Here is a 72089-nt window from a genome sequence, read left to right on the forward strand (position 1 = left end):
TTGCCTTGACAACGACATGACGATGACGGTATGACGAGAATAGGATGAAGAATCTGCAATGACGATAATGAAAGGGCAATGATGGGTTCACTATGACGATTTGACAAGGACTGCACGACAATAAATTTATGTCAACGACGAATTGACGGCGATGGCATAACGCTGGCATGTTGGCGACTGAATGACCACAGCGTCAATGCGATGAAACGATGAAGGAATGACGTCAATTAAACGACTAAAGAGGTGTGACAATAGGATGACGACGAGTGCATGATGATGACGACATCACGACATCTGTATGATGACGATCAGGTGAAAAACACCGCTTGACTAGCCTTGTTTGACGACGTTGTAGGACGAAGATGCCGTGACGTGGATGGCGTGATATCAACTCTATAAGAATTGGATACGTCACGCGACGACGGCCCATGACCAGCGGCACACACCCCTGGAAACTGCAGACTGCGCAATCTCTGGGTTCGGCGCGCTTGTGCTGACGGCGCCAACGACCCAAAGCTGAGAAACGAGCTAAGCAAAACTAACACTTAAAAATAACGTGCCGATTGTTATGCCCGAACCCACACCCTCCGCAGAGAGCATGGGTACGGCTCGTACCGCTCCTACTGAGCCTCTTTTTTTATCTGACATTGTCTCTTATTACAGCGGAGCTGTATGTAACTAGGGTGCCATAGAATTTTCGTGTCCGCATACAAAAACTATCATCATCAACGGCTCATACGCCCGTAAGTAAGCAAAAAATGCAATGGATCATAGCCCTATGAGCCAGAGGCTACAAGCACTCAGCAAAGTGAAGCGAAAAGTTTTTATATTCTTTCCAATCACGCATGCGACATATACACAATGCCATGTCGAAAACTCTCATCATCAACGGCTCATAACCCCGATGGGCATTGGCTCATACCCCCGTTGAGGAAAACCAGTGAGGAATTTCGAGCCGTTTTGTAGGTACGAATATGCGCAAGTCAACTTTCATGACCTTCGTAAACCAATTAAATCAACATCAGCTGTCACATTTGCGATCGACCAGTAAAAGTTTTCAAGATAGGGCTACAAACTGAGGCAATAGTTCACGCTGCGCTTTGTGTTCTTATTGGAACGGATACTGCGTTTCTGAGATACCACAGTTAAGGTAACGCTTAAGGAGGGGTGGAACTTCCAATAATAATAATAATAATAATAATAATAATAATAATAATAATAATAATAATAATAATAATAATAATAATAATAATAATAATAATAATAATAATAATAATAATAATAAGCTGGGTAATCATGTTCTCGCGCTTCTACTTCATCTTCCCAACCATCACCCCGTCCGAACGTATACTCCGCAAGTCCCTCTTAGGTCTGAGCGATACGAACACATTTCTGCGTATGTGACTGTGTTCATATTTTGCGGCTATCCCCCAAGCAATCCTTAAGAAGGAAGGCTGAATCGTGGCAGCTTTAGAAGGACTTCCTTTCGAGCAGCGCGGCGTGCAATTCCAGCAACCCCTGTGCATCCGTGGATTACAATCCATTGCAGGGTATTACAGTCAAGCACACAAACAGAACCATTTGACTGGGCTGGCCACATCGTGGCGAGGCAGGATTGTCGATATGACGTCGTAGCTTTTGAACGGTATAGTTATGTATTAAAAGAAATAGAATTACAGTGCAGGGCTCATTCAATTTCGCCCATTACTATCGCCCACAAACGCCATGCTCAAGGAATTAACACAGCAACATATTTCGATCGCAAAAAACTGTATTATAAACACATACAACAATACTACTTTCACACAAATACACTGAAAAGAATGTAAAAAGATACGAAAGAAATTTCGACGCACTCCCCGCAAGCGGCGCCACAGTTTCGTTGCACTATCGTCGCGGGATAGCGACACGGCGACTAGCTCGCAGCGGTTGCTGGGGGCGTCCTCGCCAAACCCTGCGCAGGTACACCATCCTGGGATCGTAGTGGAGCCACCAGTGCGCCCCCAAACGTCTAGTGTGGCCATCGTGCCAGCGAACGGAGTGCGCTTCGAAGTCGCCGGTCACGTGGTCAGGAGAGAACGCACGGTCAGCTACTCAGCTTGGATAAGCACAGCTGAGGGGACGGTGAGGCCGCCTGCAGAGCCTGGTGGTGTTGTAACGCTGCAGCAGTGACAAAGTGCAGCCGAGCAGACGGCAGCCACACGTGCGGCGATGCAGGCGACGACGGGCGACTCCTGTCGGGATTGCCGTACTGCCGTCTTCTCTGTTCGCGGAGAACCTGATGGAAGGAAGGAAAAGATGCGAATATTTTGTGACTCAGCCAGGGGGAGAGTCAATATCCGCTTTCCCAATCGGAAAATAAAAAAAAAAACTTTTTACAGCAGGTGAACGCACTGTATCTCCGAAATCAACTTTTCGATCGTTTGAGCTTGTGTGAAGCTGCTAATGATGTGTTCAGCACAGTTAATCGAATCTACTTCAAAATAGCTATCATCCTTTCAATGTCTTCAGAACGAGTAAAGGACAGATTTACCTTTTACACATCTAGGAAAGAAGGTTTGTCTATATGAATGAGCTCTGCCAAAGGAATAGTTATGTGCTGAAGAAGCTTTAGAGAGCGTAAGTGTAGGAGAAGAGACGGGGCTTGCCATGCACAACAGCAGCATACGAGAACATGGATGAGTACGTATACTATTCGAGTTACTTCGAACACTCTCTCACTTAACCATAAAGGGTGAAATAAAACACTATATCTAATGCTTTCTGTGATATGGATAACGCATTTGCAGTTGAAGAAGAAAGGAGTTGTAGAGATTTGAGGACATGGGAACTGAGTTGTACGGATGCAGTCAACGTGGAGGAAGGCTCATGAATGAGAAAAAAGTCATCCACGCGAATTTTCGCATTTTTTACAGAATTAAAAAAAAGTGGAAGCGAAATAAAAATTCGGCTTTGTGAAACTCATTTTCACTGTTTGTTTTAATTTCAACTGTAGTATGACGTTTTAAAGGAAACCCTTCAGCGTTTTTCAGAAACAAAGCTCCTCAGTTGATGAAAAATTCGTCCGGGTCCGGAGAGATCGACCTCATGACCAACGCCTTTCATTGGCGGTCTTTCTGAGTTAACGAGGAAGTTAACACGTCGAAGAAGGAAGGTGAATAATTCGACATCTCCCAGCACATGGACACTGAACATCGGAAATCAGTTCTACTGAAGCGCGCAATGGGAGGAAGGATCATGAAAGGGAAAATTGTCATCCACCCACATCCATGTGTTTCGATTTGTCGACTCATTCGCCTTCGTGCTGCGTTCACTGAAGCTAGACTCCTGGTTATCTCGGTTGGTGGAGAGACCACCCCGGAAAGGCGTTGGTACCGGCTTCGATCAGCGTATACCTGGACGAATGCTCCTTGAATTGCGAAGCTTTCTTTTATAGGCAGCTAATGGTTTTTCACGAATACCTGAAGGTAGGGCAAATATTGGCGAAGGCGGGTGAAAGAGACGTCCTAGAAAACAACCCACGCGAGAGAAATGCAGTGATTAGGCTGTGGAAAGCTGAAATTTCGTTCCCACAGTCGTTAAAGATCCTGCTTTGGAAGCCTATGGAGATGACGAAATGTCTGGCTCGATTTTCGAGGCAAAAGCAGCCACTGTAATAAAGCTAGGGCAGCTGTCGATATAGTCGGTAAATTGTATGTAGTCCGACAACATCTTTTGATTGATGCGTGTCTCAACTCTCCGTAAACAGCATAGGGCTGTTCTTGAAAGCGATTTTGGAGACACTGTTGTGCAAATCCCCATGGCACCTTGATAATCCAAAGCTTATCGTTGCAGCACCGTCGGAAGCAGAGACAGAGTGGTTCAATAGCGCGCTCCTATGTCTGCATGTGAAGCGGGTAGCACTTCGCTTCCACGGTATTTATTTTTTTCTGGTAGACACGACATAGTTCTACAAACTCGCTCTAGAGGACGGAAACAAAAACTCAGACCTTATTTTCGATTATGTTTTTACAGTGTTGCTGTTGAAATATTGTTATAAAATATTGTTTTGAAAGAGACATAGCAATCTGTTGCACATTTAATAAGTATTCGTGTTTATAGTAAGAGCGTATTCCTTCCACAACATACTTAAATACATAGGATCGTCTTTGTGCTACGTATATAAAAAGATAAAGCCAAAGAAAGGCAGCTTTGCCATTTCATGCGCGCAATGAACGTAAAACGCACAATTTGTCCCCGTCAATGAGAGGAAGCAACATACAGCGCTCGAACACTGTTTATACGGGCGTCTATAATTTCGGTAGAGAAGTGAAATAGCATAGCCCGTTAAAATAAAGCTATTCCAATCCGTTTTTATTCCAATCTCTTGACGTCATACTTACGTAACCATCGACGCAAGCGTCGTTCGGTGACCCGCGGCGTTCTTTACAGAGGCCAATAGAAAACACTCCTCGCTATAGGACGAGACTTTGCTTTGCTTCTAAACCGAATAGCATTGCCTACCTTCACTCGTTTTTCTTCTCTAATTGGCGGACCAGAGGCGAGGAGTGCGTAGAAGTGGCGAGCGTTTCATTGGGGCCGAGCTACCGCAGTGAAAGTACATAACCGGACCAGGATGGCAGTGCCGGCGTCGGCGATTAGCCTGCTTCCCTTTCCTTAGCGTTCGCTTTTTGGTAGAAGAACGCGGGGACATGATACGGAAGGGTAAAAATGACGCTTAAACGAACTTTCAGGGTAACAAAGGTGGTGGAGCGATGTGGGGTAGCCTTGAACAAAAGTACGCGAATCACGGGGTCGCCAACAAAACGGAATTTCTTCGTAATTAACATGCGTAAACGGAAACCAATGAGGGCGTTAAAAAACTCGTAATGCCAAGTTTGTACTGCAGTCTAATTTCAATGTGCATTTACAGACGAAGGAGAAAATTAGTTTTATCTGCAATCCCTGGTCCGTATAATTTCGGTAACGGGTATGGGTGCCAAAAGGGCTTCACAACATCATCTGGCACGCAAAAGTTCCGAAAAAATTCGTTTTTGTTGCGCCACTTCGAGGTGGTGAATTTTCGTGGTTTTTTTACATCGCGTGACTGGCAGGCGAAGTGGGCAAAGCCCAAACACCTTTGACCACCAGCGGACGGCTCTTGGTGAAAAAGTCGCAGAATCTGAAATTGTTTTTTTTTTCTTTTTTCGGTCTAATGATTCATAATACGTCATATGAGTTGAAGGGTTTTCCTGACGTCACGTGACAGACAAGCGAAGTGTTGGTGGTCCGAAAAAATTTTGACCAACCGTGAAGGGCTGATTGCAGAAATGGAATAGAATAATTATAATAGTTTTGCGTTATAACACCCACGGATGTTTGGGTAGGTCATGGTCAAATGAAGCGAAGCGAAGCAAATTGTAAAAAAAAAATAAGTTAGTGCTAGTCATTGCTTTCACAAAAGGATTCATCGGACTTGTAAGAAAGATCAGTGCTTCTAGACGAGCAGTACAGTATTTCACCTTAACGCCTTAATAGTTTGCCATTTAATTTAAAGAATAACCACATCAAAACTTCAGACCGTAAAAGTAGCCATGTTTAAAAAAGCGCAGGTGCGGATACGAGGAACCTTCGTGCAAAATATTACATATATATGAAATGCAAGCAGGCCTCTTTGTATGTAGAAAAATAGGTGTTTTCAACAGCGAAACCCACAAAAACGCCTCTCGCTCGCTGAAATGGAGGAGACCTCAAATCACTGAGATCGAACTCGCTTGACCCTTTAGCAAAATCTGACAGTTTACGCATCACCCGGGCCAATTGAAATAACGCAGGCCGTGGTTTGTGATTTGCGTCATGCGCCGGCTCCTTAAATGCCATTTGCGGGCTCTAATTTATTAAATCAAAAATTACCGGCCAATCTTTGCCAAGACTACTATCATAGCCTGGTGCTACTCATTTAGAATCAACCTAGGGCTCTATAACGTAAAACTATTCCAATATGTTTCTATTCCAATTTCCTGACGTCAAAATTGCGTAACCACCGACGCAAGCACCGGGCGGTCACCCGCAGTGTTGTCTGAACAGACCAATCAAACGCTCTCCTCGTTCATAGGAGGTCACTTTTGTTTGCTTGAAAAACGAATAACATTGCCTACACTGAGCGGCTTGTCGTATCTAATTGGCTGACAAGAGGCGAGGAGAACGCTCAAGTGGAGAGGGATTCACTGGGGCAGAGCCAGTGCACTGAAAATCGATAACCGGATGAAGAGGGTGGTGCCGGCGTCTGCGATTGGTCGGCTTCCCTTACTTGGCTTGTGGCGGCTGGTCGAAAATTGCGGCGGCATGCAACGGAAGCTTAAGAATGACGCTAAAGCTGACCCTCAGCAAAGAAGAGTTGGCAGAATGAGGTAGTAAACGTGCCGAAAGTGCTTGAAAACGTTACACGGTCACGCAAGAAGTTTTATTATACGCAAATACACCCATGCTCTCCGGCAGGTGCGAGTAGCCAGCGTCTCAGCGATCGGCGGCAGCCATCTTTTATTCCTTTCGGAACGGGGCAGCCTGTGGCTATTCCGAAAAAAATTCAGTTTTGTTCGGCATATTAATGCATCTTTATCGCGTACACGTCACTTTGACGCGGTGAGTTCGAGCGGTTTTGTGACGTCGCGTGACAGGCAGGTGAAGTGGATGCAGCCCGAAAACTTTACCAATAGCCGAGAACTAATGGCGAAAAGGGGTCGAATCTGAAATAACTTTTTCTTTTTTCTGTCAAATCATGCATAATCAGTGTGTACACATCATATCAGATGGGGAGGTATTGCGGTTTTCGTGAGGTCGCGTGACAGACCGGTGAAGTGGGGGGTGGTCGAAAAAAGTTTTTGACCAATCGCGGAGGGCTGATAGCAGAATTGGAATAGAAAAGTTTGGAATAGTTTTATGTTATAGCGCCCCTAGCCAAGTTTAAAATTCGTTGCGGCTGGACATTAAACGGGACATACAGTGTCATTTGTTCTCGAATTCTTTCGTTTCGAGGTGACCTCGATGCTTCGGGCGGTACGGAGTGTAAGTCAGGGCTCAGTTTTCCATCGGCATCCAGATGTATTTATTTTCGCGAGACATTGGCTACTCAGCGGACTTTCTGTATTTTTCTCAAGACTAATGAACGGGAAAATCAGTGTCGCAATATTTAGTATGCCTGCTAAGAGAACCAAATAACTCTGTGTCGCGTTCTCCTGGAGGGCGCGTTTTCTTCCACTTTCTACTGTATTCAATGCGCCTACAGGATACGCTGCGCATGTGGCTGTTGACATCGCGAAGGCGATGTGAGCCAAGGCACATCGCCTAGGCTGAGAGACCCTTATGGGTTTCCGTTATCCCTTGTTACGTTTCGCCTACAACGCGCGGTAATGCCGGCGCGGATGCAACGGACGCCGGGGCTTTGTTCAAAGCGGCGGACATTTTGGCCCGTCCGACGCCGCCGCAACGCCTACCCGCCAAGCGTGTCCAGGCGTGTTTCAGTGCCACGTGTCTTCGTGTGTGTGTGTGTGTGTGAGTGCCCTCGCTTGTCAAAGCGCGGCAGCCGGGGAGCGGAGTTCCCCGAATGAGGAGCCTGGACGTCTCTCGGCTCAACTGTTCGCGCCGTCGTGTGGGTGAAGGTTGGCGATGCGTCACTACACTCGGTTCAGCAGGTCTCTCGGCCCGACAGTTCGCGCCGTCGTGGGGTCATGCTCCGCCGTCCCGTGACCTTCATCCCGTGACCTTCATCCCGTGACCTTCTCTTTTGGACCGCGACGCCGAGGGTATAAGAGCAGCTGCCCCCGGACGCCAGGAGAGAGGCTCCGATTTGTACTGTTGAGTTACGTGCTCTCCCGTCTCTCCACTTCGGTCGACCTGACCGGCCGCTCTTTTGCTATGATAGAATAAACAAGTTGTTCTGTTACCAGTCTTCTCTTGCTTTGCCGGGACCTTCGGATGCTTCCAGTGCCCCAGGCCGCCAGGCCAACGCTACCCTTGGGGCTTGCGACCCATTCGCAATAACGGGCGTCAGCACCGAGACCCCAACAACTCGTGCCAGCGGTGCGATTCCAACATCTGGTTGCCAGCGGTGAGATCGCGACAACGGAGGCCAGCAGCGAAGAGATGCGGTTGACTGTATGCTGAGCAGCACAACGACCATCCGGGAGCAGCGCAACGAGCCCTGTGTGATGACTGGTTGCCTGCAGCGGAACGACTGCGCTGAAGTCTTGGCTGCGAGGTTTGGTGAGTGCGGGACTTTCTTCTTCTGAGTTTTGCCAGGCTTTTGTTAGTGTTAGAAACAGAGCTGGTAATTGTGGTTGTCGTTGCTACCGGGTTAGTTTGCGGCAAGACAATAGTAGGCAGTAGAGAAAGCAGCATTCAGAGCAGCCATGGATTTGAAGTCGTTGCGCAAACCGAAATTGCTGGAGCTTGCGAGAGAGTTGGGTCTGGATGTCTCAGACAAACTCAGAAAACCAGAACTGCTAAGGGCTATTCTTGAGTTAGAAGCTGAGGATGACGAGCTGTCGGAATGCCTTGAGACCATTGAGGAGAGGGAGACGGCAAAAAGACAGGAGCGGGAACTTAAAGAACAGAAAGAGAAACAGGAGCGCGAACTTAAAGAACAGAAAGAGAAAGATGAGCGCGAACGTAAAGAACAGAAAGAGAAAGATGAGCGCGAACTTAAAGAACAAAAAGAGAAAGAAAAAGAAGAGCGCGACCGTCAACACGCTTTGGAAATGAAGCGTCTCGAGTTAGAGATGGAACGCGCTCGTAATGGAAGTCAGGCACACGGTGCAGGAGAACGAGTATTGTTCAAAATGACTGACCTGATGCGGCCGTTTAAGCTTGGAGAGGACATTGGTTTGTTCCTGGTTAACTTTGAGCGAACGTGCGAGAAGCAGGGGTTCTCTCGGGAAACGTGGCCACAGCGCTTGCTCACTTTGCTACCCGGCGAGGCGGCCGACGTAGTCGCTCGCTTGGAGAGAGAGGAGGCAGAGGATTTCGACAAAGTGAAATCGAGTCTGCTAAAAAAGTACCGGCTGTCAGCGGAGGCGTTCCGTCGGAAGTTTCGGGAAAATGAGAAAGGCAGAAGTGAGTCATATACAGAGTTTGCGTACAGGCTTATGTCAAACATGCAGGAGTGGCTCAAAGAAGAGAAAGCGTTTGGTGACCACGAGAAAGTTCTGCAGTGTTTCGGGCTAGAACAGTTTTATAGTCGGTTACCTGAGAACGTGCGGTACTGGGTCTTGGATAGGCCAGACGTTAGTACGGTGGCTAGAGCCGCTGAGTTAGCCGAGGAGTTTGTGACGCGTCGGGCTCGTGGAGCTAAGGACGGTCAAAAGGGTGAATTTGGCTCCAAGTTTGAGAGGCCAAAGTTCACGCCCATGAGAGCAAAGGGGGACACACGTAGTGCGGATGCGAGTGAAAGCAGTCCGACCGAACGTAAGGAGACGGCGGCAACCGAAGCCGAACGCAGAAAGCGGTTCGAGATGAGGCAAGCGCGCGTTTGTTATACGTGCCAGAAGCCGGGTCACTTTTCGGCGCAGTGCCCAGAAACAAAACCAAAAGTCGTGTTTTTTTCATTAGGCAGCACTGACGAGAACATCAAGCTTCTCGAGCCTTACATGCGAGACCTCCTCGTGAACGGGAAAGAGTGCCGAGTGCTTCGCGATACCGCAGCTACGATGGATGTAGTTCACCCCTCTTACGTAGAACCCGATATGTTCACGGGCGAGTGCGCATGGATCAAGCAAGCAGTGGAAGCTCATAGCGTGTGTCTGCCGGTAGCAAAAGTGCTTATTGAAGGACCTTTCGGAGCACTTGAGACGGAGGCCGCAGTGTCATCTATGCTGCCCCCCCAGTACCCGTACCTATTTTCGAACAGGTCCGATCACCTCCTGCGCGAGAAGGGGCTTTTGTTTGGTGAGGCTAGCGTTCAGGCCTTAACCAGATCGAAGGTTCGGGAGCTCGCTGCAAAGGCGGTAGTTGCGGGGCCAACGTTGTTGAACGATGAGAAAGGGTCAGAGGCGCAGCAAGCTAGTATTCAGAGCACGCCCGAACGGGATAAAATTGAGCCTGTAGCGTTAAAGGCACCAGATACTGGAGAGGAAATTCCCGATGCGGGAAAGTTAGAAGAGCTTCCGGTCGAGCTTCCGGGACTAGGCTCAGTGACGAACAGGAAAGACACCGATCAAGTCATTAGTGACTTAATAAGTAAAGCATCGCTGTCGCCTGAGCAGAAAACAGAACTACACCAGCTCTTACAAGAGTTTCAAGGTCTGTTCTCTGAGAGGCCTGGTAGGACTTCTGTCCTTACTCATGACATAGAACTTACCTCCCCAGAGCCAGTACGATCCAAGGCGTACCGGGTGTCACCCCGCCAGAGCGATATTATGGAGGCTGAGGTAAAGAAAATGCTACAGCTCGGTGTTATTGAAGCGGGTGAGAGTGATTATACCTCCCCTTTGATTTTAGTTGAGGTACCGGGCAAGGAACCTCGTCCTTGCGTCGACTACCGCAGGCTTAATTCCATCACTAAGGATCAAATTTATCCGATCCCTAACATCGAGGAGCGCCTTGAGAGAGTGAGTAGCGCTCAGTTTATTTCCACCCTAGATCTTGTCAGGGGTTATTGGCAGGTTCCACTTACAGAAGAGGCTAGTAGGTATGCGGCGTTCATTTCACCAATGGGGACATTCCGTCCTAAAGTTTTGAGTTTTGGTTTGAAGAACGCGCCATACTGCTTTTCAAGCCTCATGGATAAAGTGTTGCGGGGACAGCAAGAATTCGCTTTACCGTATTTAGACGACGTAGCGATATTCTCCGCATCCTGGCCGGAACATATGGCGCACTTGCGGGCAGTGCTAACCCGCCTGCGCGATGCGGGCTTGACAGTCAAGGCTCCCAAGTGCCAGTTAGCACAGGCCGAGGTTGTCTACCTCGGACACGTGATTGGTCGGGGTCGTCGCCGCCCCTCTGAAATAAAGGTGGCCGCTGTGCGAGACTTCCCGCAACCGCGCACGAAGACCGATATTCGGTCGTTCTTAGGTGTCGCCGGCTACTATCAGAGGTACATCCCCAGGTACTCTGATATCGCGGCTCCCTTGACGGATGCTCTAAGAAAGACAGAGCCGCAAACAGTCGTCTGGGATGAGACGAAGGAAAGAGCTTTTAGCGCCCTAAAGAGCGCCCTAACAAGCCAGCCTGTGCTACGATCGCCCGACTACACAAAAGGGTTCGTTGTTCAGTGTGATGCTAGTGAGCGAGGCATGGGCGTTGTACTGTGCCAACGGGAAAATGGAGAAGTAGAACACCCCGTCCTGTATGCTAGTCGTAAGCTGACCAGTCGTGAGCAGGCGTATAGCGCCACCGAGAAAGAGTGTGCGTGTATCGTGTGGGCCGTTCAGAAATTGTCATGTTACCTAGCTGGCTCGAGGTTTATCATTGAGACGGATCACTGCCCTCTCCAATGGCTGCAGACCATCTCTCCCAAAAATGGCCGCCTCCTGCGCTGGAGCCTCGCTTTGCAACAATATTCCTTTGAGGTGCGTTACAAAAAGGGGAGTCTCAACGGTAACGCCGATGGCTTAAGTCGAAGCCCCTAACGTGGGAATCAGCCTCAAAATTGCTTGTTACTGATGTTTTTCTTCCTGAGGCAGGATTTTTAACCTATTGCTTTTGTGTAGTGTTTCAAAGTGATGATGTGCTTTCTAGTGCAATTTTTCGATTTGTGGACGCGTTCTGAGTGCTGCTAAACTACTGTAAGGAACTAGGCAGCAGTAAAAAAGGGGAAAGAGCCTGGCAGGGCTTAGTGAGGGTTGTGCCGTGCTTGCTGACTGAGCGGTTGACTTTCAGCGTGGTTCTAACGCTTGCCGGAAACGAGAACAAAAATGTCAACTCTCCCGAAGTCACTTTGCAGTGTCCTGTGTGCACCTGAACGTGAGAACGAGGCCTTCTCTGTGCGCTGCGCTCAAGAAACGCCCAAGGACGCCCAACTTCGGTTATGAGCATCATCGAGCGACATCCCTCCGGACAGCGGATGCAGTCCCCTGACCTTCGGGATCTCCTTCCCCCGGCGGGGCGGTCTGTTACGTTTCGCCTACAACGCGCGGTAATGCCGGCGCGGATGCAACGGACGCCGGGGCTTTGTTCAAAGCGGCGGACATTTTGGCCCGTCCGACGCCGCCGCAACGCCTACCCGCCAAGCGTGTCCAGGCGTGTTTCAGTGCCACGTGTCTTCGTGTGTGTGTGTGTGTGTGAGTGCCCTCGCTTGTCAAAGCGCGGCAGCCGGGGAGCGGAGTTCCCCGAATGAGGAGCCTGGACGTCTCTCGGCTCAACTGTTCGCGCCGTCGTGTGGGTGAAGGTTGGCGATGCGTCACTACACTCGGTTCAGCAGGTCTCTCGGCCCGACAGTTCGCGCCGTCGTGGGGTCATGCTCCGCCGTCCCGTGACCTTCATCCCGTGACCTTCATCCCGTGACCTTCTCTTTTGGACCGCGACGCCGAGGGTATAAGAGCAGCTGCCCCCGGACGCCAGGAGAGAGGCTCCGATTTGTACTGTTGAGTTACGTGCTCTCCCGTCTCTCCACTTCGGTCGACCTGACCGGCCGCTCTTTTGCTATGATAGAATAAACAAGTTGTTCTGTTACCAGTCTTCTCTTGCTTTGCCGGGACCTTCGGATGCTTCCAGTGCCCCAGGCCGCCAGGCCAACGCTACCCTTGGGGCTTGCGACCCATTCGCAATAACGGGCGTCAGCACCGAGACCCCAACAACTCGTGCCAGCGGTACGATTACTACACCCTTCGTTCTACAGTCGGGTGGATAACAACTTTGCCTTTCTTTCGCTCCTTTGAGGACACAATGACAGTGACTCGTAGCTTCCAACAGGCGATACCTTTTCTGTAAGACCATATTTGACCACCATATGGTCTAGCGACTGGTCTCACGGAACACTTCAGATTGCGAGGCAAAAGTGGCTACAGCGACTTTGGGCTTCCGCGTATTATAACCACGGCGGATCGACAACGCGCAGCAACACATTTTCTCTATCGCTTTATTTTAAGTTGGTGCGCTTGTCTGTTTTCTTTTCTAAATATTTACATACCAGTTGTATATTTATGGTATTTCTAAAATAAAAATAAATTAGGGGTGTTAGCTGCCAAAACCACGATCTTATTATGAGGCACGCCGCAGTGCAGCACTCCGGAAATTTGGACCACCTGGGTTTCTTTAACGTGCACCTAAATCAAAGTATAGGGGTATTTTCGCATTTCGCCCCTGTCGAAAGCAGCCGCCCTGGCAAGGATTGGATCCCGTAACTTCATGCTTAACAGCCTAACACCGCTGCCACTAAGCAATCACGGCGGGTGTATCGTACTATTTCTCATCCTGCACGCTTTTATCTATAACACGTAGTTTCGTACAAACTTTATCGCATTTATTACTCCTGTGATATTGCGTCTTTTTCATGGTAGGTGTATATGATTCAGGTGTCCATAGAGAAGACAAACAGTAAACAAGCCCGCAGCCTCTAGCTTTCCTCTTCGCCTACGAATTCGCGTAATGTTACCAACGGTATACTGTCCGCTTTATGACTCAACACATGCATATTTTAGAAATATATCGTTCATATATTACTCAGCAACAAAGTTATAGACTTGGTGCAGCTCTTTACCTCGTGTCTTCTTTTTCTAAGATTTCAAGTTATATGTGAGTGAAAGAAAACACGGATTATGCGAACTAAAAATTTGCTCTTCACAGCCCGTATATTTTTACATACTCTCGCTACCTCATAACAGCTTTGACTGTAAAGCCAAATAGCCCAGAACTGGGTACAAATGAGCAGTCTACATGCCCTTCTACAAGTACGGACATCGGTATTTGACGAAAGCGCTACAATCCCTTCGCTAAACGATAATCTGACATTGAAAGATTACGCTAGATGATTACCTCAAACCGGTCTAAGCAGTAGTTCATCGTGGCACCTCGGCTTACGCGAGCATATATGTGGCCTACAATGACGGTGTATCTTACGAGATAAGATGGCTTAAATGGAATAGTAATAAAAGAGGCCGCACATTGACTGCAGCGTCTTAGTTGGACTGGTGTTTGGCTTACCTCACGCGTAGCCTCCAAATGCGGCTGCTTGTTACAGCCACGCCGTACGTGTCGCCGTTGCCGTCAGCCTTGATGGCGTTCAGCACCGTCAACGCGCACGGCAGCGTGTCACGCGGGTGGATGCGTCGCCTGCAGCCCGAGACGTCGAGGCTGCACTCGGCAGTAGGCACGTGGTCGCACTCGACGAACCGGCCACTCGTGGTCGCGGCCGCTTCCGATCCACGCGTACTCGGACCTCGCGCACTGCGTTCACAATACACGACTACAATGAACACTGCTGTTGAAATGCACAGTCGTCAAGCAAGGCTCCGACGAACGCTGCAGCTCGTTTCACGAAACGTGTCCTGCTTTATTCGAAGCAAACAGCGCCTTCGGAATCGAAACACTAACGATTAACTTCACCCCTCCGGGAAGCGAGAAAATATATTATGGCTGCTCAATTGGGCTTTTTTACCATGCATATATGCTAAGAAATGACGATTGGCGCGGAATATACATAGTAATGTTGGTTCTGGAAATCCAACTGACATGTGTTAGGATATAAGATAATTTATTCTAACTCATCCTCACCACACTGTAAAGGTTTTAGAGATTGCCAAAAAATTGCTATTTTCCGTTGTATTTCAAACTTGATGATTGGCCGAGACCGAAAAGACCTCTAGCAGAGGTATTCTAGGTTAGAATTTTTCTCTTCGAGTTTGTTTGTTCAGACACGACTTCAATCCAACCAATAAAGAAACGTAAAAAAATAAGAAAGTGTCCTAATAAAATATTTCCCGGTGTACTGTGATTAATACGTCATGTGCCACTCGTATTACTGTCAGTTTCTCGTGCCAGAATTTCGAGCACTTTTGTTGTGTGTTCAATTTTGGTATTTTTTTCATAAAGGGGCAAAAACCTGAACCCCGAGGCTGAACTCCGAGGGTATCATCCTTTGATACCCTGCTTTTGTCTCTGTGACACAATGTGGTATCGGAAAGCTGCCCTTTGGGACCAGGATGTGTCTGAATGCAGGCTTTTCAATTGATAATTTGCTATTTGATTCTTATGCAAAGAACGGCATTGTATATATATATATATATAGGAGTGCCAACTTATCAGGTACCCAAAGATGACGTTGTTCTCGTTGCTATAATAATAATAATAATAATAATAATAATAATAATAATAATAATTATTATTATTATGGTTATTATTATTATTATTGTTGTTATTATTATTGTATGCAAGTATGCTAAGTTCTTAGCCCATTTTCTTTATACCATTGTTCGCACACGAAGGTATATCAATACAATAACACTGAATCATAGGCTGTAACCCTTCCTGAAACAATACTATCCATGGAAAAGACGTGGTCTAGCTGTGAGGAGAGTTGAAATCAGTTGGGGAACCAAAAATATCAAGGAATGAATGGATAAATAAAAATGATAGGCGCTGTATTCACGCGTAGAAGATACAAACCTCCCAATTTGCGGACGGGTTCTCCTAGGCGCAAGTCGTGTTCGTCTCTCCTTCTCTAGACTTTTTGTAAAAGAATAGCAATAATTGCGCTTTCGTTGGGCTTTATCTTCCTTCTGCCAGACTAGTGCCGATACGAGACATTGCCGAATTCGCACAAGTTCATTCAAGGCGCTCAATCGTAACCCCTTGCTTGGCTTTGGGACGTGAAAATTAAGCGATGAAATTTTTTGTATTTACGGCATATAGCAGACTACAACCGACTGACTGAACCCACATGTTCATTTGAGGCGTAAACGGGTAACTCAACAAGTTACACGCTGTCTTTCTTTTCTTTGCGAGGCAAAACAACCCGTCAATGGGATTTTGACAACAGTATAGAAATAACATAAAATTATCCGTCCACTGAGGATGTTCGCAGTGGTCCTGACATATGATATAGAAAACACCGAATTGACCGTTACCTCTGCATCAGTAGGCGCACGGTGAACCTCGAGGCTTCCACCGTCTGGTGCCAGGTTCCTTGCGCGGTCCATGGGACTTGCATGGTGGTACACAGAGGCACGGTGTCCTTGACGCCCATACCAACGAGCGGGTACCACTCGGCCATGAGGAACAGCCTCCTGGGATGTCTTGCGTGGCTGCCGCAAGTGCGTTCTTCGACCGTGTACCACTGCTTGAGGTCTCGATTATCTGGGAGGACGTCCTCGGTGGCCAAGTTACTGAACGCGTAGGACACGTCATCCTTGGCCCCATCTGGAAGTGCGGCGAGTGCAATCGAGGAAGGCGTCTTGCGGGATGGCGTCTCTTCCGAGATGGTTGACAGGCAGCCTTGGCGAAGACGGTGAATTTCGATGCCGCTAGGTACACCGATCCCCATGACAGGTGGTAGGACGATGCCGTTCCTTTCTGCGATGGTTCTAAATGCGTCCGCCACGATTAGCTGCGTGTTCGAAAGCACGAGAGAAATTCTCCTTTGTCGCGTGGTCCTCGCGTGCCAGCGCGCGAGGGCGTGGCCTCCGTGTCGTTCTTCTTTTTCCTCTCTTCCATTTCTAAAGCTTGTTTAGCGAGTCATGGCGCTTTGCTAATAAGCTCTGTGATGGCCCACTCGCGAGCTCTAGCGGTGAGTGAAATTAACTGAAAGAAGAGTGTGTAAGACCCGCAGCCAGCTAAAAAAAAAAAAAAAAGAAAAGAAAACCGTGTTTGGTGGGGGGGGGGGGGGCGACACAATGGCGCGCATGTTGACTATTAGGATTTCTGTCTTGAAAGGCATGTAAACCGCTGAAACACATTTATAAGACAACCGCTGTACAGATTTGGGCAAAATCTGCTGTATTTAATAGATAAACTTACAGGCTATCTAGTTCGGGGAGCACAATATCAAATTATGGCTGTGCATATTTCTAATTATGACTGATAAGAACGGGTAAGTCCAAAAAATATACACAGCCAAATTTTGCGCATCTATATTTCGCTAGCGAAAACAGACAACACATTTTTATCAAGTGAATCTCTTAGAGGAGAAGATAAATCGGGAAAACGGCATATATGAAATCATAGTCTACGTAATATTGCTACAATGTTTACAAGTGTCTTGCGAAAGTCATAATAAAAACAGTGGTGTGTTTCAGAAAGGAGTGTCATAGATCACGTTTATCTGCTCTAGGCGTGTTATTAGGTGTATTTTAGGGATTAGTAAGATTGTTTTTCATTGCTTAATTACGGAGTTGTAAAGATGTCCCTTGGCTTTCTTGTATTTTGAACATATCGAACATTATTATAAGAACACTGGCGGAGTAAGAAATGTAATTCTTGCACTTGATATTGCCTTTTTCCTTGAAATGCAACAACCCGCATCGAGATTACTGTTGTGGTTGCCTAGTAAAAAAAAATCTGGCAGTTTCGCTCGAGCCGAAGCATCGATTGCGATGGCAATATATTAGACTGCTATACGAAGGGAGGATAGTACTTTTATCGGCCGTAAACTTCTAAACATTCGCGTTTTGACTAAATTCACAAGCATGGTTTTATGCGGGCACAGGGAAACTTGAACACATCTCACTCGATGACCGCGGACACTCGCTGTCAAAATGTTGGCGTTACGATGAGCAGCATATGCAGCGAGCGAATTGACTCTAGTGCTGTCTTTCACTTCAACGCGTTCTAAGCAGGGCAAGCACCGCGCAAGAAACCATCAGCCCTCGGCATACCTAGACTATGTACCGATCGCCTGTCGCTTTCACGATGGAGCCGGCGCGACCGCGCTAAGCCGTGCCATACGCAGACGCCGGCGTATGGCACGGCGCCCCTCTCCCGGTGCCTCGCGCACGATGGAAGACGGCGCGCTTGCTCCCCGCCTTGCACACTTGAACGAGTGAGATCGAGTCACCATCTCCGGCTCATCCTCGCACGCTCTCACTCGCACCTATATCATGCAGCTCGCGGCCACGCGGTTATGGAACTTGGACTTTATACGGAATATCATGGCGACAGTGACGGCGGAAATGTGCCAGGAATGTCTATATAATTGCTTTTACAATGAAACGATGAGGGCTCCCGAGCTAAGGCTTAGGCATGCCACACATACTGTTAGCAGAGGTAGAGCGCCTTCAAAGGTGCGAAATCGTCAGGGCAGTCAAGCAATGCAAGCTGTCAACGTGAATGCGTCCCTGCCTATCTGCAGACTCCGCGAAGCGTCTGCAGCCTGCACCTTCGAAGGCGTATCACCTCTTTTTAGTAACTTGTATCGTTGTATCGTTCGTGTATTGTTTACTTGTATCATTCCCCGTACAGAAGGCAAGAAGTGCCCATACGGGCACTACGCACCCATCGTTGTGCAGGAGAGCTCGCCGTCTGCTTCATCATCATCATCATCATCATCATCATCATCATCATCATCATCATCATCATCATCATCATCATCATCATCATCATCATCATCATCATCATCATCATCATCATCATCATCATCATCATCATCATCATCATCATCATCATCATCATCATCATCCACATCCAAACATTTATTGGTTTCTATTTACAGGGTCTTTTTTGACGCTCTTTACTAGGTTTAGCAGGGGTGGGACCCTTTGTCCAGGGCTCCAGCGGTTTCAGCTTCCCTGCCTGCTCACTGCACGAGACCGATTTGGTCCTAGCAGCGGTCGGCGGCCAACGGTGTCTGCCATCGCTCGTCACTTGGATTTATGATTTTGGGGACTGCTGTCATATGTTGGCATTCTCATTTGATCTTATATATGGTCTTTAGCTGCGCATCTGGTGGGGTAGAAGTTTTACTTGATATACTTATGTTGGGCAAGGTTCCTGTCTGGAGCTGTCTCGAATCATTGACCTCCGCCGTCGTGAGTGATTTATATGAGGGAGGATATCGTATCCTGGTTCCACTGCAGTAGTCTGCCAATAAATCGGAGTAGACACTGGGAACAGACGGTGGACTATCCAGTTTGGATTCTTCGGGTACACGGATTGTATACCGTTCAACCACTCTGTCCGTCTCTTCGTTCCCCGGCATTCCTCCATGTCCCCGCACCCACAGGATCTTGTGTTGGATCGGCTGTGGCTTTGTTGTGTGGAATGTTACGCTGCCTCTCATCTCGAGGAGTACATTTAGTGCGCGGTGGCCTATTCTGCTGTTAAGGAAATGTGAATCAGTTGGAATGGTTAGTGATTTGCCGGTTCTGAAGCCCTCCGCCGCAGCTAGAGCGATGGCTCCTCAGCTTCAGTCACGCTTCTTCAGCTTATTGAGCCGCCTGCAATTTCTGAAAGGCTTGCGTTGATGACCATGGCCATTCTGCATCCTCTTTCGGGATTTTGTGCGGCAGCGTCCTCGTACACTACGTCGTTATTGGTGGAGAACGTGCGTTTGATGTCAGTACGTTGGATGTCTTCAGCTGATGTCGCGTCCGTCGGGTTACCATTTTTTAAAATGATTGCTAAACTTTCACAGAGCTTGTAATAGAACTTACAAAACATATTTGTCGTTAATAATTTTCTCACGGCATATGTACCCTGTGGAACAATCAACAAATGAAAGAAAGATCCCCACGATTTGACCACGTGAGTCTGTCTTTGCCATCCACCCACGAGGTGACGTGCAAGTGATGTTAGCCAATTAACTAAACGCGTCCCTGTAGTTAAATGTCATGTCTCCATACGACTAGCTCATTTATGAGACGGGGTCGGCAGAGCTCACGAAGAGTACAATGCTTGGAAGAACTGCAGGCCTTCATTCATAGCGCCCCTGCGCTTGGATGTCTCATTGTGCCGTATTCTAGAGCTTTGTAGGTACCCTACCCCATATGGAATCAACAGATAATCAAACCAAGAAAACAGATGCGAAATATTTGTTGTTTTACTTGGAGTGTAGAATTGATAAGCTAAGGGAAAATCGAAGTCGACGAAAAAACACGTAGTACGGTTGGAGTGTGTAGTGCGAATATTCAAGCGGTAGGCTGTGGTGTGGGCCAGGCGTTTTCGCTCCCTGTCTCGAACTCACTAAATCGCTTGGGAATTCGAAGGTTTCGTTTATTTCATGACATTTCAATGTGAAAAAAAAAATGTATCATAGCGTCCTCGTTTAAACTACTACGCTCATATTTAATTCTCGAGCGCTCAAAGTATAGTTCTACGGATAGTTTAGCGCATCCGAAGGCGCCATGAAGACGATGCTTAACCGTGGCATGACGATTCTGAAATAATGAAGATAGTATAATGAGGACAGTACGACGACGGCGGCATGATGATAATGGGATGACGACCGAGCGTATGACGATGTTGCCTTGACAACGACATGACGATGACGGTATGACGAGAATAGGATGAAGAATCTGCAATGACGATAATGAAAGGGCAATGATGGGTTCACTATGACGATTTGACAAGGACTGCACGACAATAAATTTATGTCAACGACGAATTGACGGCGATGGCATAACGCTGGCATGTTGGCGACTGAATGACCACAGCGTCAATGCGATGAAACGATGAAGGAATGACGTCAATTAAACGACTAAAGAGGTGTGACAATAGGATGACGACGAGTGCATGATGATGACGACATCACGACATCTGTATGATGACGATCAGGTGAAAAACACCGCTTGACTAGCCTTGTTTGACGACGTTGTAGGACGAAGATGCCGTGACGTGGATGGCGTGATATCAACTCTATAAGAATTGGATACGTCACGCGACGACGGCCCATGACCAGCGGCACACACCCCTGGAAACTGCAGACTGCGCAATCTCTGGGTTCGGCGCGCTTGTGCTGACGGCGCCAACGACCCAAAGCTGAGAAACGAGCTAAGCAAAACTAACACTTAAAAATAACGTGCCGATTGTTATGCCCGAACCCACACCCTCCGCAGAGAGCATGGGTACGGCTCGTACCGCTCCTACTGAGCCTCTTTTTTTATCTGACATTGTCTCTTATTACAGCGGAGCTGTATGTAACTAGGGTGCCATAGAATTTTCGTGTCCGCATACAAAAACTATCATCATCAACGGCTCATACGCCCGTAAGTAAGCAAAAAATGCAATGGATCATAGCCCTATGAGCCAGAGGCTACAAGCACTCAGCAAAGTGAAGCGAAAAGTTTTTATATTCTTTCCAATCACGCATGCGACATATACACAATGCCATGTCGAAAACTCTCATCATCAACGGCTCATAACCCCGATGGGCATTGGCTCATACCCCCGTTGAGGAAAACCAGTGAGGAATTTCGAGCCGTTTTGTAGGTACGAATATGCGCAAGTCAACTTTCATGACCTTCGTAAACCAATTAAATCAACATCAGCTGTCACATTTGCGATCGACCAGTAAAAGTTTTCAAGATAGGGCTACAAACGGAGGCAATAGTTCACGCTGCGCTTTGTGTTCTTATTGGAACGGATACTGCGTTTCTGAGATACCACAGTTAAGGTAACGCTTAAGGAGGGGTGGATCTTCCAATAATATTTATAATAATAATAATAATAATAATAATAATAATAATAATAATAATAATAATAATAATAATAATAATACTAAGCTGGGTAATCATGTTCTCGCGCTTCTACTTCATCTTCCCAACCATCACCCCGTCCGAACGTATACTCCGCAAGTCCCTCTTAGGTCTGAGCGATACGAACACATTTCTGCGTATGTGACTGTGTTCATATTTTGCGGCTATCCCCCAAGCAATCCTAAAAAGGAAGGCTGAATGCAGGCAGCTTTAGAAGGACTTCCTTCCGAGCAGCGCGGCGTGCAATTCCAAGAACCCCTGTGCATCCGTGGATTACAATCCATTGCAGGGTATTACAGTCAAGCACACAAACAGAACCATTTGACTGGGCTGGCCACATCGTGGCGAGGCAGGATTGTCGATATGACGTCGTAGCTTTTGAACGGTATAGTTATGTATTAAAAATAATAGAATTACAGTGCAGGGCTCATTCAATTTCGCCCATTACTATCGCCCACAAACGCCATGCTCAAGGAATTAACACAGCAACATATTTCGATCGCAAAAAACTGTATTATAAACACATACAACAATACTACTTTCACACAAATACACTGAAAAGAATGTAAAAAGATACGAAAGAAATTTGGACGCACTCCCCGCAAGCGGCGCCACAGTTTCGTTGCACTATCGTCGCGGGATAGCGACACGGCGACTAGCTCGCAGCGGTTGCTGGGGGCGTCCTCGCCAAACCCTGCGCAGGTACACCAGCCCGTGAACGTAGTGGAGCCCCCACTGCGCCCCTAAACGTCTAGTGTGGCCATCGTGCCAGCGAACGGAGTGCGCTTCGAAGTCGCCGGTCACGTGGTCAGGAGAGAACGCACGGTCAGCTACTCAGCTTGGATAAGCACAGCTGAGGGGACGGTGAGGCCGCCTGCAGAGCCTGGTGGTGTTGTAACGCTGCAGCAGTGACAAAGTGCAGCTGAGCAGACGGCAGCCACACGTGCGGCGATGCAGGCGACGACGGGCGACTCCTGTCGGGATTGCCGTACTGCCGTCTTCTCTGTTCGCGGAGAACCTGATGGAAGGAAGGAAAAGATGCGAATATTTTGTGACTCAGCCAGGGGGAGAGTCAATATCCGCTTTCCCAATCGGAAAATAAAAAAAAAAACTTTTTACAGCAGGTGAACGCACTGTATCTCCGAAATCAACTTTTCGATCGTTTGAGCTTGTGTGAAGCTGCTAATGATGTGTTCAGCACAGTTAATCGAATCTACTTCAAAATAGCTATCATCCTTTCAATGTCTTCAGAACGAGTAAAGGACAGATTTACCTTTTACACATCTAGGAAAGAAGGTTTGTCTATATGAATGAGCTCTGCCAAAGGAATAGTTATGTGCTGAAGAAGCTTTAGAGAGCGTAAGTGTAGGAGAAGAGACGGGGCTTGCCATGCACAACAGCAGCATACGAGAACATGGATGAGTACGTATACTATTCGAGTTACTTCGAACACTCTCTCACTTAACCATAAAGGGTGAAATAAAACACTATATCTAATGCTTTCTGTGATATGGATAACGCATTTGCAGTTGAAGAAGAAAGGAGTTGTAGAGATTTGAGGACATGGGAACTGAGTTGTACGGATGCAGTCAACGTGGAGGAAGGCTCATGAATGAGAAAAAAGTCATCCACGCGAATTTTCGCATTTTTTACAGAATTAAAAAAAAGTGGAAGCGAAATAAAAATTCGGCTTTGTGAAACTCATTTTCACTGTTTGTTTTAATTTCAACTGTAGTATGACGTTTTAAAGGAAACCCTTCAGCGTTTTTCAGAAACAAAGCTCCTCAGTTGATGAAAAATTCGTCCGGGTCCGGAGAGATCGACCTCATGACCAACGCCTTTCATTGGCGGTCTTTCTGAGTTAACGAGGAAGTTAACACGTCGAAGAAGGAAGGTGAATAATTCGACATCTCCCAGCACATGGACACTGAACATCGGAAATCAGTTCTACTGAAGCGCGCAATGGGAGGAAGGATCATGAAAGGGAAAATTGTCATCCACCCACATCCATGTGTTTCGATTTGTCGACTCATTCGCCTTCGTGCTGCGTTCACTGAAGCTAGACTCCTGGTTATCTCGGTTGGTGGAGAGACCACCCCGGAAAGGCGTTGGTACCGGCTTCGATCAGCGTATACCTGGACGAATGCTCCTTGAATTGCGAAGCTTTCTTTTATAGGCAGCTAATCTGGACACGTGGCAGCTATCGTCGCAAGTGGCTGCTGGCGGAAGCTTGCGCGTTTTCTGTAGAACGAACAGGTTTTTCACGAATACCTGAAGGTAGGGCAAATATTGGAGAAGGCGGGTGAAAGAGACGTCCTAGAAAACAAGCCACGCGAGAGAAATGTAGTGATTAGGCTGTGGAAAGCTGAAATTTCGTTCCCACAGGCGTTAAAGATCCAGCTTTGGAAGCCTATGGAGATGACGAAACGTCTGGCTCGATTTTCGAGGCAAAAGCAGCCACTGTAATAAAGCTAGGGCAGCTGTCGATATAGTCGGTAAATTGTATGTAGTCCGACAGGATCTTTTGATTGATGCCTGTCTCAACTCTCCGTAAACAGCGTAGGGCTGTTCTTGAAAGCGATTTTGGAGACACTGTTGTGCAAATCGCCATGGCACCTTGATAATCCAAAGCTTATCGTTGCAGCACCGTCGGAAGCAGAGACAGAGTGGTTCAATAGCGCGCTCCTATGTCTGCATGTGAAGCGGGTAGCACTTCGCTTCCACGGTATTTATTTTTTTCTGGTAGACACGACATAGTTCTACAAACTCGCTCTAGAGGACGGAAACAAAAACTCAGACCTTATTTTCGATTATGTTTTTACAGTGTTGCTGTTGAAATATTGTTATAAAATATTGTTTTGAAAGAGACATAGCAATCTGTTGCACATTTAATAAGTATTCGTGTTTATAGTAAGAGCGTATTCCTTCCACAACATACTTAAATACATAGGATCGTCTTTTTGCTACGTATATAAAAAGATAAAGCCAAAGAAAGGCAGCTTTGCTATTTCATGCGCGCAATGAACGTAAAACGCACAATTTGTCCCCGTCAATGAGAGGAAGCAACATACAGCGCTCGAACACTGTTTATACGGGCGTCTATAATTTCGGTGGAGAAGTGAAATAGCATAGCCCGTTAAAATAAAGCTATTCCAATCCGTTTTTATTCCAATCTCTTGACGTCATACTTACGTAATCATCGACGCAAGCGTCGTTCGGTGACCCGCGGCGTTCTTTACAGAGGCCAATAGAAAACACTCCTCGCTATAGGACGAGACTTTGCTTTGCTTCTAAACCGAATAGCATTGCCTACCTTCACTCGTTTTTCTTCTCTAATTGGCGGACCAGAGGCGAGGAGTACGTAGAAGTGGCGAGCGTTTCATTGGGGCAGAGCTACCGCAGTGAAAGTACATAACCGGACCAGGATGGCAGTGCTGGCGTCGGCGATTAGCCTGCTTCCCTTTCCTTAGCGTTCGCTTTTTGGTAGAAGAACGCGGGGACATGATACGGAAGGGTAAAAATGACGCTTAAACGAACTTTCAGGGTAACAAAGGTGGTGGAGCGATGTGGGGTACCCTTGAACAAAAGTACGCGAATCACGGGGTCGCCAACAAAACGGAATTTCTTCGTAATTAACATGCGTAAACGGAAACCAATGAGGGCGTTAAAAAACTCGTAATGCCAAGTTTGTACTGCAGTCTTATTTCAATGTGCATTTACAGACGAAGGAGAAAATTAGTTTTATCTGCAATCCCTGGTCCGTATAATTTCGGTAACGGGTATGGGTGCCAAAAGGGCTTCACAACATCATCTGGCACGCAAAAGTTCCGAAAAAATTCGTTTTTGTTGCGCCACTTCGAGGTTGTGAATTTTCGTGGTTTTTTCACATCGCGTGACTGGCAGGCGAAGTGGGCAAAGCCCAAACACCTTTGACCACCAGCGGACGGCTCTTGGTGAAAAAGTCGCAGAATCTGAAATTGTTTTTTTTTTCTTTTTTCGGTCTAATGATTCATAATACGTCATATGAGTTGAAGGGTTTTCCTGACGTCACGTGACAGACAAGCGAAGTGTTGGTGGTGCGAAAAAATTTTGACCAACCGTGAAGGGCTGATTGCAGAAATGGAATAGAATAATTATAATAGTTTTGCGTTATAACACCCACGGATGTTTGGGTAGGTCATGGTCAAATGAAGCGAAGCGAAGCAAATTGTAAAAAAAAATAAGTTAGTGCTAGTCATTGCTTTCACAAAAGGATTCATCGGACTTGTAAGAAAGATCAGTGCTTCTAGACGAGCAGTACAGTATTTCACCTTAACGCCTTAATAGTTTGCCATTTAATTTAAAGAATAACCACATCAAAACTTCTGACCGTAAAAGTAGCCATGTTTAAAAAAGCGCAGGTGCGGATAAGAGGAACCTTCGTGCAAAATATTACATATATATGAAATACAAGCAGGCCTCTTTGTACGTAGAAAAATATGTGTTTTCAACACCGAAACCCACAAAAACGCCGCTCGCTCGCTGAAATGGAGGAGACCTCAAATCACTGAGATCGAACTCGCTTGACCCTTTAGCAAAATCTGACAGTTTACTCATCACCCGGGCCAATTGAAATAACGCAGGCCGTGGTTTGTGATTTGCGTCACGCGCCGGCTCCTTAAATGCCATTTGCGGGCTCTAATTTATTAAATCAAAAATTACCGGCCAATCTTTGCCAAGACTACTATCATAGCCTGGTGCTACTCATTTTGAATCAACCTAGGGCCCTATAACGTAAAACTATTCCAATATGTTTCTATTCAAATTTCCTGACGTCAAAATTGCGTAACCACCGACGCAAGCACCGGGCGGTCACCCGCAGTGTTGTCTGAACAGACCAATCAAACGCTCTCCTCGTTCATAGGAGGTCACTTTTGTTTGCTTGAAAAACGAATAACATTGCCTACACTGAGCGGCTTGTCGTATCTAATTGGCTGACAAGAGGCGAGGAGAACGCTCAAGTGGAGAGGGATTCACTGGGGCAGAGCCAGTGCACTGAAAATCGATAACCGGATGAAGAGGGTGGTGCCGGCGTCTGCGATTGGTCGGCTTCCCTTACTTGGCTTGTGGCGGCTGGTCGAAAATTGCGGCGGCATGCAACGGAAGCTTAAGAATGACGCTAAAGCTGACCCTCAGCAAAGAAGAGTTGGCAGAATGAGGTAGTAAACGTGCCGAAAGTGCTTGAAAACGTTACACGGTCACGCAAGAAGTTTTATTATACGCAAATACACCCATGCTCTCCGGCAGGTGCGAGTAGCCAGCGTCTCAGCGATCGGCGGCAGCCATCTTTTATTCCTTTCGGAACGGGGCAGCCTGTGGCTATTCCGAAAAAAATTCAGTTTTGTTCGGCATATTAATGCATCTTTATCGCGTACACGTCACTTTGACGCGGTGAGTTCGAGCGGTTTTGTGACGTCGCGTGACAGGCAGGTGAAGTGGATGCAGCCCGAAAACTTTACCAATAGCCGAGAACTAATGGCGAAAAGGGGTCGAATCTGAAATAACTTTTTCTTTTTTCTGTCAAATCATGCATAATCAGTGTGTACACATCATATCAGGTGGGGAGGTATTGCGGTTTTCGTGAGGTCGCGTGACAGACCGGTGAAGTGGGGGGTGGTCGAAAAAAGTTTTTGACCAATCGCGGAGGGCTGATAGCAGAATTGGAATAGAAAAGTTTGGAATAGTTTTATGTTATAGCGCCCCTAGCAAAGTTTAAAATTCGTTGCGGCTGGACATTAAACGGGACATACAGTGTCATTTGTTCTCGAATTCTTTCGTTTCGAGGTGACCTCGATGCTTCGGGCGGTACGGAGTGTAAGTCAGGGCTCAGTTTTCCATCGGCATCCAGATGTATATATTTTCACGAGACATTGGCTACTCAGCGGACTTTCTGTATTTTTCTCAAGACTAATGAACGGGAAAATCAGTGTCGCAATATTTAGTATGCCTGCTAAGAGAACCAAATAACTCTGTGTCGAGTTCTCCTGGAGGGCGCGTTTTCTTCCACTTTCTATTGTATTCAATGCGCCTACAGGATACGCTGCGCATGTGGTTGTTGACATCGCGAAGGCGATGTGAGCCAAGGCACATCGCCTAGGCTGAGAGACCCTTATGGGTTTCCGTTATCCCTTCGTTCTACAGTCGGGTGGATAACAACTTTGCCTTTCTTTAGCTCCTTTGAGGACACAATGACAGTGACTCGTAGCTTCCACCAGGCGATACCTTTTCTGTAAGACCATATTTGACCACCATATGGTCTAGCGACTGGTCTCACGGAACACTACAGATTGCGAGGCAAAAGTGGCTACAGCGACTTTGGGCTTCCGCGTATTATAACCACGGCGGATCGACAACGCGCAGCAACACATTTTCTCTATCGCTTTATTTTAAGTTGGTGCGCTTGTCTGTTTTCTTTCCTAAATATTTACATACCAGTTGTATATTTATGGTATTTCTAAAATAAAAATAAATTAGGGGTGTTAGCTGCCAAAACCACGATCTTATTATGAGGCACGCCGCAGTGCAGCACTCCGGAAATTTGGACCACCTGGGTTTCTTTAACGTGCACCTAAATCAAAGTATAGGGGTATTTTCTCATTTCGCCCCTGTCGAAAGCAGCCGCCCTGGCAAGGATTGGATGCCGTAACTTCATGCTTAACAGCCTAACACCGCTGCCACTAAGCAATCACGGCGGGTGTATCGTACTATTTCTCATCCTGCACGCTTTTATCTATAACACGTACTTTCGTACAAACTTTATCGCATTCATTACTCCTGTGATATTGCGTCTTTTTCATGGTAGGTGTATGATTCAGGTGTCCATAGAGAAGACAAACAGTAAACAAGCCCGCAGCCTCTAGCTTTCCTCTTCGCCTACGAATTCGCGTAATGTTACCAACGGTATACTGTCCGCTTTATGACTCAACACATGCATATTTTAGAAATATATCGTTCATATATTACTCAGCTACAAAGTTATAGACTTGGTGCAGCTCTTTACCTCGTGTCTTCTTTTTCTAAGATTTCAAGTTATATGTGAGTGAAAGAAAACACGGATTATGCGAACTAAAAATTTGCTCTTCACAGCCCGTATATTTTTACATACTCTCGCTACCTCATAACAGCTTTGACTGTAAAGCCAAATAGCCCAGAACTGGGTACAAATGAGCAGTCTACATGCCCTTCTACAAGTACGGACATCGGTATTTGACGAAAGCGCTACAATCCCTTCGCTAAACGATAATCTGACATTGAAAGATTACGCTAGATGATTACCTCAAACCGGTCTAAGCAGTAGTTCATCGTGACACCTTGGCTTACACGAGCATATATGTGACCTACAATCACGGTGTCTCTTACGAGATAAGATGGCGTAAATGGAATAGCAATAAAAGAGGCCGCACATTGACTGCAGCGTTTTAGTTGGACTGGTGTTTGGCTTACCTCGCGCGTAGCCTCCAAATGCGGCTGCTTGTTACAGCCACGCCGTACGTGTCGCCGCCGCCGTCAGCCTTGATGGCGTTCAGCACCGTCGACGCGCACGGCAGCGTGTCACGCGGGTGGATGCGTCGCCTGCAGCCCGACACGTCGAGGCTGCACTCGGCAGAAGGCACGTGGTCGCACTCGACGAACCGGCCACTCGTGGTCGCGGCCGCTTCCGATCCACGCGTACTCGGACCTCGCGCACTGCGTTCACAATACACGACTACAATGAACACTGCTGTTGAAATGCACAGTCGTCAAGCAAGGCTCCGACGAACGCTGCAGCTCGTCTCACGAAACGTGTCCTGCTTTATTCGAAGCAAACAGCGCCTTCAGAATCGAAACACTAACGATGTCATCACCCATCCGGGAAGCGGGAAAATAGATTCCGGCTGCTCAATTGGGCTTTTTTACCATGCATATATTCTACGAAATGACGATTGGCGCGGAGTATACATAGTAATGTTGGTTGTGGAAATCCAACTGCCATGTATTAGGATATAACAATTTATTCTAACTCATCCTCACCACACTGTAAAGGTTTTATAGATTGCCAAAAAATCGCTTTTTTCCTTTGTATTTCAAGCTTGATGTTAAGCCGCGACTAAGAAGACCTCTAGCAGCGGTATTCTAGGTAATAATTTTTCTCTTCGATTTTATTTATTGAGACACGACGTCAATCCAAACAAAAAAAAAAACGTAAAAAATTAAGAAAGTGTCCAAATAATATACTTCCCGGTGTACTGTGATTAATACGTCATGTGCCACTCGTATTACTGTCAGTTTCTCGTGCCAGAATTTCAAGCACTTTTGTTGTGTTTTCAATTTTGGCATTTTTTTCATAAAGGGGCAAAATCCTGAACTTCATCCTTTGATACTGCGCTTTTGTCTATGTAACACAATTTGGTATCAGAAAGCTGCCCTTTGGGACAAAAAAGTGTCTGAATGCACGCTTTTCAATTGTTAATTTGCTATTTGATTCTCATGCAATTTGTATGGTAGCAGAGAGGGGCATCGTATATACATAGGAGCGCCAACTTATCACGTACCCAAAGATGACGTTGTTGTTCTCGTTGCTATTATTATTATTATTATTATTATTATTATTATTATTATTATTATTATTATTACGGGGTTAAAAACAGTCAGACGTGTATTTACAGAATATTTACAATTATTATATCAGCTGACAAGATGGTAGCCAGCGCGCGAAGCCCAGAACATCGTCTTCTTCCGACGATGATTAAAGCATCTTCTTCGTCAGCGTGACAATTATTATTATTATTATTATTATTATTATTATTATTATTATTATTATCGTATGGAGCTATGCTAATCTTAGCCCATTTTTTTATACCATTGTTCGCACACGAAGATATATCAATACAATAACACTGAATCATAGGCTGTAACCCTTCCTGAAACAATGCTATCCAACGAAATGATGTGGTGTAGCTGTGAGGAGAGTTTAAATCAGTTGGGGAACCAAAACTACCAAGGAACGAATGGATAAATGAAAATGATAGGTGCTATATTCGCGCGTAGAAGATACAAACCTCCCAATTTGCGGACGGGTTCTCCTTGGAGCAAGTCGTGTTTGTCTCTCCTCTAGACTTTTTGTAAAAGAATAGCGATAATTGCGCTTTCGGCGGGCTTTATCTTCCTTCTGCCAGACTAGTGCCGATACGAGACATTGCCGAATTCGCACAAGTCCATTCAAGGCGCTCAATCGTAACCCCTTGCTTGGCTTTGGGACGTGAAAGCTTTAGGCTTGTAGCGCAGCTCAGGAAGAGCAAAAAAGGAAGGAGGTAGGGGTAATCAAAGGGAACGGAATAATAGAAAACACCGAATTGACCGTTACCTCTGCATCAGTAGGCGCACGGTGAACCTCGAGGCTTCCACCGTCTGGTGCCAGGCTCCTTGCGCGGTCCATGGTACTTGCATGGTGGTACACAGAAGCACGGTGTCCTTGACGCCCATACCAACGAGCGGGTACCACTCGGCCCTCGGGAACAGCCTCCTGGGATATCCTGCGTGGCTGCCGCAAGTGCGTTCTTCGACCGTGTACCACTGCTTGAGGTCCCGATCATCTGGGAGGACGTCCTCGGTGGCCAAGTTACTGAACGCGTAGGACACGTCATCCTTGGCCCCATCTGGAAGTGCGGCGAATGAAATCGGGGAAGGCGTCTTGCGGGATGGCGTCTGTTCCGAGATGGTTGACAGGCAGCCTTGGCGAAGACGGTGCATTTCGATGCCGCTAGGTACACTGATCCCCATGACAGGTGGTAGGACGATGCCGTTCCTTTCTGCGATGGTTCTAAATGCGTCCGCCACGATTAGCTGCGTGTTCGAAAACACGAGAGAGATTCTCCTTTGTCGCGTGGTCCTCGCGTGCCAGCGCGCGAGGGCGTGGCCTCCGTGTCGTTCTTCTTTTTCCTCTCTTCCATTTCTAAAGCTTGTTTAGCGAGACATGGTGCTTTGCTAATAAGCTCTATTTTGGCCCACTCGCGAGCTCTAGCGGTGAGTGAAATTAGCTGAAAGAAGAGTGTGTAAGACCCGCAGCCAGCTAAAAAAACAAAAAAGAAAAAAAAAACGTGTTGGGGGGGGGGGGGGGGCGACACAATGGCGCGCGTGTTGACTATTCGGATTTCCGTATTGAAAGGCATGTCAAACGCTGAAATACATTTATGAGACAACCGCTGTACAGATTTGGGCAAAATGTGCTGTATTTAATAGATAAACTTACAGGCTATCTAGTTCGGGGAGCACAATATCAAATTATGGCTGTGCATATTTCTAATTATGACTGATAAGAATGGGTAAGTCCAAAAAATATACACAGCCAATATTTGCACATATTTAATTCGCCAGCAAAAACAGACAACAAATTTCTATCAAGTGAATCTCTTAGAGAAGATAAAGCGGCAAAACGGCATATATGAAATCATAGTCTAGGTAATATTGCTACAATGTTTACAAGTGTCTTGCGAAAGTCATAATAAAAATAGTGGTGTGTTTCAGAAAGAAGTGTCATAGATCACGTTTATCTGCTCTTGGCGTGTTATTAGGTGTACTGTAGGGATTAGTATGATTGTTTTTCATTGCTTAATTACGGAGTTGTAAAGATGTCCCTTGGCTTTCTTGTATTTTGAACATATCGAACATTATTATAAGAACACTGGCGTAGTAAGAAATGTAATTGCTGCACTTGATATTGCTTTTCTTCCTTGAAATGCACCAACCCGCATCGAGATTACTGTTGTGGTTGCGATAGCAATATATTAGACTACTATACGAAGGGAGGATAGTACTTTTATCGGCTGTAAACTTCTAAACATTCGAGTTTTGACTAAATTCACAAGCATGGTTTTATGTGGGCACAGGGACACTTGAACACATCTCACTCGATGACCGCGGACACTCGCTGTCAAAATGTTGGCGTCACGAAGAGCGGCATATGCAGCGAGCGAATTGACTCTAGTGTTGTCTTTCACTTCAACGCGTCCTAAGCACGGCAAGCTCCGCGCAAGAAACCATCAGCCCTCGGCATACCTAGACTATGTACCGATCGCCTGTCGCTTTCACGATGGAGCCGGCGCGACTACGCTAAGCCGTGCCATACGCAGACGCCGGCGTATGGCACGGCGCCCCTCTCCCGGTGTCTCGCGCACGATGGAAGACGGCGCGCTTGCTCCCCGCCTTCCATCCTTGTACGAGTGAGATCGAGTCACCATCTTCGGCTCATCCTCGCACGCTCTCACTCGCACCTATATCATGCAGCTCGCGGCCACGCGGTTATGAAACTTGGACTTTATACGGAATATCACGGCGACAGTGACGGCGGAAATGTGCCAGGAATGTCTATATAGTTGCTTTTACCATGAAACGATGAGGGCTCCCGAGCTAAAGCTTAGGCATGCCACACATACTGTTAGCAGAAATAGAGCACCTTCAAAGGTGCGAAATCGTCAGGGCAGTCAAGCAATGCAAGCTGTCAACGTGAATGCGTCCCTGCCTATCTGCAGACTCCGCGAAGCGTCTGCAGCCTGCACCTTCGAAGGCGTATCACCTCTTTCTATTGACTTGTATCGTTGCATCGTTCTTGTATTGTTTACTTGTATCATTCCCCGTACAGAAGGCAAGAAGTGCCCATGCGGGCACTACGCACACGTCGTTGTGCAGGAGAGCTCGCCGTCTGCTTCATCATAATCATCATCATGATACCATCACCACCACCACCACCACCACCACCACCACCACCACCACCACCCTCGTACACTACGTCGTTTTTGGTGGAGAACGTGCGTTTGATGTCAGTACGTTGGATGTCTTCAGCTGATGTCGCGTCCGTCGGGTTCCCATTTTTTAAAATGTTTGCTAAACTTTCACAGAGCTTGTAATAGAACTTACAAAACATATTTGTCGTTAATAATTTTCTCACGGCATATGTACCCTGTGGAACAATCAACAAATGAAAGAAGGATCCCCACGATTTGACCACGTGAGTCTGTCTTTGCCATCCACCCACGAGGTGACGTGCAAGTGATGTTAGCCAATTAACTAAACGCGTCCCTGGAGTTAAATGTCATGTCTCCATACGACTAGCTCATTTATGAGACGGGGTCGGCAGAGCTCACGAAGAGTACAAGCTTGGAAGAACTGCAGGCCTTCCTTCATAGCGCCCCTGCGCTTGGATGTCTCATTGTGCCGTATTCTAGAGCTTTGTAGGTACCCTACCCCATATGGAATCAACAGATAATCAAACCAAGAAAACAGATGCGAAATATTTGTTGTTTTACTTGGAGTGTAGAATTGATAAGCTAAGGGAAAATCGAAGTCGACGAAAAAACACGTAGTATGGTTGGAGTGTGTAGTACGAATATTCAAGCGGTAGGCTGTGGTGTGGGCCAGGCGTTTTCGCTCCCTGTCTCGAACTCACTAAATCGCTTGGGAATTCGAAGGTTTCGTTTATTTCATGACATTTCAATGGGAAAAAAAATGTATCATAGCGTTCTCGTTTAAACTACTACGCTCATATTTAATTCTCGAGCGCTCAAAGTAGTTCTACGGATAGTTTAGCGCATCCGAAGGCGCCATGAAGACGATGCTTACCCGTGGCATGACGATTCTGAAATAATGAAGATAGCATAACGAGGGCAGTACGACGACGACGGCATGATGATAATGGGATGACGACCGATCGTATGACGATGTTGCCTTGATGACAACGACATGACGATGACGGTATGACGAGAATCGGATGAAGAATCTGCAATGACGACAATGAAAGGGCCATGATGGCTTCACTATGACGATAAGACAAGGACTGCATGAGAATCAATGTATGTCAACGACGAAATGACGGCGATGGCATAACGCTGGCATGTTGGCGACTGAATGACGACAGCGTCAATGCGATGAAACGATGAAGGAATGACGTCGATTAAACGACAAAAGAGGTGTGACAATAGGATGACGACGAGTGCATGATGACGACGACATGACGACATCTGTATGATGACGATCATGTGAAGAAGACCGCGTGGCGTGCCTTGTTTGACGACGTTGTAGGACGACGATGGCGTGACGAGGACGGCGTGACGTCAACTGTATAAGAATTGGATGACGACAATTACGTGAGATAGCTTGGCGAGGACTTTGTGTGACGACGCTGATGTGAAAATGACGGCGTCACGCGACGACGGCCCATGACCAGCGGCACACACCCCTGGAGACTGCAGACTGCACAATCTCTGGGTTCGGCGCGCTTGTGCTGACAACGCCAATGACCCAAAACTGAGAAACGAGCTAAGCAAAACTAACACTTAAAGATAACGTGCCGATTGTTATGCCCGAACCCACACCCTCCGCAGAGAGCGTGAGTACGGCTCGTGCCACTCCTACTGAGCCTCTTTTTTAGCTGACATTGTCTCTTATTACAGCGGAGCTGTAGGTAACTAGGGTGCCATAGAATTTTCGTGTCCGCATACAAAAACGATCATCATCAACGGCTCATACGCCCGTAAGTAAGCAAAAAATGCAATGGCTCATAGCCCCATGAGCCAGAGGCTACAAGCACTCAGCATAGTGCAGCGAAAAGTTTTTACATTGTTTCCAATCACGCATGCGACATACACAATGCCATGTCGAAAACTCTCATCATCAATGGCCCATAACCCCGATGGGCATTGGCTCATACCCCCGCTGAGGAAAACCAGTGAGGAATTTTGGCCGTTTTGTAGGTACGAATATGCGCAAGTCAACTTTCATGACCTTCGTAAACCAATTAAATCAACATCAGCAGTCAATCTTGCGATCGACCAGTAAACGTTTTCAAGATAGGGGTACAAACTGAGGCCAAAGTTCACGCCGCGCTTTGTGTTCTTATTGGAACGGATACTGCGTTTCTGAGATACCACAGTTCAGGTAACGCTTAAGGAGGGGTGGAACTTCCAATAATAATAATAATAATAATAATAATAATAATAATAATAATAATAATAATAATAATAATAATAATAATAATAATAATAATAATAATAATAATAATAATAATAATAATAATAAGCTGGGTAATCATGTTCTCGCGCTTCTACTTCATCTTCCCAACCATCACCCCGTCCGAACGTATACTCCGCAAGTCCCTCTTAGGTCTGAGCGATACGAACACATTTCTGCGTATGTGACTGTGTGTTCATATTTTGCGGCTATCCCCCAAGGAATCCTTAAAAAGGAAGGCTGAATCCTGGCAGCTTTAGAAGGACTTCCTTTCGAGCAGCGCGGCGTGCAATTCCAGCAACCCCTGTGCATCCGTGGATCACATTCCATTGCAGGGTATTACAGTCAAGCACACAAGCAGAACCATTTGACTGGTCTGGCCACATTGTCGCGAGGCAGTATTGTCGAGATAACGTCGTAGCTCTTGAACGGTATAGTTATCAATAAAAAAAAAAAGAGAATTACAGTGCAGGGCTCATTCAATTTCGCCAATTACCATCGCCCACAAACGCCATGCTCAAGGAATTAACACAGCAACATATTTCGATCGCAAAAAACTGTATTATAAACACATATAACAATACTACTTTCACACAAATACACTGAAAATAATGTAAAAATATACGAAAGAAATGTGGACGCACTCCCCGCAAGCGGCGCCACAGTTTCGAAGCACTATCGCCGCGGGATAGCGACACGGCGACTAGCTCGCAGCGGTTGCTGGGGCCGTCCTCGCCAAACCCTGCGCAGGTACACCAGCCCGTGAACGTAGTGGAGCCCCCACTGCGCCCCTAAACGTCTAGTGTGGCCATCGTGCCTGCGAACTGAGTGCGCTTCGAAGTCGCCGGTCACGTGGTCAGGAGAGAACGCACGGTCAGCTACTCAGCTTGGATAAGCACAGCCGATGTGACGGTAACGCCGCCTGCAGAGCCTGGTGGTGTTGTAACGCTGCAGATGTGACAAAGTGCAGCCGAGGAGACGGCAGCCACACGTGCGGCGATGCAGGCGACGACGGGCGACTCCTGTCGGGATTGCCGTAGTGCCGTCTACTCTGTTCGCGGAGAACCTGATGGAAGAAGGGAAAAGATGCGAATTGTTTGTGACTCAGCCAGGGGGAGAGTCAATATCCTCTTTCCCAATAGGAAAATTAAAAAAAAAACTTTTTACAGCAGGTGAACGGACTGTATCGACGAAAACAACTTTTCGATGGTTTATCTTGTGTGAAGCTGCTAATGATGTGTTCTGCGCAGTTAATCGAATATACTTCAAAATAGCTATCATCCTTTCAATGTCTTGAGAACGAGTAAGGGACAGACTTATCTTTTATACATCTAGGAAAGAAGGTTTGTCTATGTGAAGGAGCTCTGCCAAAGGAATAGTTATGTGCTGAAGAAGCTTTAGAGAGCGTAAGTGTAGAAGAAGAAACGGGGCTTGCTATGCACAATAGCAGCATACGCGAACATGGATAAGTAAGTATACTATTCGAGTTACTTCAACCACTCTCTCACCTAACCATAAAGGGTGAAATAAAACACTATATCTAATGCTTCCCGTGATATGTGTAAAGCATTTGCAGTAGAAGAGAAAAGGAGTTTTAGAGCTTTGAGGAGATGGAAACTCAGTTGTACGGAAGCACTCAACGTGGAGGAAGGCCAATGAATGAGAAAAATGTCATCCACGCGAATTTTCGCATTTCTTTCAGAATTTAAACAAGTGGAAGCGAAATAAAAATTCGGCTTTGTGAAATCTCGTTTTCATTGTCTTAAGTTCAAATGTAGTATGACGCTTTAAAGGAAAGCCTTCACCGTTTTTCAGAAACAAAGCTCCTCAGTTGATGAAAAATTCGTCCGGCTCCGGAGAGATCGACCTCATGACCAACGCCTTTCATTGGCGGTGTTTCTGAGTTAAGGAGGAAGTTAACACGTCGAAGCAGGAAGGTGAATTAATCGACATCTCCCAGCACATGGACACTGAACATCGGAAATCAGTTTTACTGAGGCGCGCAAAGGGAGGAAGGATCATGAAAGGGAAAATTGTCATCCACCCAAATCCATGTGTTTCGATTTGTCGACTGATTCGTCTTCGTGCTGCGTTCACTGAAGCTAGACTCCTGGTTATCTCGGTTGGTGGAGAGACCACCCCGGAAAGGCGTTGGTACCGGCTTCGATCCGCGAACCTGGACGAATGTTCCTTGAATTGCGAAGCTTTCTTTTATAGGCAGCTAATCTGGACACGTGGCAGCTATCGTCGCAAGTGGCTGCTGGCGGAAGCTTGCGCGTGTTCTATAGAACGAACAGTTTTTTCACGAATAGCTGAAGGTACAGGGCAAATATTGGAAAAGGCAAGTGAAAGAGACGTTCTAGAAAACAAGCCACACGAGACAAATGCAGTGACTAGGCTGTGGAAAGCTTGACTTTCGTTCCCACAGGTCTTAAACATCCAGCTTTGGAAGCCCAAGGAAATTACGAAACGTTTGGCTCGATTTTCGAGGCAAAAACAGCCACTGTAATAAAACTAGGGTAGCTGTCGATATAGTCGGTAAATTGTATGTAGTCCGACAACATCTTTTGATTAATGCCTCTCTCAACTGTCCGTAAACAGCGTAGGGCTGTTCTTGAAAGAGATTTTGGAAACACAGTTGTGCAAATCCCCATGACACCTTCATAATCCAAAGCTTATCGTTGTAGCACCGTCGGAAGCAGAGACAGAGTGGTTGAATAGCACGCTCCTATCTCTGCATGTGAAGCGGGTAGCACTTCACTTCCACGGTATTTATTTTTTTCAGCTAGACACGACTTAGATTTTCAGACTCGCACCAGAAGACGGAAACAAAAAGTCATACCTTAGTTTCGATAATTTTTTTACAGTGTTACTGTTGAAATATTGTTATAAAATATTGCTTTGGAAGAGACGTAGCAATCTGTTGCACATTTAATAAGTATTCGTGTTTATAGTAAAAGCGTATTCCTTCCACAACATACCTAAATACATACGAGCGTCTTTGTGCTGCGTATATAAAAAAAATAAAGCCAAAGAAAGGCTACTTTGCCATTTCAAGCGCGCAATGAACGTAAAACGCACAAGTTGTCCCCGTCAATGAGAGCAAGCAACATACAGCGCTCGAACACTGTTTATACAGGCGTCTATAATTTCGCCAGAGAATCGAAATAACATACAGGAGCCCCTTAAAATAAAGCCATTCCAATCCGTTTTTATTCCAATCTCTTGACGTCATAGTTACGTAACCGTCGATGCAAGCATCGTTCGGTGACCCGCGGCGTTTTTTACAGAGGCCAATAGAAAGCGCTCCTCGCTATAGGACGAGACTTTGCTTTGCTTCTAAACCGAATAGCATTGCCTACCTTCACTCGTTTTTCTTCTCTAATTGGCGGGCCAGGGGCGAGGAGTACGTAGAAGTGGCGGGCGTTTCATTGGGGCCGAGCTACCGCAGTGAAAGTATATAACCGGACGAGGATGGCAGTACCGGCGTCGGCGATTGGCCCGCTTCCTTTGCTTAGCTTTCGCTTTCTGGTAGAAGAACGCGGGGACATGCTACGGAAGGGTAAAAATGCCGCTTAAACGAACCCTCAGGGTAACAAAGGTGGTGGAGCGATGTGGCGTACCCGTGAACAAAAGTATGCGGATCACGGGGTCGGCAACAAAACGGAATTTCTTCGTAATTAACACGCGTAAACGGAAACCAATGAGGGCGTTAGAAAAGTCGTAACGCGAAGTTGGGCTGCAGTCTTTAATTTCAATGTGCATTCACAGAGGAAGGAGAAAATTAGTTTTATCTGCAATCCCTGTACCGTATAATTTTGGTAACGGGTGTGGGTGCCAAAAGGGCTCCACAACATCATCTGGCACACAAAAGCTCCGAAAAAATTCAGTTTTGTGGCGCCACTTCGAAGTGGTGAATTTTCGTGGTTTTTTCACATCGCGTGACTGGCAGGCGAAGTGGGCAACGCCCAAACACATTTGACCAAGAGTGACCGGCTGTTTCTTAGACAGAATGCGATCCCATAGATGAGATGAATATATATATATATATATATATATATATATATATATATATATATATATATATATATAGAAAACTATCAGTCATAGCTCTCGTAGTATAGCCCTCTGGGCCGTTTCCTTTTTTTTTTCGAAAGTAGTCCTATTAGGGTTATTATAATTACACGAAGGTACTTCGCCCTCATCAGCAGCAGTCCTTGGTATAGTTATTCTGGCGGCTAGCTTCCCACGCTATGCGTGCCGCCATCGCACCTGGTTAAGCTTTTCCTAGACGCTAGAGCTATGCGTTGTCCGCGCAACCTTGAGCGATCGGAAAGCACGTTTCCCCCTCTTGGCCGGCGGAGAAGGGATGCTTCGTTCCGGCCGCGAAGCTCTCCACATCTCTGTAAGGTGCCTTGTGGATGTCTCGCGCTGAAGATGCCCTCTCGGTGAGCGCATATTTCACCCCTCATCTTTTAAGAGGTTCAATACATACGAGCATTTGTCTAGCAAACCAGATTTTTTTCAAGAGAATTTTCCACGTCTCAGTAATTTCTCTCGTCGTATTCGAGTGCTGATTGCCGTGTTATAGTTTGTTAACGAAGCTTTCCCTCAAGTCTAAATATTTTAAGGCAGTTTTCCTAGCCTCTAAAGCCGCTCGAGTTCGCTCTTCTCCTTGAGCGGCCATTTTTCCTAGAAAGTATGCCTTCCAACTACTCTGCCCTTAAACTGGCTCTCTCAACTACTACACGCAGAGACAAAGCAACAGCGCGCGCATTAGATCCCATAGATGAGATGAATATTTACAATTAGTATTAGGGTTAAAATTATATTCGAGTGCTGATTGCCGTGCTATCGTTTGCTAACGAAGCTTTCCCTCAAGTCTAAATATTTTAAGGCAGTTTGTCGTGTGCGTATCGTGGCTACGCACGCTTATATCGCATTCCGTTTCTCTACCACGGCTGCGCTTTAAAACCACGGCGCTGCAGTTTTTGCTTTTCTTTTCTTTCTTCTTCTCCGCCCTTAAACTGGCTCTCTCAACTACTACACGCAGAGACAAAGAAACAGCGCGCGCATTAGATCCCATAGATGAGATGAATATTTACAATTAGTATTAGGGTTATAATTATATTCGAGTGCTGATTGCCGTGCTATCGTTTGCTAACGAAGCTTTCCCTCAAGTCTAAAAATTTTAAGGCAGTTTGTCGTGTGCGTATCATGGCTACGCACGCTTATATCGCATTCCGTTTCTCTACCACGGGTGCGCTTTAAAACCACGGCGCTGCAGTTTTTGCTTTTCTCTTCTTTCTTCTTCTCCGCCCTTAAACTGGCTCTCTTAACTGTACTACACGCAGAGACAAAGAAACAGCGCGCGAATGCGATCCCATAGATGAGATGAATATATATATATATATATATATATATATATATATATATATATATATATATATAGAAAACTATCAGTCATAGCTCTCGTAGTATAGCCCTCTGGGCCGTTTCCTTTTTTTTTTCGAAAGTAGTCCTATTAGGGTTATTATAATTACACGAAGGTACTTCGCCCTCATCAGCAGCAGTCCTTGGTATAGTTATTCTGGCGGCTAGCTTCCCACGCTATGCGTGCCGCCATCGCACCTGGTTAAGCTTTTCCTAGACGCTAGAGCTATGCGTTGTCCGCGCAACCTTGAGCGATCGGAAAGCACGTTTCCCCCTCTTGGCCGGCGGAGAAGGGATGCTTCGTTCCGGCCGCGAAGCTCTCCACATCTCTGTAAGGTGCCTTGTGGATGTCTCGCGCTGAAGATGCCCTCTCGGTGAGCGCATATTTCACCCCTCATCTTTTAAGAGGTTCAATACATACGAGCATTTGTCTAGCAAACCATATTTTTTTCAAGAGAATTTTCCACGTCTCAGTAATTTCTCTCGTCGTATTCGAGTGCTGATTGCCGTGTTATAGTTTGTTAACGAAGCTTTCCCTCAAGTCTAAATATTTTAAGGCAGTTTTCCTAGCCTCTAAAGCCGCTCGAGTTCGCTCTTCTCCTTGAGCGGCCATTTTTCCTAGAAAGTATGCCTTCCAACTACTCCAACCGACTATCGCGGACAACATGAGTCTCTTTCCACGTAAGTGTGAGGCTCAGAGGAGGAGCTGTGGCGCTTGAAAGTAGCCTGGGGCCTGACGAACCAACCGACTGAGCTATCTTTCCGGGCAACATCGAAGGGTCACGAGTTCAAATCACCTGTTATGTTCCGTTTTTTTTTTCCGCCCCTTTTTCTTTCTTTTTTTTTTCTTTCTTTTAATGTCTTTTCCTTTATTTTATCACTGTACGGGAACCCTCCTAAAAAAAAAAAAATAGATATATATCTTCAAATATGTAAGGCCTCACATGTGCAGGTCGTAAATACGAGGTTCTCTAGCCGAGTGCCATCCATGCGGTATAACCGAGCTCAGATTGGTCCACCTTGACTGACCAAGTAGGGCACCACTGTAGGTTAAATGAGGCGTACAACTCCTGCGGGACCCGCCGTGGTTGCTCAGTGGTTATGGTGTTAGACTGCTGAGCACGAGGTCGCGGGATCGGACCCCGACCACGGCGGCCGCATTTCGATGGGGGCGAAATGCGAAAACACCCGTGTACTTAGAATTAAGTGCACGTTAAAGAACCCCAGGTGGTCGAAATTTTCGGAGTCCTCCACTACGGCGTGCATAATCAGAAAGTGGTTTTGTCACGTAAAACCCCATAAATTAATTTTTAATTTAACTCCTACGGGTACGGTAGAGTATCCGTCTCCAGTGCAAGAGGACCGTGATTCAAATCCCGGTGCCGCGCTATTCTCCACCGGAAAATACAAAAAAAAAAAAAAAACCGTGTGTTGAGAAAATTGCACAAACAGGCCTGGAGTGCGGCCTGATCCCGGTGACCAGAACCGGTAACGCACTCTCTCACCAGAGCAGGATTGGCCACCCTGGTGCAGTACTTGGCCACAACCTCCTATATGAATACAACAATCGAACCCCGGCCCTCAGTCCCCAGCAGCCGCGAAGCAACTGACCACGGCGGCGGTCAGATCTGTGACGCTGCAGAGGGTGCTAAGAATACCTGGCTCCGGACAGGCCGCCATTGGAATCTGAACCTGGCAACGTTTAACGTTAGAACGCTATCTAGTGAGGCGAGTCTAGCAGTGTTATTGGAGGAATTAGAGGGTAGTAAATGGGATATAATAGGACTCAGTGAGGTTAGGAGGACAAAAGAAGCATATACAGTGCTAAAAAGCGGGCATGTACTGTGTTACCGGGGCTTAGCGGAGAGACGAGAACTAGGAGTCGGATTCCTGATTAATAAGGAAATAGCTGGTAACATACAGGAATTCTATAGCATTAACGAGAGGGTGGCATGTCTTGTTGTGAAACTTAATAAGAGGTGCAAAATGAAGGTTGTACAGGTCTACGCTCCTACATCTAGTCATGATGACCAGGAAGTCGAAAGCTTTTATGAAGACGTAGAATCGGCGATGGGTAAAGTCAAAACAAAATACACTATACTGATGGGCGACTTCAATGCCAGGGTAGGCAAGAAGCAGGCTGGAGACAAGTCAGTGGGGGAATATGGCATAGGCTCTAGGAATAGCAGAGGAGAATTATTAGTAGAGTTTGCAGAACAGAATAATATGCGTATAATGAATACCTTTTTCCGCAAGCGGGTTAGCCGAAAGTGGACGTGGAGGAGCCCGAATGGTGAGACTAGAAATGAAATCGACTTCATACTCTGCGCGAACCCTGGCATCATTCAAGATGTAGACGTGCTCGGCAAGGTACGCTGCAGTGACCACAGGATGGTAAGAACTCGAATTAGCCTAGACTTGAGGAGGGAACGAAAGAAACTGGTACACAAGAAGCCAATCAATGAGTTAGCGGTAAGAGGGAAACTAGAGGAATTCCGGATCAAACTACAGAACAGGTATTCGGCTTTAACTCAGGAAGAGGACCTTAGTGTTGAAGCAATGAACGACAATCTCATGGGCATCATCAAGGAGTGCGCAATAGAAGTCGGTGGTAACGCCGTTAGACAGGAAACCAGTAAGCTATCGCAGGAGACGAAAGATCTGATCAAGAAACGCCAATGTATGAAAGCCTCTAATCCTACAGCTAGAATAGAACTGGCAGAACTTTCTAAGTTAATCAACAAGCGTAAGACAGCGGACATCAGGAACTATAATATGGATAGAATTGAACAGGCTCTCAGGAAAGGAGGAAGCCTAAAAACAGTGAAGAAGAAACTAGGAATAGGCAAGAATCAGATGTGTGCGTTAAGAGACAAAGCCGGCAATATCGTTACTAATATGGACGAGATAGTTCAAGTGGCTGAGGAGTTCTATAGAGATTTATACAGTACCAGTGGCACCCACGACGATAGTGGAAGAGAGAATAGCCTAGAGGAATTCGAAATCCCACAGGTAACGCCAGAAGAAGTAAAGAAAGCCTTAGGAGCTATGCAAAGGGGGAAGGCAGCTGGGGAGGATCAGGTAACAGCAGATTTGTTGAAGGATGGTGGTCAGATTGTTCTAGAGAAACTGGCCACCCTGTATACGCAATGCCTCATAACCTCGAGCGTACCGGAATCTTGGAAGAACGCTAACATAATCCTAATCCATAAGAAAGGGGACGCCAAAGACTTGAAAAATTATAGACCGATCAGCTTACTGTCCGTTGCCTACAAAGTATTTACTAAGGTAATCGCAAATAGAATCAGGAACACCTTAGACTTCTGTCAACCAAAGGACCAGGCAGGATTCCGTAAAGGCTACTCAACAATAGACCATATTCACACTATCAATCAAGTGATAGAGAAATGTGCAGAATATAACCAACCCTTATATATAGCTTTCATTGATTACGAGAAAGCGTTTGATTCAGTCGAAACCTCAGCAGTCATGGAGGCATTACGGAATCAGGGTGTAGATGAGCCATATGTAAAAATACTGGAAGATATCTATAGCGGCTCCACAGCCACCGTAGTCCTCCACAAAGAAAGCAACAAAATCCCTATAAAGAAAGGCGTCAGACAGGGAGATACGATATCTCCAATGCTATTCACAGCATGTTTACAGGAGGTATTCAGAGGCCTGGAGTGGGAAGAATTGGGGATAAAAGTTGATGGAGAATACCTTAGCAACTTGCGATTCGCTGATGATATTGCCTTGCTTAGTAACTCAGGAGACCAATTGCAATGCATGCTCACTGACCTGGAGAGACAAAGCAGAAGGGTGGGTCTGAAAATTAATCTGCAGAAAACTAAAGTACTGTTTAACAGTCTCGGAAGAGAACAGCAGTTTACGATAGGTAGCGAAACACTGGAAGTGGTAAGGGAATACATCTACTTAGGGCAGGTAGTGACCACGGATCCGGATCATGAGACTGAAATAACCAGAAGAATAAGAATGGGTTGGGGTGCGTTTGGCAGGCATTCTCAAATCATGAACAGTAGGTTGCCACTATCCCTCAAAAGGAAAGTGTACAACAGCTGTGTGTTACCAGTACTCACATATGGGGCAGAAACCTGGAGGCTTACGAAAAGGGTTCTGCTGAAATTGAGAACGACGCAACGAGCTATGGAAAGAAGAATGATGGGTGTAACGTTAAGGGATAAGAAAAGAGCAGATTGGGTGAGGCAACAAACGCGGGTAAACGACATCTTAGTTGAAATCAAGAAAAAGAAATGGGCATGGGCCGGACATGTAATGAGGAGGGAAGATAACCGATGGTCACTAAGAGCTACGGACTGGATTCCAAGAGAAGGGAAGCGTAGCAGGGGGCGGCAGAAAGTTAGGTGGGCAGATGACATTAAGACGTTTGCAGGGACAACATGGCCACAATTAGTACATGACCGGGGCAGTTGGAGAAGTATGGGAGAGGCCTTTGCCCTGCAGTGGGCGTAACTAGGCTGATGATGATGATGACCGGCTCTTGGTGAAAAAGTCGCAGAATCTGAAATTGTTCTTTTTTCTTTTGCTCGGTCTAATGATTCATAACACGTCATATGAGTTGAAGGGTTTTCCTGACGTCACGTGACAGACAAGCGAAGTGTTGGTGGTCCGAAAAAATTTTGACCAACAGTGAAGGGCTGATTGCAGAAATGGAATAGAATAATTATAATAGTTTTGCGTTATAACACCCACGGATGTTTGGGTAGGTCATGGTCAAATGAAGCGAAGCGAAGCAAATTGTAAAAAAAATAAATTAGTGCTAGTCATTCCTTTCACAAAAGGATTCATCGGAGTTGTAAGAAAGATCACTGCCTCTAGACGAGCAGTACAGTATTGCACCTTAACGCCTTAATAGTTTGCCATTTCATTTAAAAAACAACCACATCAAAACTTCAGACCGTAAAAATAACCCTGTTTAAAAAAGCGCAGGTGCGGGTAAGAGCAATTTTCGTGCAAAATATTGCATATGAAATACAAGGGGGCCTGTTTGTATTTAGAAAAATAGGCGTTTTCGACACGGAAACCGACAAGAACGCCTCCCGCTCGCGGAAATAACGCACACCCCAAAACACTGAGAACCAACTCGCTTTGCTATTTGCGAAAATCTGAGGGATTAGGCATCACCAGGGCAACGTGAAATAACGCAGGCGGTGGTGTGGGATTTGCGGCCCGCCCCGTCTCCTTAAATGGTATACTTGCGGGATCTAACTAAAATAAAAAAAAAAACGCAGGCAATTACGAGCCAATCTTTGCCAAGACTACTATTATAGCCTGGTGCTACTCATTTAGAATCAACTTAGCCAAGTTTAAACTTTGTTGCGGCTGGACATTAAACGAGACATAGTGTCATTTGGTCTTGAATACTTTAGTTTCGAAGTGACCTCGACGCTTTGGGCGGTACGGAGTTTAAGTCAAGGCTTAGTTTTCCATCGGCATCCAGATGTATATATACATCTGCGCGAGAAACTGGCTTCTCAGCTGACTTTCTGTGTTTTTGCCAAGACTAAAGAACGGGAAAATCAGTTGCGCAATATTTAGTATGCCTGCTAACAGAACCAAATAACTCTGTGTCGCGTTCTCCTGGAGGGCGCGTTTTCTTCCACGTTCTACTGTATTCAATGCACCTACAGGATACGCTGCGCATGTGGCTGTTGACATCGCGAAGGCGATGTGAGCCAAGGCACATCGCCTAGGCTGAGAGACCCTTATGGGTTTCCGTTATCCCTTCGTTCTCCAGTCGGGTGGATAACAACTTTGCCTTGCTTTCGTTCCTTTGAGGACACAATGACAGTGACTCGTTGCTTCCACCAGGCGATACCTTTTCTGTAAGACCATATTTGACCACCATATGGTCTAGCGACTGGTCTCACGGAACACTACAGATTGCGAGGCAAAAGTGACTACAGCGACTTTGGGCTTCCGCGTATTATAACCACGGCGGATCGACAACGCGCAGCAACACATTTTCTCTATCACTTCATTTTAAGTTGGTGCGCTTGTCTGTTTTCTTTTCTAAATATTTACATACCAGTTGTATATTTATGATATTTCTAAAATAAAAATAAATTAGGGGTGTTAGCTGCTAAAACCACGATCTTATTATGAGGCACGCCGCAGGGCAGCACTCCGGAAATTTGGACCACCTGGGTTTCTTTAACGTGCACCTAAATCAAAGTATAGGGGTATTTTCGCATTTCGCCCCTGTCGAAAGCAGCCGCCGTGGCAAGGATTGGATCCCGTAACTTCATGCTTAACAGCCTAACACCGCTGCCACTAAGCAATCACGGCGGGTGTATCGTACTATTTCTCATCCTGCACGCTTTTATCTATAACACGTACTTTCGTAGAAACTTTATCGCATCTATTACTCCTGTGATATTGCGTCTTTTTCATGGTAGGTGTATATGATTCAGGTGTCCATAGAGAAGACAAACAGTAAACAAGCCCGCAGCCTCTAGCTTTCCTCTTCGTCTACGAATTCGCGTAATGTTACCAACGGTATACTGTCCGCTTTATGACTCAACACATGCATATTTTAGAAATATATCGTTCATATATTACTCAGCTACAAAGTTGTAGACTTGGTGCAGCTTTTTACCTCGTGTCTTCTTTTTCTAAGATTTCAAGTTATATGTGAGTGAAAGAAAACACGGATTATGCGAACTAAAAATTTGCTCTTCACAGCCCGTATATTTTTACATACTCTCTCTATCTCATAACAGCTTTGACTGTAAAGCCAAATAGCCCATAACTGAGTACTAATGAACAGTCTACATGCCCTTCTACAAGTATACGGACATCGGTATTTGACGAAAGCGCTACAATCCCTTCGCTGAACGATAATTTGACATTGAAAGATTACGCTAGATGATTACCTCAAACCGGTCTAAGCAGTAGTTCATCGTGACACCTCGGCTTACACGAGCATATATGTGACCTACAATCACGGTGTCTCTTACGAGATAAGATGGCGTAAATGGAATAGTAATAAAAGACGGCGCACATTGACTGCAGCGTTTTAGTTGGACTGGTGTTTGGCTTACCTCGCGCGTAGCCTCCAAATGCGGCTGCTCGGTACAGCCACGCCGTACGTGTCGCCACTGCCGTCAGCCTTGATGGCGTTCAGCACCGTCAACGCGCACGGCAGCGTGTCACGCGGGTGGATGCGTCGCCTGCAACCCGAGACGTCGAGGCTGCACTCGGCAGAAGGCACGTGGTCGCACTCGACGAACCGGCCACTCGTGGTCGCGGCCGCTTCCGATCCACGCGTACTCGGGTCTCGCGCACTGCGTTCACAATACACGACGACAATGAACACTGCGGTTGAAATGCACATTCGTCAAGCAAGGCTCCGACGAACGCTGCAGCTCCTCTCACGAAACGTGTCCTGCTTTATTCGAAGCAAACAGCGCCTTCAGAATCGAAACACTAACGATGTCATCACCCATCCGGGAAGCGGGAAAATAGATTCCGGCTGCTCAATTGGGCTTTTTTACCATGCATATATGCTAAGAAATGACGATTGGCGCGGAATATACATAGTAATGTTGGTTCTGGAAATCCAACTGCCATGTGTTAAGATATAATATAATTTATTCTAACTCATCCTCACCACACTGAAAAGGTTTTATAGATTGCCAAAAAATTATTCTGTGTGTTCCAATAATTGCTATTTTCCGTTGTATTTCAAACTTGATGTTAAGCCGCGACCGAAAAGACCTCTAGCAGCGGCATTCTAGGTTAGAATTTTTCGCTTCGATTTTATTTATTGAGACACGACTTCAATCCAACTAAAATAAAACGTCAAAAATTAAGAATGTGTCCTAATAAAATACTTCCCGGTGTATTGTGATTAATACGTCATGCGCCACTCGTTTTACTGTCAGACTTTCGGGCCAGAATTTCAAGCACTTCTGTTTTGTGTTGAATTTTGGCATTTTTTTCATAAAGGGGCAAAAACCTGAACTTCATCCTTTGATACCGTGATTTTGTCTATGTGACACAATGTTGTATCGGAAAGGTGCCCTTTGGGACAAGAAAGTGTCTGAATGCACGCTTTTCAATTGTTAATTTGCTATATGATTTCCTATGCAATTTGTATGGTAGCAGAGAGCGGCATCGTATATACATAGGAGTGCCAACTTATCACGTATCCAAAGATGTTGTTGTTGTTCTCGTTGTTATTATTATGATTATTATTATTATTATTATTATTATTATTTACGGGCCAAAAATCTTTAATGGTCTACCTGACGACTTTTTCTCGGTTTAGTCAAAAAAGGTTTTAAAGAAAATGTCATCTTCCGTTTTGAGTTTTTTTGTGTATGGGTATGTGTTTATATGAAGTAATTTGGTTGTCTTAACCTCTATATCTAAATGAGCATACAAAAATGTTCACTACTTTGGAATAACATGTATTAATTTTTTTGTTTTTCATCTTTTGTTTCACCTTTCACCTTTTGTTTGCACAATGTTTTGTCGGCACTAGGGAAACGCCTGTATGTACAGTCAACAGCAAAAGTTTACGGGATGCGGTTTCCCCTTCAAATGTGAATTCCTGCACTGTTAAGGCATGACACTTCATATTTCACGAATCACTGCGTAGGTGGCGAAGGCTACTACATGCTGGAACATTTAATTCGAGGCTGTGTGACCACGCTTCGCGAGAATTCAGCTTCTTGGCAGATCCTGCGTCCCGTAAACTTTTGCGGTTGACTGTACATACACTTACCTCATCGCTGTTGCCGGCGCTGCCGGACCTAGTCACGCAAGCCATTTAGGCTTCGACAGGCCTGCCTACTATGTATTTGTACTATGTAATAATAATATAGTACTATGTACTATATTATTATTATTATTATTATTATTATTATTATTATTATTATTTTTTATGTATGGGTATGTGTTTATTTGAAGTAATTTGGTTGTATTAACCTGTATATCTTTATGAGCTTACAAAAATGTTCATTACGTTGCCATAACTTGTTTTTAATTTTTGTTTTTTGTTCTATGTAAGCATGAAAAAAATGTTCACTATGTTGGACTACCATGTATCAAATTTTCTGTTTTTCATCTATATAAGCGTGCAAATATGTTCACGCTACATTGTATTAACATGTATTTAATTTTCATTTTGTTTGCACAATGTTTTGTCGGCACTAAGGTTACGCATGTATGTACATACACTGACCTCATCGCTGTTGCCGGCACTGCCGGGCCTAGTCACACAAGCCATTTAGGCTTCGACAGGCCCGCTTACTATGTATTTTTTTCTTGTGGTGCATAAATAAATAAATAAATAAATAAATATTATAATTATTATTATTATTATTATTATTATTATTATTATTATTATTATTATTATTATTATTATTATTATTATTATTATTATCGTTTGCAGCTATGCTAAGTTCATAGCCCATTTTTTTTTATACCACCGTTCGCTCACCAAGATATATCAATACAATAACACTGAATCATAGGCTGTAACCCTTCCTAAAGCAATACTATCCAACGAAATGATGTGGTGTAGCTGTGAGGAGAGTTTAAATCAGTTGGGGAACCAAAACTACCAAGGAACGAATGGATAAATGAAAATGATAGGTGCTATATTCGCGCGTAGAAGATACAAACCTCCCAATTTGCGGACGGGTTCTCCTTGGAGCAAGTCGTGTTTGTCTCTCCTCTAGACTTTTTGTAAAAGAATAGCGATAATTGCGCTTTCGGCGGGCTTTATCTTCCTTCTGCCAGACTAGTGCCGATACGAGACATTGCCGAATTCGCACAAGTCCATTCAAGGCGCTCAATCGTAACCCCTTGCTTGGCTTTGGGACGTGAAAGCTTTAGGCTTGTAGCGCAGCTCAGGAAGAGCAAAAAAGGAAGGAGGTAGGGGTAATCAAAGGGAACGGAATAATAGAAAACACCGAATTGACCGTTACCTCTGCATCAGTAGGCGCACGGTGAACCTCGAGGCTTCCACCGTCTGGTGCCAGGCTCCTTGCGCGGTCCATGGTACTTGCATGGTGGTACACAGAAGCACGGTGTCCTTGACGCCCATACCAACGAGCGGGTACCACTCGGCCCTCGGGAACAGCCTCCTGGGATATCCTGCGTGGCTGCCGCAAGTGCGTTCTTCGACCGTGTACCACTGCTTGAGGTCCCGATCATCTGGGAGGACGTCCTCGGTGGCCAAGTTACTGAACGCGTAGGACACGTCATCCTTGGCCCCATCTGGAAGTGCGGCGAGTGAAATCGGGGAAGGCGTCTTGCGGGATGGCGTCTCTTCCGAGATGTTTGACAGGCAGGCTTGGAGGAGACGGTGAATTTCGATGCCACTAGGTACACCGATCCCCATGACAGGTGGTAGGACGATGCCGTTCCTTTCTGCGATGATTCTAAGTGCGTCCGCCACGATTAGCTGCGTGTTCGAAAGCACGAGAGAGATCCTCCTTTGTCGCGTGGTCCTCGCGTGCCAGCGCGCGAGGGCGTGGCCTCCGTGTCATTCTTCTTTTTCCTCTCTTCCATTTCTAAAACTTGTTTAGCGAGTCATGGCGCTTTGCTAATGGGCTCTATTTTGGCCCACTCGCGAGCTCTAGCGATGAGTGAAATTATCTAAAATAAGAATGTGTAAAACCCGCAGCCAGTAAATAAATAAAAAAAAAATGGGAGGGGCGAGGGGCGACACAATAGCGCGCATGTTGACTATTCGGATTTCCGTATTGAAAGACATGTAAAACGCTGAAATACTTTTATGAGAAAACCACTGTACAGATTTGGGCAAAATTTGTTAGATTTAATAGATAATCTTACAGGCTATCTAGTTCGGGAAGCACAATATCAAATTATGGCTGTGCGTATTTCTAAATATGATTCATAAGAATGGGTAAGTCCGAAAAATATACATACGCAAATTTTACTCATCTATAATTCACCAACAAAAACAGACAACAAATTTCTCTCAAGTGAATCTCTTAGAGACGATAAAGCGGGAAAACGGCATATATGAAATCATAGTCTACGTAATATTGCTACAATGTTTACAAGTGTCTTGCGAAAGTCATAATAAAATATAGTGGTGTGTTTCAGAAAGATGTGTCATAGATCACGTTTATCTGCTCTAGGCGTATTATTAGCTGTAGTTTAGGGATTAGTAAGATTGTTTTTCATTGCTCAATTACGGAGTTGTAAACATGTCCCTTGGCCTTCTTGTATTTTGAAAATATCGAACATTATTATAAGAACACTTGCGGGGAAAGAAATGTAATTGCTGCACTTGATATTGCTTTTTTCCTTGAAATGCAACAACCCGCATAGAAATTACTGTTGCGGTTGCCGAGTAAAAAAAAAATCTGGCAGTTTCGCTCGAGCCGAAGCATCGATTGCGATAGCAATATATTAGACTGCTATACGAAGGGAGGATAGTACTTTTATCGACGGTAAACTTCTAAACATTCGTGTTTTGACTAAATTCACAAGCATGGTTTTATGCGGGCACAGGGACACTTGAACACATCTCACTCGATGACCGCGGACACTCGCTGTCAAAATGTTGGCGTTACGATGAGCAGCATATGCAGCGAGCGAATTGACTCTAGTGCTGTCTTTCACTTCAACGCGTTCTAAGCAGGGCAAGCACCGCGCAAGAAACCATCAGCCCTCGGCATACCTAGACTATGTACCGATCGCCTGTCGCTTTCACGATGGAGCCGGCGCGACCGCGCTAAGCCGTGCCATACGCAGACGCCGGCGTATGGCACGGCGCCCCTCTCCCGGTGCCTCGCGCACGATGGAAGACGGCGCGCTTGCTCCCCGCCTTCCACACTTGAACGAGCGAGATCGAGCCGCCATCTTTGGCTCATTCTCGCACGCTCTCACTCGCACCTATAGCATGCAGCTCGCAGCCACGCCGTTATGGAACTTGGACTTTATACGGAATATCATGGTGACGGTGACGGCCTAAATGTGCCTGGAAGTGTCTACATAATTAGTTTGGCAATGAAACGATGAGGGCTCCCGAGCTAAAGCTTAGGCTTGCCACACATACTGATAGCAGAGGTACAGCGCGTTCAATGGTGCGAAATCGTCAGGGCAGTCAAGCAATGCAAGATGTCTTGGTGAATGCCTCCCAGTCTATCGGCAGACTGCTCGAAACGCCTGCAGCCTGCACCTTCGAAGGCGTATCAGCTCATTCTAGTGACTTGTAACGTTGTGTCATTCTATAATTCTTTTATTGTGGACTTCGATCATTCCCAGTCCAGAAGGCAAGAAGTGCCCTTGCGGGCACTACGCACACTTCAATGTGCAGGAGAGCGCGCCGACTGCTTCATTAACATCATCATCATGATCATCATCCAAAACACTTATTGGTTTCTATTTACAGGGTCTTTTGTGGCAGTCTGTCAGGGTCATTTTTGACGCTCTTTACTGGGTTTGGCAGAGGTGGGACCGTTTGTCCAAGGCTCCACCGGTTTCAGCTGCCCTTCGTTTCAGCAGCACCCACAGGATCTTGTGTTGGATCGACTGTGGCTGTGTTGTGTGGAGTGTTACGCCGCCTCTCATCTCGGGGAGTACACGGAGTGAGCGGTGGCCTATTCTGCTGTTCAGGAAATGTGAATCAGTTGGAATTTAGTGATTTGCCGGATCTGAAGCAATCCGCCGCAGCTAGAGCGACGGCTCGATCCTCACCTTGAGTCACGCTTCTTCAGTTTATTGAGCCGCTTGTAATTTCGGAAAGGCTTGCGTTGATAACCATGGCCATTCTGCATCCTCGTTCGGGATTTTGTGCGGCTGCGTGCATGTACACTACATCGTTTTTGGTGGAGAACGTGCGTTTGATGTCAGTGCTATAAATGTCTTCAGCTGATGTCGCGTCCGTCGGGTTCCCTTCTTTAAAATATGTTTGCTAAACTTTCACAAAGCTTGTAATAGAACTTAAAAAACATATTTCTTGTCAATAATTTTTGCCCAGCATATGAAGGCTCCCCACGATTTACCACGTGAGTCTGTCTTTGCCGTCCGGCCACGAGGTGACGTCCAAGTTATGTTAGCCAATGAAACTGGACCCGTCCCTGGGGTTAAATATCATGTCTCTATACGATTTGTTCATTTATGAGACGGGGTCGGCAGAGCTCACGAAGAGTACAAGCTTGGCCGAACTGCAGGCCTTCCTTTATAGCGCCCCTGCTCTTTGAAGTCTCATCGTGCCATATTCTAGCACTTTGAAGGTGCCGTACCCCATATATAATCAACAGATAATCAAACCAAGAAAACACGGGGGAAATATTTGTAGTTTTACTTGGAGTGTAGAATTGATGAGCTAAGGGAAAATCAAAGTCGACGAAAAAATACGTAGTATGGTTAGAGTGCAGAGTGCGAATATTCTACCCGTAGGCTGCGGTATGGGCCAGGCGTTTTCGCTCCCTCTCTCGTAATCGCAAAATCGCTTGGGAATATTGAAGGTCTCGCTTATTTCATGACATTTCAATGTGAAAAAAAATTATTCAGAGTTCTCGTTTAGAGTGCTACGCTCATATTTAATTCTCGAGCGCTCAAAGGAGTTCCACGGATACTTTAGTGCATCCGATGGCGCTATGAAGACGACGGCATAACCGTGGCATGACGATTCTGAAATAATGAAGATAGTATAACGAGGACAGTACGACGACGACGGCATGATGGTAATGGGATTACGACCGATCGTATGACGATGTTGCCTTGATGACAACGACATGACGATGACGGTATGACGAGAATCGTATGAAGAATCTGCAATGACGACAATGGAAGGGCCATGATGGCTTCATTATGACGATAAGACAAGGACTGCACGACAATAAATTTATGTCAACGACGAAATGACGGCGATGGCATAACGCTGGCATGTTCGCGACTGAATGACGACAACGTCATTGCGATGAAATGAGGAAGGAATGACGTCGATTAAAGGACTACAGAGGTGTGACAGTAGGATGACGACGAGTGTATGATGATGATGATGACATCACGACATCTGTATGATGACGATCATGTGAAGAAGACCGCGTGGCGAGCCTTGTTTGACGACGTTGTAGGACGAAGATGGCGTGACGTGGACGGCGTGATATCAACTGTATAAGAATTGGATGACGACAATTACGTGAGATAGCTTGGCGAGGACTTAGTGTGACGACGCTGATGTGAAAATGACGGCGTCACGCGACGACGGCCCATGACCAGCGGCACACACCCCTGGAGACTGCAGACTGCACAATCTCTGGGTTCGGCGCGCTTGTGCTGACAACGCCAACGACCCAAAACTGAGAAACGAGATAAGCAAAACTAACACTTGAAAATAACGTGCCGATTGTTATCCCCGAACCCACACCCTTCGCAGAGAGCATGGGTACGGCTCGTACCGCTCCTACTCACCCTCTTTTTTATCTGACATTGTCTCTTACTATAGCGGAGCTGTATGTAACTAGGGTGCCATAGAATTTTCGTGCCCGCATACAAAAACGATCATCATCAATGGCCCATACGCCCGTAAGTACGCAAAAAATGCAATGGCTCATAGCCGCATGAGCCATAGGCTACAAGCACTCAGCAAAGTGAAGCGAAAAGTTTTTACATTCTTTCTAATCACGCATGCGACATACACAATGCCATGTCGAAAAGTGTCATCATCAATGGCTCATAACCTCGGTGGGCATTGGCTCATACCCACGTTAGCAAGCAAGCAAATTCAATGGCTGATAGCCGCGTAAGGTAAATGGCTACTCAATTGCGATGGTAATATCTGTGGGGTCGTTGTGGGTGATTTAAATGTGTATGTTTCGGGACGAAAAAGGGCTGGTTTACCCGTTTCGTGATGTAGAAATATTGCTTGCGATGCCACACCGATCCGGCCCAAACGACCAGCCAGTGGCGTACGTGCATCAATTTGACATAATCATAGCACGTTCTTGCAGTTGCGAGTATGCAGACCAGTGTACGTCACAGTGACTACAAAGCCATTGTGACCGTCGTTACTAGGTGACAATCGAATATTATTCCAGCGCAGTGGGTTCTCTAATAGAGTAGTAGTTATTCGAAAATTCGAGTATGTTTTTTTAAATATTATCGAATACTTTACGTTGACCACTGTACAATGCTGGGGAAAAAAAGAAGATTTTTTGCTAACTGGTAAAGAGAAAATATCGTTCTTTGAAGCTAAGAAACGATTATCAGAACTTTCTCGAAGAAGTAATGCCGATGGGACGCTGGTGGGGGCCGTGTCTCAGAGGCCTCAGGAGTTCGCCGAGATCACTCATAGTGGTTCCGCAATGACCCCTCCCGCCTCCATGGTGGAAGCAGCCGGTGCTGCTCCGTCGTCTTCAAAGGCGCTGTGCACACCAGACCCGCAGGACCCCAAAATCAACCGAGCCCCAATGCCTGAGACACGTGTCTCGGCGCGCAACTCTCGGTCGTCCAGCGCCTGAGAGATAGCGATGGAAATCGACGCAAAAACCCAGTGTTATCGGCGCCGAAGGACAAGCGCTCTCTCGAGCGCGGAAACAGGGACAAGTTCCCTATAACCACGTTAAATAAGAAAGCGATAACTTAAAGGTTATCGCGCTTTTCTTTTAGTCTTCCTCAGATCTGTGTCACCGTACATCGTTCGTATCTCTTATTCAAACATATTGCCGTTTTTTACGTTTTAGTTTCAAAATGTATTTTATTATCCGAGGGAATTCCAGGGGGCTCTTACGACACTTAGGTGACATCAATGGCATGTTAAGTACCTTCTCCGTACCTTCTCTCCTGTGACATTGTGCTTACAGGAAACAAGCCTAAACGAAAAACATAATTAAAAAAAAAGGCTGTACTGTCGGACGGTGCGACCGTGATCAGGCGAACCAGCTTTCGGTTTCTGTAGCCATTGATCTGCAGGGTGGTATCGCAGGTAGAGAACCTGCCATAAACAGTCACGTAGAAGCCGTTGCTGTCGCCGTGTTAACACACGAAACCATCACCATTTGTTTAATATGTATTCCACCGCATTTGCAATTTACTGTAAGAGATCTAGAGTTAATTTTAAGCCAACTACCTCAACCTTTATAATAGCGGGTGATTTTAACGCACATAACACGTTATCGGGTAGCAAAAAAACTGACATCAGGAGAAAAACATTTGAAGATTTTATCTTAACAAACGACATATGCCTTTTAACACTGGTGCTGCAACCTATTGGTACCTGTGTGCAGGTGCTATGAGCTGTCTAGATCTGGCGCTGTTCTGCCCATCTCTCTTTGGCGATGTTAAATAAAGTGTTATCGATAATCCCTATGGTAGTGACCATTTGCCTGCAATCATTCAAAAAACCTCTCTTTCCATACAATACTATTAAGATCACCCCATTGGAAACTCCATCTACCAGACTTGCCTCTATTCATTGAAAAGGCCAGTCCGGATAACATATCAGATGAGTTAACGATAGACGAAATCAATGAAACGATTACTGCCCCTATACTTGCTGCAGCAGAACAGACAATCCCGTAATCATTCGGCTTCTTAGGAAAAAAAAATTGAAATTCTGGTGGATGAATTAGTGTACAAAATCTAAAAAATTACAAAACAAAGCATGGGGTGTCTTTCGGTGACACCTAACACAATATAACCTACTCTCTTTCATAAAAGCAAAATCGAACGCCAGGTAAACACGCAGACAAGCCGAAAGGCTGTCCTGCAAAAACTATGTATCATCCATAAATAGCTCGATATCATCCAGAAGAATGCGGGATGAGCTTGGTAAGTTTACAGGCGACTACGGTCCTCATTCTATCCCCATACTCTCACCCCCCCGGCACGCAAAGAGATTTAAAAGAAAAAGCAGACGTATTAGGCCAGCATTTCCATGACTTATCAGGATCAGTAAATTATTCTGCTACATTTCATAAATATAAGCAATCAGCAGAAAAACTAAAGCTTCCGACCACAAGAAGTTCAGAGTCATATCGTACAATGCGCCCTTAACGCTTACGGTAATGAACGGAATACTCAGTACTGGAAAAAAAAAAAACAGCACATGGTCCCGACACAGTGCATTCCGAAATGCTCGCTCGCCTATCCCTTAAAGCGGTTGAAACCTTGCTTCGTTGTTTTCACATAATCTTCGTTGTTGTACAAATCGCTTTCGTGAAAGCTGGAAAGCATCCTACAACATGCAACCAACTACAGACCCATAGCAATCACAGGCAGCCTCGCGAAGTGTTGTGAAGCCATTATAAACATAAGATTAACATACGTCCTTGAAACCCAGAACCTGTTCGATAACCATCAGTGCGGCTTCAGGAAAGGTTATTGTACACTAGATCACTTAGTCCGGCTAGAACTCGAGATACGTGCTGCCTTTGTGCACAAGAAATACTTTCTGACTGTTTTCTTCGATATAGAAAAGGCGTACGACACAACATGGACGTGTGGTATCTTGAGGGACTTAGCGAATTTGGGGATCTGCGGTAGAATGCTCAAATGTCTAGCCGATTTCTTGTCCGACAAAACATTTCAAGTGGGTTTAGGAGCGGTGCTGTCACGCGTTTTAATTCAGGAAAATAGTGTGCCACTGTTGTATTGTGTATATATAGTGTGTATTAAGAGTCACACTGTTTCTTGTAAAAGTGAACTACGTCAATAATGTAATTCCATCCTCTGTAATGCATTAATTATATGTTGATGATTTACAAATTGCGTGTCGTGCATCGAACTTGACAACCTGCGAACGCCAAATTCAAATTGCATTAAACAAACTCACGCAGTGGCAATCGGAAAATGGTTCTCGCTTCTCAATTGAAAAAAACTATTAGTGTTGTCTTTTCACAAAAAGGAGGCCCACAACACGATCCCATCCTTGAGGTACAGGAAGCCACACTATCATAAAACAACAACACACGTTTCTGGCTGTTCTGTTTGACAAAATGTAGAACTTCCTTGCGCACATCAATAGCCTTAAAATAAATGCAAACATCATCAAAGTCCTGTCCCGGAAGCTCTGGGGCTGTTATCGTGAATGCCTGCTACGCCTCTATCACACTTTGGTACGTAGCATATTAGACTACGGTAGCATCATATATGATTCAGCCTGACATTCTTACATCCGACGACTTGATCCAGTTCATAACCCAGGACTATGACTGGCAAGTGGTGCTTACGAAATATCACCTTCACAGAGCTTATACGTTTACTTTATTGAACCTCCTTTACAGCATCGCAGAGCGCTACTAACTATTTCCTACATTCTCAAAATGCAGTCCTCACCACAACAGATATGCTACAACATCGTCGCACAGTGCAACTCACGCTTACACTACACAAATAAACTGAACACAATCAGACTTCTTTTTCTGCGATAGGAAAAATACCGTCGTGTTTATGACATTCCTCGTGTGTTCCTTAAGGTTGCTGAAAGTCCGCGACATCTACCCTCGTGGTGCGAATTCATACATTTAAATGATTGGGCATTGGTACCTCTAAAGAAAAATGACACCCCGTAAGAACACATCATACAACAATTCCGCGCTCATCAGGACAAATGACAAAATTACATAGAATTTTACACTGATGCCTAGAAAACAAAATAACACGTAGGCGTGTGAGCCGTAACGGAAAATTGGGAAACAAGTCTTCGATTACCACAGCATGCCTCTGTCTACACAGCCGAAGTCTACGTAATATCTTTTGTAGTTAAAAAGATCATCGCTGACAAACACGAAAACACAGTCATATATACTAATTCGTTAAGCACACTGAAGACTGTACACGTTAAATCGTTATGTGAACCCCTGTTAGGGGATATTTAATAATAATAATAATAATAATAATAATAATAATAATAATAATCAGCCTGGTTAAGCCCACTGCAGGGCAAAGGCCTCTCCCATATTTCTCCAACTACCCCGGTCATGTACAAATTGTGACCATGTCGTCCCTGCAAACTTCTTAATCTCATCCGCCCACGGGTAACTTTCTTCCGCCCCCTGCTACGATTCCCTTCCCTTGGAATCCAGTCCGTAACCCTTAATGACCATCGGTTATCTTCCCTCCTATTACATATCCTGCCCATGCCCATTTCTTTTTCTTGATTTCAACTAAGATGTCATTAACTCGCGTTTGTTCCCTCACCCAATCTGCTCTTTTCTTATCTCTTAACGTTACACCCATCATTCTTCTTTCCATAGCTCGTTGCGTCGTCCTCAATTTAAGTAGAACCCTTTTCGTAAGCCTCCAGGTTTCTGCCCCGTACGTAAGTACTGGTAAGACACAGCTGTTATACACTTTTCTCTTGAGAGATAATCGCAACCTGCTGTTCATGATCTGAGAATGCCTGCTAAACACACGCCAGCCCATTCATATTCTGCTGATTATTTCAGTCTCATGATCCGGATCCGCGGTCACTACCTGCCCAAAGTAGATGTATTCCCTTACCACTTCCAGTGTCTCGCTACCTATTGTAAACTGCTGTTCTCTTCCGAGACTGTTAAACCTTACTTTAGCGTTCTGCAGATTAATTTTTAGACCCACCCTTCTGCTTTGCCTCTCCAGGTCAGTGAGCATGCATTGCAATTGGTCTCCTGAGTTACTAAGCAAGGCAATATCATCAGCGAATCTCAAGTTGCAAAGGTATTCTCTATTAACTCTTATCCGCAATTCTTCCCAATCCAGGTCTCTGAATACCTCCTGTAAACACGCTGTGAATAGCATTGGAGTGATCGTAACTCCCTGCCTGACGCCTTTCTTTATTGGAATTTTGTTGCTTTCTTTATGGAGGACTACGGTGGCTGTCGAGCCGCTATAGATATCTTTCAGTATTTTTATATACGGCTTGTCTACACCCTGATTCCGTAATGCCTCCATGACTGCTGAGGTTTCGACTGAATCAAGCGCTTTCTCGTAATCAATGAAAACTATATATAAAGGTTGGTTATATTCCGCACATTTCTCTATCACCTGATTGATAGTGTGAATATGGTCTATTATTGAGTAGCCTTTACGGAATCCTGCCTGGTCCTTTTGTTGACAGAAGTCTAAGGTGTTCCTGATTCTATTTGCGATTACCTTAGTAAATACTTTGTAGGCCACGAGCAGTCAGTTGATCGGTCTATAATTTTTCAAGTCTTTGCGTCCCCTTTCTTATGGATTAGGATTATGTTAGCGTTCTTCCAAGATTCCCGTACGCTCGTAGTCATGACGCATTGCGTATACAGGGTGGCCAGTTTTTCTAGAACAATTTGCCCACCATCCTTCAACAAATCTGCTGTTACCTGATCCTTCGCAGCTGCCTTCCCCCTTTCCATAGCTCCCAAGGCTTTCTTTACTTCTTCCGGCGTTACTTGTGGGATTTCAAATTCCTCTAGACTATTCTCTCTTCCATTATCGTCGTGGGTGCCACTGGTACTGTATAAATCTCTACAGAGCTCCTCAGACACTTGAACTATCTCATCCATATTAGTAATGATATTGCCGGTTTTGTCTCTTAACGCATACATCTGATTCTTGCCAATTCCTAGTTTCTTCTTAACTGCTTTTAGGCTTCCTCCGTTCCTGAGAGCATGTTCAATTCTATCCATATTATAGTTCCTTATGCCAGCTGTCTTACGCTTGTTGATTAACTTCGAAAGTTCTGCCAGTTTTATTCTAGCTGTAGGGTTAGAGGCTTTCATACATTGGCGTTTCTTGATCAGATCTTTCGTCTCCTGCGATAGCTTACTGGTGTCCTGTCTAACGAAATTACTGCCGACTTCTATTGCACACTCCCATTGCTTCATCATTAAGGTCCTCTTCCTGAATTAAAGCTGAATATCTGTTCTGTAGCTCGATCCGGAATTCCTATATTTTTCCTCTTACAGCTAACTCATTTACCAATTTCTTCCGTTCCCTCCTCAAGTCTAGGCTTATTCGAGTTCTTACCATCCTATGGTCACTGCAGTGCACCTTGCCGAGCACGTCCACATCTTGTACGATGCCAGGGTTAGCGTAGAGTATAAAGTATATTTCATTTCTAGTCTCGTCATTCGGGCTCCTCCACGTCTACTTTCGGCTATCCCGCTTGCGGAAGAATGTATTCATTATCCGCATATTATTCTGTTCAGCAAACTCTACTAGTAACTCTCCCCTGCTATTCAGAGCCTATGCCATATTCCCCCACTGACTTTTCTCCAGCCTGCTTCTTGCCTACCCTGGCATTGAAGTCGTCCATCAGTATAGTGTATTTTATTTTGACTTTGCCCATAGCCGATTCCACCTCTTCATAGAACCTTTCGACTTCCTCGTCATCATGACTGGACGTAGGGGCAGTGGCGTATCTAGGTCGTCTGGCACCCGGGGCCCTTAGCTCTTCTGTCACCCCCCCCCCCCCCCCCCGGGTGTAGTCGAGGAAGGCGAGGATGTCGTCGACAATTTTCGCGTGTCTTCAGTCGTATATGACACCCCCCCCCCCCCCTACTGGCCCCGTGCACCCGGGGCCCACGGCCCCCCGGCCCCCCCTGTTGCTACGCCACTGCGTAGGGGCGTAGACCTGTACGACCTTCAATTTGTACCTCTTATTAAGTTTCACAACAAGACCTGCCACCCTCTCGTTAATGCTTTAGAGTTCCTGTATGTTACCAGCTATATCCTCATTAATCAGGAATCCGACTCCTAGTTCTCGTCTCTCCGCTAAGCCCCGGTAGCACAGGACGTGCCCGCTTTTCAGCACTGCATATGATTCTTTCGTCCTTCTAACTTGACTGAGCCCTATGATATCCCATTTACTGCCCTGTAATTCCTCCAATAGCACTGCTAGACTCGCCTCACTAGATTTTCTTGTATTGCGATACGAATTATATGGACACTCTAGGCGCATTTTTTCTCTCGGCGTCCCCGTTCCCGTTACCGCGATGTTCGGTATGATGTCCAAGGGCGACAACACCGTCGCCGCGCGTCGTGTGTTGTACATGCGAGTGAAAGCACGCGATGGAAGCCGCCGGTCGCGGCTCAATCTGGAGTGCGCGTGGGAGGAAGGCGGAGAGGAAACGCGCCGTCTTCCGTCGCGACGGAACGCGACGGAAGACGGCGCGTTCTATCTCCGCTTTCTGCCTTCGCGTGAAAGGCCTTGAGGGGATGGGAGGGAGGGAGGGTGGGGCGGGCGACATTGTGCTCCGACAGCACGTCTGCATTTCGCGACCGCACGCAATGGCACCACTGACGATCGCAGCTCAATCTCGCGCGCCATTTATGGAGGAAAGTGGGGAGGCAAGCGAGGGAGGGAGAGGATGCGCTACGTACCCTCAGGTGAACAACAGCTAGAAACATTGCAAAGATGCCAGCGAACTGCTAGCGTCAATGTAAACACAGTTTTGTTTGTTTGTGATTACGCTCACGGAGTGCTAAATTCCTTTTTTTGTTCTGTTGTAGCTACATTAGAGTTGCTCAAACACGTCTTTTCTTTGGCATAGGTGTGTAGTCATGCAAAGAATATTTCTTGGTAATATATTCCCCCATATCTTTTCGTGCTAGAAAAGAAAATAAACTTTAAAAATAGCGTTATCTCTGTTTACTAATTTCACACTTGATATCTAACGGGGGAAGCGGAGTGTCGAAGCACGTTGGTATTGGATGAAATCAGCCAGCTGTTCTCGTACAAAAAAAACTCATAAAGAGAATACAAAGATCGCAACAAAGTCACCAGAACGAGAACACCTGAAAGAAAAAGGAGCCGTATTGATCGGCTGCGTTGTGGTAGGAGCCTTACAGGAAACCTCGTTTGGAATACGTCGTCACCCCATATAGAAATGCGCACTGAACATGCACCTGCTCCCTTCATAATGTTGATAACAAGCAACATGTCATTGTCTTTAAGAGTAAAATAAGTTATTTTTCAAAAAGAAGCGGTAATAGGAGAGGCACAACAGGAATGCTGAAAAGGAGGTTACTCAAATAATGACAACAAAAAGAAACAAGGGGCCCAACTAGCTTTTCAAATTGCAAGCTCTCCCAAAGAACCGCAAGTAAATTTAGGATTCGCAGAATTAGATCACTCTGCCAGAAGTATTAGGAAGCATGGAATGCCTAGCACTGCACCCTTTCGTCTTTTGACGCCGAAATACACGGACATTTCATTTTCATCTATTGATTATAGAGAGGCTTAGGGGTTCAATAAAGAGCAGATTTCAGTGAACACAATGGAAGTCATTGCTTAAAGAATGGAAACCAAATTATTACATAAAAATATTTTCAAGCCATCATTTACGTATTTCAAGCCGTTTCGTGGCCAATAACTGAGACGTAGCCATTCTCTTCGCAGACGTTATTCGTAATTAAACGACGAGGACGAAAAGAATGTTACAAGCCGCTGCTATTTCTATTTCTTAACACTTATATTGCCTTGACATGATCTTATGTTATTTTAAATGTATCAGCCGCTTATTGACGAATCCCCCGTGGTGGGCATGTGCGATATTAATGAAATGATCATCATCTTGGTCATCGTTGATTGAACTGCGCCACGTTAGGAAACCGCGCTGTCGCGGACGTCATTCGTCTGCCCGCACTCAGTCACGGGTGCCATTTAAGTTGTCAACTTGATCACGCCTCGCTGCCACCGCGACTGAGAAGCTGTATGGATCCAAGACTTTCTATTCGTGCCTTGGGAGACGGACCACTGGTGCCAGCAGCCATTCGCCTTCGCCAGCGTGGACGCGGCCGCTCGGCAGCAGATCGCCGTTCAGCACAACTCGAACGGGAGCCACAGCTGCTGCAAGGTGTGCGTCTTGCTAGAAGGCTATAGAAACGTGGGGAGTAACATCGCCTCCCGTATTGACAATCATTTGCATGTAGTGACGTTGTCATCGCCAACGAGCGACCTGAGTGTCGTCGTATGTGAGCGCTGCCCGATGTCTGTGGGGTTTGGCAGTTTTTGTTCTTCATCGCACCGACATGTCACTTGCCTAAGCCACTGAAGGACAGTCTCGTTGGCACCGTGGTGCAGGCGTCGGGACTGCACCCGCCTGCTCAAGGAGGAATATTTCGTTGCCTTGCGTAGTACGCTGTACTCCTCATCGAGCCACAATGAAATATTGGTGCTGCCGCTGGGCAGCAACACGACCCCAAACATTCTTCGCTACTGTGTGTTAAATAAGTTTTATTATTGTGTATTTCTTTAATTTCATAGCTTGATAAATTAAATTTTTTCGAAGACATACAAGGTGATTTTCGATGCCGACATTGTTTGGTAAACTTGGATCAGTTTTCTCTAAGGCTCGTTTTAGCTTCGCTTTCTGGCCGCCTCCCCCTTTCAGGATGGAAGAAAAGCAGCACATCCCATGTTTCGCTCATTACATTCTGAATGTGGGCTGCCTCGCGTGTCACCCGCCGTGGTTGCTCAGTGGCTATGGTGTTGGGCTGCTGAGCACGAGGTAGCGGGATCGAATCCCGGCCACGGCGTCCGCATTTCGATGGAGGCGAAAAGACCTGTGTACTTAGATTTAGGTGCACGTTAAAGAACCCCAGCTGGTCAAAATTTCCGGAGTCCTTCACTACAGCGTACCTCATAATCAGAAAGTGGTTTTCGCACGTAAAACCCTATAATTAATTTTTTTTGCCTCGCGTGTGATGACTGAGAAGACACGCCAAGGCTAGCTGTCCCATGTGAGCATGACAACAGTCGGAAAAGCGCTGGAAGACGGTAATAATATTTCATGTGGGCCCGCGGGCTCTGAACAGGGTCTTTTTCTTTCTTTCTTTCTTTATTATTACTGTTAACCCTCGCTTGAGGGTTGTTACAGGGAGGGAAAATAGTACAACACAAGCAAATTTGACATTTCAAAGCATCAGGTTGGGTGTTCACGATACAAAATATCAATCAAGCATTCAAATTTGTGCACATCCGTCTGAACGACAACAACATCAGGTAAGGCATTCCACATTTCTATTGCATCCGGGAAAAAAGAATAACGAAAAACATCAACACGTGTGTTATAAGGCTTGACGGCTCTGCTGTGGTTTATTCTCTCGCTACGATTTGCAGGGAACTGGACATATATTTCCTTTTTTATCTTCAGAATCCTTTGAAGTATCTGAAAAAAAATCTTAAGTCTGGCTTTCTTCCTTCGGGTTTCCAGCAACTCAAGCCCACACGAACGCAGAATTGTTGTTACCGAGTCAGTCCTTCGATACCTTGAAGCAATAAAACGAGCAGCCATTCTCTGAATTCTTTCTAGTTTGTCTATTAAGACTTTTTGGTGGGGGCTCCAGACAACGCAAGCGTATTCTAAAGATGGACGTATGAGAGTTTTATAAGCAATTAATTTAGCATCTTTCGTTGCATGTTCCAGCTTTTTCTTCAGTGAATACAGTTTTTGTGAAGCCGTCGAGCACAGGTTATCGATATGTTTACGCCAGTCTAAGTTATGTGAAATTGTGATCCCTAAATACTTGAATGTATCTACATTTCTTAGTTTGTTGCTTGCAATATTATAAAAGTATGGTGCCACACTTTTTTTGTTAGTAACATGTGTAAAAGTCGATTTGTTGTAATTGATTTCCATGTCCCATTTTTCACACCAAAGGTGAAGGGAATGAAGAACCCGGTTAATTCTGATTTGGTCGTCAATGTGTGTTACCGCAGAATAAATTAAACAGTCGTCAGCAAAAAGCTTAAATTTCACAGGGAACTCGACAATCTCTGTAATGTCGTTAATGTAAACCAAGAACAGCAACGGGGCCAAAACAGACCCCTGGGGAACACCAGAAAGAACTTCTAACGCACTTTGAAGCACTTTGAAAAATTAAACAATTTTTCAAAAAGACACTGTTCGGAGCCCGCGGCCCCACATGAAATATTATTCCCGTCTTCCAGCGCTTTTCGGACTGTTGTCATTCTCACATGGGACAGCTAGCCTTGGCGTGCCTTCTCAGTCATCGCACGCGAGGCAAAAAAGTGGCCTATGCATATAGAATGTACTAACTTATTAAGGCTGCCGCTAATCTGTAAGATGGACTCGAGACAAGATGTTGAATTTACTTCGTCTGGCACAAACGCAACCAGTGCACTCAGCAAAGCGTTAGTTTTGTTCGCTGTCGGAGTGGTTTGACTTATCATACAGGCAGCCTTTGAAGGCGGCACTGTACACCTGCGATTAGACTCGAACTTGAAACTGCAGCACTTTCTTCGCCTGTGGCAGCGCGCCACCTCCGCGTTACGTGTCATGAAAGCGCTGCTGGCGTGCAGGCGTGACATAAGACTTGACAAAACGCTGTGCATATCTCTATTTAATATGCGTTTGTGTTTGTGACTGTATGTCCTGTTTGTTTGTGTATATGTGATCACTGTGTATATCCTAAGTATCATCCCGTACCTGGAGAAGCATGCCGGATGATAGGCTAAGCTATCATCTCCCGCATATCATTATAGTTTGTTTATCTCTCTTTTTTTAATCAGCCGTATAAGTCGCAGTAAATATTTGCTTAACAACTAAACAAGCCGGGTATCACTCACTCACCGCAAACAGGGAGATTACATTCGATGAAATCCGTTCACGTTTACCATAAAGACGCTTGTGACCTTAGACTTAGGTGCACGTTAAAGAACTTCGGGCGGTGAAAATAATCTCGAGTCATCTACTACGGCGTGCTTCATAATGATATCGGTGTATATGCACGTAAAAGCCAAGAATTTTTGTGGCGAATTTTATCCAAAGAGAAGGCTTGCTTTCAAAATGATGTCATAATGTGATCGCATTTGTGATGTCAACGCACGCACGCAAAAGAACATCAACCTGCAACTGATATTGTACTGAGTAGTGACCAGTGACGTAGCCAGAAATTTCGTTCGGGGGGGGGGGGGGGGGGGCTGACGTTGCAGCTCGACCTCCTCCTTATAGAATTTGTGGAAGGATCAAATACATGAATAATAGCTGCATTGCCATTGCCAAAGATGCAAACGAATTCTTGAACGCTGCGCAATGTCAATACAAGTAAAATATGTATTTTTTCGCAAAATAATATACTCGGATGTCTCAAAAATTGTGCCCAAAACAACTGATATCAATTTTTCCATATTTTGTGGCTATTTAATAAGTAAAAAAAAATATGACACACACTTAAGAACTATATCAGTTTGAAACCAGCAAAGCAGTGCATGCCGCTGATATGAAAAATGTAAAGGCCATGAAATGAACAAGTTGAGGACAAATATTTTAATGAATTTTTCATTCAAGAACTTTGTAAACATTTTTATACATATGCAACGGCCAGGAAATATATCAATGACGCTGTCCTTTGTTACAGTGTATTGCACAGGAGCAGCTGTCACCGGTCGTGTATTGTGAGTAATTGCACAGAAATTATAGTCACAACAGAGAGCACATATAAAAAGCAGGAGTTCTGCGAAATATACGAGAGCCAGACAAATGGAAGTGAGCCAATGCGAATAGATGACAAACGGGGTATTTATTTAAAAGTAGTCTCCATGAGCTGTTAGACATTTGTCAGGCTGACTAACGAATCGCGTGATTCCCGTCTCATAAAGTTCCTTGGGTTGCTGCTTCAAAACTCCTGTAACTGACTCTTTCACGTCATCCTCCGAGACGAATCTGGTTCCCTTGAGCTGTTTCTTCAAGTGCCCCAAAATGTGGAATTCTCAAGGCGACAGGTCTCGACTGTATGGCTGATGCTGCAGCGTCTCCCACTTGAACTTTGCCAGTTTATGTTAACCAAATCAGCGACGTGGGAACGGGCACTGTCATGGAGGAAGATGACCCCATTCCAGAATTTTCAACGTCGTTTGTTCTTGATTGCGACATGCAGTCGTTCCGGCGTTTCAAAATATCGGAAATGATTGATAGTCTCTGCAGGTTAAGCAAACTCCATCACTAATGGCCCCTGACTATCAAAAAAAAGTCACCAACACCTTTCCGGCAGAAATGACGGCCTTTGCTTTCTTTGGGGGTGGTGAATTCGAATCTTTGCACTGTAAGCTTTGCCTTTGTGTTTCAGGCTCGTAGTGGTGGCAGCATGATTCATACCTGGTCACAATTGCAGACAAGGAGTGGTCACCTTTATTGTGATACCGGATTAGATGAGTCAAGGTAGCGCCTTACCTGTGTGTCTTCTGGCGGTGGTTCAAAACCTTGCGCATCCATTGCGCACACAAGAGCCGATAACCGACATGTTCATGAATTATAGTGTGACCCGAACCGTGACTGATGTTCATAGAACCTGCCAATTCATCGATGCTTATTCTCCGTTCTCGTCTAATCAGCTCATGAACCTTTGCAGTTGTGGTGGGGGTGATTGCATAGTGGCTTCGGCCCGTCTTGGATGGTCTTTGCAACTTTCTTTTCCTTCTTTGAACCGTTTGCTCCAACGCTTCACAGTAGCCAATAAAATGCAATGTTAAACGTACACGACAGCCATACAGCGACTAATTTCTTTTGGGGAAACACCTTCAGCTGTCAGAAACCTCGGTGTTCAACTTTTCGAGTGTCCATTATGTCACGCAACAATGTTCAGCGTAGTGTATGGAGCATTAAAACATTTATCCTGACACCTGCGTGTCACTTTTGTAAATGAGAGATGCCTGCATGCTACACGCATGCCTTGCACATAATGAACCAAACCATTATTGCACGGAGTGGGTTGGCTCATTTTCATTTGACTCGCCCTCGTACATTAGGAATTCGAAGATACAATGGGATAATACAAATGCGAAGATACAGCTTGATAAAGGGCAAACGTGTGTCACTGGAAACCAAGTTCAATGCACATATACACAAAACCTCGCAACAAGGAAGGAAGAAAAAAGTGGAGAAGGAAAGGCTGGGAGGTTAACCGGTTTGCTACCCTACACATGGGAGCGGGATGGGGGGATGAAAGATGGGGAGAAGAGATAGAGAGAGCACATAACACGGCACACACACCGTCCGTTAGAATCCATCACTCTTGCGTGGTACGTGATCTCACTGTCACAGCCGCTTGTCCAAGCCCGTCTCCTTCATAAACCGAAGTAGTCCCTTCGTCGCCTTCAGCTGCCATGTCGTCTGCCGGCGATATGTGAAAATCGTTTAAACTGACAATGGTCTATTGTCAAGGTGCGCTATAACGGACGCCAGGGACTGTCTGTGAACATTATATTCAGGACAGTTGCACAGAATATGTTCCAGCGTCTCCTCGCAAAGACAGGCATTGCAGAGAGCGTTGTCGGCCATTCCAATGCGAAATGAGTAAGATTTCGTGAAGGCCACCCCTAGCCGTAAGCGCGGAGTCCAGTTGGCATACAGAGATGCATCAAACCGGGCAGGTCGTATTGACGATTGCTCCGGTTGGTCTGGCTGCTTGGTGTGCACCACAGAGAGAACGTGATCTCCCGTGCACGCACTCGAAGTCTGCTGGCTGCGTCGAACCATGAAAGTGGTATGGCCTCTTCCTGTGTGTCTTCAAGAGCTGCCCAAGCGGCTTTATCGGCGTCTTCATTTCCTATAACGCCGCAGTGACTTGGCAGCCACTGAAACGTCACGTGATGTCCTTTCTCATGTGATGTATGGAGTAGGCATCTAATATCGAACACGAGCTGTTCGAATGGCCAGCGACGCTGAGCTGATAGCATAGATTGTAGGGCTGTCTTTGGGTCACTGAAGATTGACCATTGTCGAGGTGGTTCTTGATTGACGAAACAAAGTGCAGCGCGAAGAACAGCTAGTTCCGCAGATGTCGATGTCGTTGGGTGGTCAGTCCTAAAGCTGATGGTAATAGCTCTTGCTGGGACGACCACAGCACCGGACGAACACTGGATGTTTGTGGAATCATCAGTATAAATATGCACACTGCCCGCGTACCTCTCGTGCAGAAGAAGCAGAGACAGTTGTTGCAGCACAGGCGACGACAGCTCAGACTTTTTCCCGATTCCTGGTACTCTCCGGCAGGTGCGAGGAGCCAGCGTCTGAGCGATCGGCGGCAGCCATCTTCTATTCCTTTCGGAACGGGGCAGCCTGCGGCTATTCCGAAGAAAATTCAGTTTTGTTCGGCATATTATTGTATCTTTATCGCGTACACGTCACTTTGACGTGGTCAGTTCTTGCGGTTCTGTGGCGTCACGTGACAGGCAGGTGAAGTGGGTGCAGCCCAAAAACTTTTTACCAATAGCCGTGGGCTAATGGTGAAAAGGGGTCGAATCAGAAATAACTGTTTTTCTTTTTTCTTTCAAATCATGCATAATCAGTGTGTACACATCATATCAGATGGGGAGGTATCGCGGTTTTCGTGACGTCGCGTGACAGACAGCTGAAGTGGGGGTGGTCGAAAAAAGTTTTTGACCAATCGTGGAGGGCTGATAGCAGAATTGGAATAGAAAAGTTTGGAATAGTTTTACGTTATAGCGCCCCAGTATCCGGCAATTGAAGCGTCCCGTGGCCCATTACTTTCCGCAAAAGAAGACGTACCAAAATGGAACTTTCACCATGCGACAATTTGCGGCACCGCAACAATGCTTTTTTTCTTTTTGTGGGGTGGGGGCACGGAAATAAAGATCGCAAAGGAAGACATGTTGGCCACAATCGAATGCCTACTTTGGGCACCTAATGTGGCTACCGAAGGAATATCGAAGAAAACGTGAGACGCTTGGTCCACAGAGACCCATACGCATACTGCTCGGTATTGTTGCGTTCTCCAGGGTAGCGTACCCCACTGATGCCGAGTTGTTGCGCCGCCTGTTTATCGAAGCTCGACCGACGTTACTATTGGGTAGCGTGGCGTTGTCGGCGGGCCTCAGGCATCCCGTAGACCATGGCGACCAGGCAAGGACGAGACGACTTCTAGGGCGAGACTTGCACGGTTTATTCAATGGTTGGTGAAAGATTAGAAGAAGAGAAAACGTGAAAAGTACATTGCGGGGCCCCTTAAATAGGTCCCCTAAAATTGTAGGCGGGATCTTGCTCACGTGAACGTCACGTGACCCGCACTGCGTCTGGTTTTGGAACGGTGGCTGCTCCCACTTTTTCCGGTGACGTTGTTTTG

At 45.8% G+C, this 72089-nt stretch overlaps 3 protein-coding genes across 3 annotated transcripts; all 3 read right to left on the reverse strand.

The window, feature by feature from the left end:
• Positions 1 to 1753: 1753 nt before the first annotated feature.
• Positions 1754 to 17001, reverse strand: LOC140215232 (uncharacterized). The gene is made up of 3 exons (XM_072285903.1): positions 16038 to 17001; positions 14116 to 14358; positions 1754 to 2278 (listed from the first exon to the last, which is right to left on the reverse strand). The coding sequence occupies exons 1-3, from the start codon at positions 16451 to 16453 to the stop codon at positions 2095 to 2097; spliced, it is 843 nt and encodes a 280-aa protein (XP_072142004.1). The 5' UTR covers positions 16454 to 17001; the 3' UTR covers positions 1754 to 2094.
• A 5088-nt stretch (positions 17002 to 22089) lies between these two features.
• LOC126546052 (uncharacterized) lies at positions 22090 to 31394 on the reverse strand. Its single transcript, XM_072287543.1, has 3 exons — positions 30979 to 31394; positions 29079 to 29321; positions 22090 to 22614 (listed from the first exon to the last, which is right to left on the reverse strand). Exons 1-3 carry the CDS (start codon positions 31392 to 31394, stop codon positions 22431 to 22433), a joined length of 843 nt encoding a protein of 280 aa, XP_072143644.1. The 3' UTR covers positions 22090 to 22430.
• Positions 31395 to 35701: 4307 nt separating this feature from the next.
• LOC129380109 (uncharacterized) lies at positions 35702 to 51727 on the reverse strand. The gene is made up of 3 exons (XM_072285904.1): positions 51029 to 51727; positions 48134 to 48376; positions 35702 to 36681 (listed from the first exon to the last, which is right to left on the reverse strand). The coding sequence occupies exons 1-3, from the start codon at positions 51442 to 51444 to the stop codon at positions 36498 to 36500; spliced, it is 843 nt and encodes a 280-aa protein (XP_072142005.1). The 5' UTR covers positions 51445 to 51727; the 3' UTR covers positions 35702 to 36497.
• Between the last annotated feature and the right edge of the window lie 20362 nt (positions 51728 to 72089).

The sequence above is a fragment of the Dermacentor andersoni genome, chromosome 1 (assembly GCF_023375885.2).
Source record: "Dermacentor andersoni chromosome 1, qqDerAnde1_hic_scaffold, whole genome shotgun sequence".
Classification (NCBI taxonomy): domain Eukaryota; kingdom Metazoa; phylum Arthropoda; class Arachnida; order Ixodida; family Ixodidae; genus Dermacentor; species Dermacentor andersoni.

Coding starts and splice junctions, on each gene's coding strand:
- LOC140215232 (XM_072285903.1), bottom strand. CDS start 16,453: ATGGGGATCGGTGTACCTAGCGGCATCGAAATTCACCGTCTTCGCCAA. Junction 14,359..16,037: donor GTGCGCCTACTGATGCAGAG/GTAACGGTCAAT, acceptor TTGTGAACGCAG/TGCGCGAGGTCCGAGTACGC. Junction 2,279..14,115: donor ATTTGGAGGCTACGCGTGAG/GTAAGCCAAACA, acceptor TCCTTCCATCAG/GTTCTCCGCGAACAGAGAAG.
- LOC129380109 (XM_072285904.1), bottom strand. CDS start 51,444: ATGGGGATCGGTGTACCTAGTGGCATCGAAATTCACCGTCTCCTCCAA. Junction 48,377..51,028: donor GTGCGCCTACTGATGCAGAG/GTAACGGTCAAT, acceptor TTGTGAACGCAG/TGCGCGAGACCCGAGTACGC. Junction 36,682..48,133: donor ATTTGGAGGCTACGCGCGAG/GTAAGCCAAACA, acceptor TTCTTCCATCAG/GTTCTCCGCGAACAGAGTAG.
- LOC126546052 (XM_072287543.1), bottom strand. CDS start 31,394: ATGGGGATCAGTGTACCTAGCGGCATCGAAATGCACCGTCTTCGCCAA. Junction 29,322..30,978: donor GTGCGCCTACTGATGCAGAG/GTAACGGTCAAT, acceptor TTGTGAACGCAG/TGCGCGAGGTCCGAGTACGC. Junction 22,615..29,078: donor ATTTGGAGGCTACGCGCGAG/GTAAGCCAAACA, acceptor TCCTTCCATCAG/GTTCTCCGCGAACAGAGAAG.